This window comes from Canis lupus, chromosome 5 (genome assembly GCF_003254725.2).
Source record: "Canis lupus dingo isolate Sandy chromosome 5, ASM325472v2, whole genome shotgun sequence".
NCBI lineage: Eukaryota > Metazoa > Chordata > Mammalia > Carnivora > Canidae > Canis > Canis lupus.
Window position 1 is genome coordinate 87,825,909 of NC_064247.1, and position 72,089 is coordinate 87,897,997.

At 41.3% G+C, this 72,089-nt stretch overlaps 1 long non-coding RNA gene across 2 annotated transcripts; it reads right to left on the reverse strand.

The window, feature by feature from the left end:
• Positions 1–37,919: 37,919 nt before the first annotated feature.
• Positions 37,920–53,784, reverse strand: LOC112646430 (uncharacterized). 2 transcript variants are annotated; one of them, XR_004815987.2, is made up of 9 exons: positions 53,727–53,784; positions 51,620–51,738; positions 50,930–51,111; positions 49,909–49,984; positions 49,249–49,815; positions 41,420–41,679; positions 40,230–40,392; positions 39,953–40,094; positions 37,920–38,408 (listed from the first exon to the last, which is right to left on the reverse strand). It is a non-coding gene; the product is annotated as an uncharacterized LOC112646430 (long non-coding RNA). The 2 variants fall into 2 exon arrangements; XR_003127641.3 differs by having other exon boundaries at positions 53,679–53,764.
• Positions 53,785–72,089: the final 18,305 nt, after the last annotated feature.

A 72,089-nucleotide genomic window follows, 5' to 3' on the forward strand; every position in this document is an offset into this window, starting at 1 on the left:
TTTATTCCCGGAATACGCAAGAGATTGAGGCCAATCTAACTGATCCTGCTCCTTGAAGGTACACTGTGTGCGCATGCACGTGTGGGCAGGTGCTTTCACATTCACGTGCACACGTGCATTTTCTCAGGGTGCCTTACTCCGGTGTCATGACTCAGTGGACCATCTTGTAGTCATATGACCGGAGTTTGAGCCCATAGCTCCAGCATTAAGAGCTAAATATCGTTGGCTTATGTAATGAGCTTTGGAACTTAATGTGACTCCTGGAATATAAGGATGGCTCACCAGTATTGTCTTGCATGTGAAAATTCATTTATATAGCATGTGACAATTCACAATGTATATTCCCGATTGGAACAAACCATCTTTAACATCACCAGTGTATATGCCTCTTCTTTTTTATCATCTTTTCTCTCCAAAATGTCTTGCACAACCTTTAGAAACCTCTCACATATCAGCACTAATGTGTTGTCTATTCGCAACTTTAATTGCTTGCTCTGGCAGAAATGGCTTCCTTGTTATTGGCCATCCAGGGTCACTAAAAGCAGTTCCTCGTGCCCTACACCAAAGCATTGTTTATCCATCGAGGGAGCTTTATAACAACCGCCCCAAAACTGAAGAGAATACAAACGAAGCCAGCTAGAATGCCAGCTGCCCATTGCTCACCACGTAATAAGCACAATGCAAGATATCCAAGAGTCTAACTTGAACAACAAAATGACTAAAACTTCGAGTGCTCAGCAGTTTACAATCTTTTTAAAGATACTGCTAATGCCTTTACCCAAGAGTAGACAACTTTTGATGAGGGCAAACTAACATCTGTTTAAAATCAATAATGTCTGTTACTTTATTCTTCGAATATGATGTTAGAAAATGTAGAACAATTGCTAAAAGTTACATCAATTACACATGAATATAGAGTAGATGATGCACTGAATCTATCCTGCCCCCCCCAGTCCCTGAAACAACTCACTTGAGCGTGAAAGTCAATTTACATTTTTTTTTCAATTCAAGAAATGGAATTTTCATTTTGTGTCATATTCATAAAAAAACTCATATATAACTCAGCAGGGTACTCACATGTGCTTAGAAACAATATTAGGTATGGGAATTACCTTTTGTACCATAAAGACAAAATTACTCACTGAGAAATAAGATTTTAAAGGATCTTCAGGAAGCAAACGAGGAAAAAAAAAAGATACAGGATTTCATCCGAGACTAGAATTGTTGTATTGTTCATCTGCAGGCTAGCCTCATCCCTCCTGTTTCAATTTTACATCTCTACTTAGATTCTCTCCTCTCCCAGGAGCACGAAAGGCTGTTAGATTTTAATGAAGACATGTTGCAGAGGGAGCCATGGGGCTAGAAATATGAGTTCAAATCCCGCAAACTGTTTCTTAGGAACAAAAGCATGGAAGATTAGGTATAAAGGGATTATAGACACAGGTGCAGTTACAGCAAGTAAATTTACTTTATATGATACTATAAGCATTTTCTACATTATTAGAAAATCTCCAAAATTATTGTTATAATGATAGCATAATATTTTATAAAGTAAATGCACCATAGGCCACTTAACTAATTCCCAGTTGGAGACATTCACGTTTTCTCCCCTATTTTGTACTGTAGTAAAACATGTTACAATAAACTTCTTTGCTTTTTCATGTTTTCCCTTTCCCCACATCCTTCATGATGTCAGGATGTTTTTCTTGGTTTACATTCACAGAAGCATATTTATTAGGTCAATATTTGTAAATATTTTTAAGCTCTTGCTCATACTGCCAAGTTGCTTACCAAATGAATCATAAAAATGTAGCTTTATAAAAAAGTGATCATCTCACTGTATCTTTGTAAGCACAGGTTATCATTTGTTTAAACCTTAAGTTAACTAAATTATAAACAACATGACTGATATGAATGGACAGTGAAATGGACCCCACATCTGAATTTCTCAGCGGTCCATTCACTTCCACTGATATGTTGGTAAAAACTGGTCAAAAAAGCAAAAAGTCTTAGAAGACCCTCAAGCACACTTCTAGGACTCCTTTCCTCCGCCAGGTATATTGAGGTACAACTGAAAAATTGTGATATATTTAAAATGTACAATGTGGTGATTTGATTTATTTATACTTTGTGAAGTGATTCCATATTTCTTCATTACAGCTTGAGAGAGAAACACATACTGGGGTCCAAAGTCAAAGAGATCATTCGATCATTTGGGATCACCTCTGCCTTTAAAAAAAAATTGTTATTGAAATTTTGTTGACATGCCACTTTGTATTAGTTTCGGGCGTATGACATAGCAACTCGACAACTGTATATGCATTATGCAGTGCTCACCATGACAAGTGCAGTTACCATCTGTCACCATATGTTATTACAATGTTATTGACCATATTTGCCATGCTGTACTTTTCATCCCCATGATTTATTTATTTTATGACTGGAAGGTTGTATCTCTTAGTCCCCATCATCTACTTTGCTTATCCCCCATAACCCTCTCCTCTGGCAACCACCAGTTTGTTCTCTGAATTTATGAGTCTGTTTCTGTTTTTCGTCTGGTCGTTTGTCTGTTTTGTTTGTTGGATTCCACCTGTGAGTGAAATCATATGATATTTGTCTTTATCTCTCTGACTTCTCTTCTTAGCATAATACCCTGTAGGCTCATCCGTATTGCTGCAAATAGCAAGATCCCATTCTTATGTATGACTGAGTAATATTCCACTGTATGTGTGTGGAATCTTCTTTATCCATTCATCTATCAGTGGACACTTAGGTTGCCTCCATATCTTGGCTATTGTAAATAATGCTGCAATGAATGTAGCTTCTTGCGTTAGTGTTTTTGTTTTCTTTGGGTAAATACCCAGTAGTGGAATGTTTTCTAATCTAAGGAAGTATTACCAAACAATATCAGGAATTGAATATAATCCAAAAGGGATTTGTCAGAGATGGGCTGAAATATATACATACTTGATTCAAAAACAAAATTGAAAACCAGCTATTTGCAAAACCATCATATGCTTATGCAATGTTGCATTTCATATATTACCTAAAGGATTACCAGATAGAGCCATGGGTGTGTCAATGGATGACAATAAAATGTCTGCTTAAACACCAATATTATATGTATGTCCAAAGTCAGCATGGTTTGGTAGATTAAATACAAGCTTTAACATAATACAAATCTAGATTTAAAATATGATTGTGGGGGATCCCTGGGTGGCTCAGTGGTTTAGCACCTGCCTTTGGCCCGGGGCATGATCCTGAAGTCCCAGGATTGAGTTCCACATGGGGTTCCTGGCATGGAGCTAGCTTCTCCCTCTGTCTGTGTCTCTGCCTCTCTCTCTCTCTCTCTCTCTCTCTCTCTCTCTCATAAATAAATAAATAAATCTTTAAAAAAATATGATTGTGCTACATACTGGCTTTCTGATTTTGCCAAAGCTCTGTAACCTTTCTAAAACTCTATGTGAAAATTTCTAGCACATGGTAGGTGCCTAATAAATGGAGATAAAGCATGAGGACTGGGTCAGATAATCTAACTAATATATCTTATAATTATGGAGTGACTGTTGCACTGCAGATTAAACAACTCTATTGATGTGGGACAGTTGTAGTTATGGAATTTAGATTCAGCAGAGTGGTAATGATGTGTCTTTGAACATAGTTATCACAAATGCAGGCAAATGCAAATGTTAAGAACCTTGGAATTCATATGTGATTGGAGGTTACAAAAAGAAAGAAAGAAGAAAGAAAGAAAGAAAGAAAGAAAGAAAGAAAGAAAGAAAGAAAGAAAAGAAAGAAAAGAAAAGAAAGAGAAAAGAAAAGAAAAAAGAAAAGAAAAGAAAAGAAAGAAAAGAAAAAAAGAAAGAAAGAAAAGAAAAGAGAAGAAAAGAAAAGAAAAGAAAAGAAAAGAAAGAAGAAAAGAAAAGAAAGGAAAGAAAAAAGAAAAGAAAAGAAAAGAGAAAAGAAAAAAGAAAGAAAAAGAAGAAAGAAAAGAAAAGAAAGGAAAAGAAAAGAAAGAAAGAAAAGAAAAGAAAGAAAGAAAGAAAAGAAAAGAAAGAAAAGAAAAGAAAAGAAAAGAAAAGAAAAGAAAAGAAAAGAAAAGAAAAACAATTAGCAACTCTTTCAAATCGGGTTCCATAGCTGTCACGCCACATGTTTCTGGGGACTGTTTCAGCTGCTAACAATGGGATCATTGAAAGATTCTTTGGACAAACTGGCAGGTGAGTGTGACAAATATAATTACATTGAGAAAGTAAGATCTCAATTCTCAGGGAAGGTAATTCAGAGACTTTAATGCTAAGGGAAGAAAAACTGGTTCAGCTAAAGGGGGCAATGGGGAAATAAATTAGTACAGCAAAGGTGTCATTCACTCATATATCCTGTCATTTGCAAAGTCTAGGAGCCGGCTGGAAGTGACTGGACCCAGAAGTCTGTTGAGCTGTGGACTGTGAGTCTGCTGTGTCTCTCACACAAACCTCTTCCTTTCCAGAAGGAAAGTGGTGATTATGAGTATGGAGATCCCGTTATCTTGTAGAAAACAGACAAAACAAGGATAGATAGATAGGAGAAACAGTCTCCACCTGCTAGCCTAAAAACACCACCTAAATTTTAAAAGTATAGTAAAGAGAAATTGAAAATGAACCACCCAAGTGTCCTCATGTGATGGCTCCAGTCAGAGAAGACAGGGTCTTCATTCATTCATTAATTCATTCATTCAACTTTAATTGAAGGGCTACTGTGTACAGGTGCTGGTAGCACCAGAAAGGACCTATGACCCTCAAGGAATCTCATGGTCTGGTAACGGAGAGCAACAAGTAAAAAAGAAGCCCAGTGCAGTGAAATAAATGCCATGATGGATGGTTTCACAAAATGTCAGTGGATGTAGAATGGTAACCATCCCTGGATTCACATTTTATGTGCCAACGGAAGAAGCCTGTCATCAACATTATCTGAGCCCTTACTACCTGAAAGTAAAGTTGAGGTTTTTTGGCTACGAATAGAAACCATCCCCTCACTAAAGATTGCTACAGACATGAGAGAGAGAGACAAAAGTAATCAAGTAATTAATTATTAAAGCGTTTTCATATTATACCTTGCAGAGAGATGTATAAACCAAATGAAGACTTCCACTTGTCTTCACTGGACATTGTGAGGAGCCATGCCATAACTCTGGTATCTCTCTGCTGAACTTGCTTCCACTTGCCAACAACGTTGTTCATATTGTGTGCAGAACCGAATGTGGTATTGTGCAGGAGGCCTTGCTACTCCCAAGGCAAAGGAGATGTGATAAAAGACACATAATGCCAGTAGAAGAGAGAGATGACAGCCCAGCAGCTGTTGATGCCGACTAGATCGTATGGTTGTTTTCCTGCTGGATTCTACGCTGGAAGTGAAGAGTGAAGGAGAGCATCCTCTAACACTCAAATGGCTTCAGGGAACATTTCAAAAATGCAATTAATTTCAGCATTTTAGAGATGAGTACAAGCAGGGCTCTTGTTGTCTTTTCCTCTCTTATAGGAATTAAATTCACAATGTGAAATTTCACCTGTCTATTTTTTTCCTCTCTGTAAAACCTCGTTGAACGGCACAGGCTCAGTAGGACACGTCCCATTGGTGCTATCCCACTAACCTCTCGTCACCTGTCTGATGCTCTGCTCCTCCCTGCTCTTGCATGACTCACATGCCAGCCTCACTGGCATTATTTCTAAAAGTTGCCCTCAAATCTCTAGCCTGGAAAGTGTTGCTCATGTCTCGAGGCTTTTGCAAGGATTGTTTCTCAATTTAAATAAAACATTATTGCATTCCTGTCTACAGGTTCTCCTGGGCTTATGCAGATGATGATATCCTGATACTTTACTTAGGAAAACAAAAAGGATCTTGCAGCCTTCTTTGCTCCCTTGGGTAAGACTTCACTTCACTGGTTTGACAAGAGTCAACTGACTTCCATGGAGCGCACAGCTATGTGGTCCCTCATGCTCCCTTGTTTCTGCTGTGATCAGTCAGGTTAGAAAAACCACAGGTGTCCAAAACCAGTTAGACAAGGAAAATCTCATTTTGTTCCCTCTTGCTAGGGATTTCTTGGTTCTATTGCTATCACCTGCTTACCTGCAGAGGACGGCAATGCTAAAGGCATAGCCATGGACTGGCATCTGAGCGGCCATTGGAACAGGAAGGTCAACGGAGGTTAGATTTGAGCTTCATAAAATTGTCTCCAGGTCAACCAGTAGCAGAAAGAACTAATATTATCTGTGGCTGAAACTTTTGCTTGTGCAATGTGAAGAGAGGTGACAGTCCTACTCTACTTTTAAGCAATCAGTATCCTCCCTGGAACCTTTATCACATATTCTCTGAGAACCATAGAGAGCAACACTGACTCATGGGTCTAATTCTTTCTCCACGCAGAATTCTCTAACAAGGAGAAATCTAACTCAAGAGGGTCTTAATTCCTAGTCATTGAAGGTATTGAAGACTGTATGTCATTCAAAGTTCAGATGGTTACGGCAGTCACTAGATGACCTCGGTATACCTGGCCCTGAAATTCTATCATCCCGTATCTTTGAGCAATCTTAGGTCATGATTAGCCACATTCCAATGCCTAAATGAGATCCTTCTTCCAAGGCCCTTATCTTGCTATGGACGCTACTGTCACCAACACTCCAGCCAGCAATCCTCCAAAAGCAGGCCCCGATACCAGATTTGAGTACAAGTAATTTACTTGGTTAGTGCAAGGAACATTGGCAGGAAGTGAAGAAATGACACAGTGAGGGAACTTAGCCAAGAAAGAATACATCACTAAGTCAACTAACTGTGGGCAATTGGAGTCTTAATCTCAGAGGGGAAGTCTGGGTAACAGTGTGAAACTCAGGCTTTAGACATTCCATATGGACAAGGGGACAAGCATTTACATACCATCTGCTATAGGTCCCTGGTTTAGTGTTGCCCCAGCATGGTGTTCTTTCCTTGGTACTTCTGGACTGCTGTTGGCTGGAGCAAGGGGGTCTCCATGGTTACTGAAAGAAGGCTCAAGCATTGATAGGTAGATTCTAGCAAATGGGAGATATATATAAATATACAGATTGAGTGAGATAGAGAGAGATACAGTGAAGCCTGATGGAAATGAGCTAGGCACTGGCAAGTCTTCCATATGCACTATTCCACCTATTTTCTAAGCCTCAGATGCTGACTTCCAGAATGTGCCTCATTTACCCAAATAGAAGCAACTATTAACCTAACTCTCCTAGAACCGTGTTTCTCTCAATCATGGTCATTCTGCGCTCTGGGTTTATCAAACCACAACCCACAGTTTTCTGACGAGACAGGTACCAAGAATTTGTATCCTGAGGAAGGATATTCAACATAGGGAGTCAAACAACCACAGCCTTCAAAAAGTATCTTGTCATCAATTTTAAAATAATCCAATATTATTTATTATTGGATTATTATATTATATTATATTATATTATATTATATTATTATTATTATATTATTTATTTCTTATTCTTATTTATTTCTTTTCCAAAACAATGTGTTAGAGATAAAAATAAAAATACCTTAAACCTTTGTGATCCCAAAGGTCAAAGAGAGTAACAATTAATATTTTGGTATATTTTCCTTCTCTTCCTCTCTCTCTCTCCCTCACTCCCTCTGTTTCCCCTTCCCTCCCTCCCTGTCTCCTTCTCTCTCACACACACACATTAATTTAATTTATCTGAGAAAAAAGTGAATTTAAATAATTCAATTATATCAAGTTTAGTTATGCATAAAGAATCAAAATATATCTGAGCCCAAGAAAGATGCCCAAACTACAAGCGGTAGAATATTTCTGTTGAGATCAGAATATGACTATAGAATTTCGATTCAAAAGAACCAGATGGTTAATTTCCCATTTAAAAAAAAAAAAAAAAGGAGTACTTTTGAATGCCTGGTACATATGTTAATATGTCGTGATTGCCAAGATCACCCCCAGGAGAAAAATGCCAAGTGAAAATAGCGTGTACATTCTCCCATTTATGTGACAAAATATAAACATGGACTTATATACTCACAACTGATTTCATATGGAGGTGTTATTTCTAGAAACACAGAATCTTTTTTCTTTTATTTTTATTTTGAAACACAGAGAAAAATCACAAAATTCTACAAATGAATTTTCCTAAATTATTTGGGAATAAATTGCCCCAAACCCTTGAATAATTGAGATTATTTTCTAACAAGGAAATTCTCTTACCTAACATGATAGTGCCAAAAAAATTAGGATATTGACTTTGGTATTTTATTACATTTAATCTTCAGACATTTCAAATTTCACCAACGTCCTCTTAAAGTTCTGTCGGTTTTCCCAACAAATATTTTTTTTTATAACAGCAATGTCCAATCCAAAGTCTTCCTGGCATTGCATATAGTTGTTATCCTCCATTAGTTTCCATTGATCTAGAACGTTCCTCTTGACTTCTATAACCACACTTCTCATAGGCCAGGTACCGTGCAGACCTCCCCTCAGTTTTGGTTTGTCTAATATTCCCTCTTTATTAGATTTAGGTGATTATCCTGAGCAATAATATAATAGTCGTAATGTCATGTTTTCATGGCATCCTCTCAAGTGGCCCTGAATTTCAATGTATTCTATTACTGGTGATGCTAATTTTGATCACTTGATTAAGGGGGTATTTCCAGGTTTCTCTACTATAAAGTTATTTTCCCATCACAAATAATAAGTATTTTGGGGAGAAACATTCTGATATTATGCAAATCTCATTATTCATCAAACTTTCAGTTAACTTATTCATACCACTAATTTATTTATACCACTATGATCCTATGGATTTTTTTTATTCCATGGGTTTTAATCCGTTACTTTCATTATTTAATGCAATGTTGAAATTCATTCAGATTTGGCCAGAGGGATCCCCTTTAAGCTGGTGTCTGTGTTATTTTTATTTGCCCTCATCATTTGTATTTTCTGGCTTATTTTTTCCCACTTCAACCGTGGAATCAGTCATTTCTCTGAGGAGCCTTGATTCCATTTAGTAGAAGTTATATTTAGAAACCATGATCTGGGCACTAAGTATGCTCTTTGCTACGGGGTCTCATAGCTCACAGGCTCTTTCAGTGGACAGGGCTAAAAATACATTTATTTATACACATATCCATATCCATAAATATCACATTTATACTTAATATCTAATCTCTATCTCTATCTATTGAAAACAGCAAGATATATAAGTATCTCATCTTCCAATTCAATGCTAGGGTTTAAGTCACAGGGTTTTTTTTCCCCCTTTTTGCTTTTAAAACACTCAGATGTGAAAGTGAGAAACCAGGCTTCTATTATAGTTAACATATCACGTTTTGATCTGTGCTCTACAAGTAACCGATCTCTTCAGGCTCACCTATATATGTGGTGGAGACCTTGGAGATGTGGCTCATCATTCCAGGCTCCGGCTCTCCCCGGGTACCTGCCCTACCACCCTCCCCCTTGGACTCTTATACCCACACCAAGTAGCCTCCTAACCTTGGGCACAGACTGATTCTTCATTTTGCTGTGGCTCTGATAAATGCACTGGACGACTGGAGAACCTCTTACCTTGTCAGGGTGTCTGTCTTGCTTGGCCCCATCTGATGATTTTAGATAATCGTTCGGAAAAAAAAAAAAAAAAGTAGAATAACTAAGGAATTCAACTGCCATTGTTGCTAGAGAGGAGAATTAAGTATTTAAAGATGAGAGACTGCTTTTATTTTTTGTTCTATAACCTTTCTCATGATTTGATATGTTTAACATGAATGATACCTTATATTACTTTTCCAATTTAAAAGATACATGAAAAGAGTTGGATGGATGAATAAATATAAACATTTTAATTGTTAAACAGTAATCATTTTATGAGGAACGCAGAGATTTATGTTCTTACATACTTGCTTTTAAACAACTATGAGTGTTTTAGTTCATTCTCATAAAGAAAGAAAAAAAAAGAAAGAAGGAAAGAAAATTTGCAAATGGTGCCTCTAAAAACTTAGCGAAATCCATGTCTTCCATTTCACTAAAGAAGAGCTAGACATGGCCAACATGCACGTGAGAAAATGCTCTGCTTCACTTGCCATCAGGGAAATACACATCAAAATGACAATGAGATCCCACCTCACACCAGTGAGAATGGGGAAAATTAACAAGACAGGAAACAACACATGTTGGAGAGGATGCAGAGAAAAGGGAACCCTCTTACACTGTTGGTGGGAATGTGACCTGGTGCAGCCACTCTGGAAAACTGTGTGGAGGTTCCTCAAAGAATTAAAAATAGACCTGCCCTACGACCCAGCAATTGCACTGTTGGGGATTTACCCCAAAGGTACAGATGCAATGAAACGCCGGGACACCTGCACCCCGATGTTTCTAGCAGCAATGGCCACAGTAGCCAAACTGTGGAAGGAGCCTCGGTGTCCATCGACAGATGATGGATAAAGAAGATGTGGTCTATGTATACAATGGAATATTCCTCAGCCATTAAAAAGGATAAATACCCACCATTTGCTTCGACGGGGATGGACCTGGAGGGTATTATGCTGAGTGAAGTAAATCAATCGGAGAAGGATGATCATCATATGGTTTCACTCGTATAGGGAATATAAGGAATAGTGAAAGGGGTTATAGGGAAAAGGAGAGAAAATGAGTGGGAAAAATTAGAGAGGGAAACAAACCATGAGAGACTCCTAACTCTGGGAAATGAACAAGGGGTGGTGGAAAGGGAGGTGGGGAGAGGGTGGGGGTGACTGGGTGATGGGCACTGAGGGGGGCACTTGACGGGATGAGCACTGGGTGTTATGCTATATGTTGGCAAATTGAATTTAAATTAAAAAAATTGAATTTAAATTAAAAAATACTGCATCTTCTTTTTTTAATTTTTAAAGATTTTATTTCTTTATTTGAGAGAGAGTGGAAGAGAGAGAAGGAGCTGGGGGGCGGGGTAGGGGGAAGCAGACTCCCCCCTGAGCCTGATGCAGGGCTGGATCCCAGAACCCCGAGATCATGACCTCAGCTGAAGGCAGATGCTTAACCGACGGAGCCCCTCAGGTGCCCCAAAAGACCCTGTCTTCTAAATCAGTCACACTTGAGATCAACTCAAAGCCTCCTGTAAATGATAAATAGCTATGCAAAAGGAGTCATTATTTTTATTCAGTAGAAGTGATCCAGTTCTCAGGTTTTCAAGTCAATTGGGCTCGAGAATCCGAGCCCAGGCTTTAGGGATGACATTCCACGTGGCTCCTTAGGGTCTAAGCGGTCTAACCCTGCAACGTTTTAAACCTCAGCAAGCTACCCAGACCCTCCTTATGTTATCACGGTTCTATAAGAAATTAAAACTTCTCCATAAATAAGAAATTGTCAATACTGAAAAATAAAGTGCCTAAGAGATATCTGTCATGGAAGAAAAAATCTATAAATATTCATATTTTATAGAGTAATCAAGATGTTGATGTTAATATTAGAGCAATAACTTTAATTGTATTTCAGCAAACGGATGCCAATTAGGAAACAAATTATCTCATAGAAGCATGTCTTGCACACAGTTTTGCCCTGAAGGTAAGCCGAGGGCTATGCCAGCTTCCTGAATTTTAATGCACAAGTGAACACCTCCAAAATTATTAAAATTAAAAATAAGCATTTAAAGGGCTTTAAATTATGCCAAAAAAATAAATGACAGCTGCCTGCTTACTGGTAAAGGCAGAATGTTTTCTCCCATAGATGGAAGAAGAAAATTACTTCTAAGAAAAAGTAAAAGAGGGGCATTTAGGCTGCAATCCCCCCGCCGTTTCTGATCAAGAGCTCAGAATTATACGCTGCCATGCAGACCTCATTTGAACTTTCTAAACTCTTTAAAATTCCACATTGTCGAAAATAACAAGTTTTCACTTCAGATTTCTCTTTGCCTATCTAGGAAAATTCTGATGTGAAGATCCAACAGGGTAAGAGATATGCATCAAAAAACAACTGTTCAAAGGGACCCAGGAAAGGCTGGGGAACCGCTGACTTTTCACGGTCTCCAGGAGCTCTACTCCACCTGGTTCTGGTGCAGTGTCTCCCCCAGTCCCGGCTTCCAGGCCCGAGCAGGGGCTGGCCTCCCAATGCGTGCTGTCGGATTTGCCCGCGTCAGGGAAACTGAGGTGCTCCAGAGCTGGTCACCCTGCGAGCCTTCTGCTTATCGCCATGGCAAGTGTGTACGTTCTCGATATTGTGTGGATCAGGTTGCCGTGTGTCTGGCCACCATGGTCTCCCTTATTGGGTGGAGGCATCGTTCGGGAAGGCCTTATTTCCACAAGCGTATCTGTGTTTTTAGTGTGACTCAGGTGTTAGCTGGGATCCCCCTGGATCCTCCCTATTTATGTAAGTTCATCTAGAACATCCATGTTCGTGACACGGAGAAGTCTAAGCCTCCTCTACATTTAAGAAAGTTTCAAGGGGGACGCCCGGGAGGCTCCGTGGGTTAAGCATCTGACTCTTGGTTTTAACTCTGGTCATCTTCTCAGGGTCATGGGATCAATCCCTGCATCAGGCTCTGCTCAGTGGGGAGCCTGCTTGAGATTCTCTCCCCCTCCTTCTGCCCCTCCATCCACTTGTGCTCTCTCTCTCTTAATAAACAAATATTTAAAAAGAGAGAGAGAGAAGTCTCTAGGAACTTATTTTTCCACAGAGCCTATTGTTTCTGAGTTCACACATCTGAATATGTGTGTTCAGACATTACCTAAGACCCTGGTTTCAACACCCACAATTCACTTACATATTTTTCCCTGAATAAAGCTCTTACTGGGGTAACGTGTTGCTCGGCATGCCCAAATTGAAAGAAAATCTCATCTTAGACGTTCCTGTCTTAAGACAACCTTGCCAAAATCCCAGTCATGGGCCGCACTTAAATATTCCCCTAGTCCCTCCTTTTTTCCCTCTTTCCCATTGTCCCCTTTATACCCAGCACCGACATTCAAGAACAACAAATTTATTTCTCCTTTGCATTTTTTAATCTCCAAATTTTTATAATAAGCTTGCCCTGCCTATCGACCCTGAACATAGTTACCAAGCTATTTTATTCTACCAAACTCCCCCGCCTCCAAATTAAGTTTCATCTATTAATAGAGTTTAGAGGCATTAAGGTCAGTCTATAACAAAGTGGTGGTAAGGGTTCGATGCGTACTGAGTGCAAGGTTTATATAGCGGGGCAAAGCGTCGGGCCTGTTTGCCCAGCTCAAATATACAGAATGGTGCAATCACTGTTGATACCGCAGACTCACCAATCTGCTTTGGAAATTAGAAGTCACAGACTCATCCGTGGCCTGGGATTAATTTATCTCTGAGTTAGGACTTCCATAAAGATTCCTACAGCCTCTTGATTTGCTTTCAAGACAACATTCTAGCGATTGCTGAACAATCTTTACAAAACTCTGAGTTTTAGTTTCTACATTAAGTGGTGGATCGACCACTAAGAACTTCGGCGCATCTGCCAGACTCGCAGCTTGGAAGTTCACACCCGGTCTATGACAGGCTTCCAACCCGATGGCGTTTCCAGCCCCATTTTCAGAGTGGGATTTATGTTGCCCCCCACCCCCGTCGGTTTTTTTATGCCCCTGCTTCGTAGGGCACCTGCGTTTCAATGCATCATTGCAACCAGCTCCTCAGAGGGGCCTTTCAAATTGCTGGAGAAGGGCAGTCAGACCTGCTGTGGAACTAAAATACATGATGGTCCCAGTTCTTCTATTCCAAAGTCTGTCATGACTGCCCACATACTGATCAGGACAGCGATTCCAGGAGCTGTTCAAGCATTATTACTATGAGGAAAGAGCCAATGAGTTGTAACCTCACGCCTCTACTGGTATTTTTCTTAAACTGTGGCCTGTCTGCAACTCATCTGGATTTTATGTTCTTGAAAGAGCACTAAGAGAGTCACCAGCTTTATGGACTGTGCCGCCTAAAAAAAAAAAAAATATATATATATATATATATATATATATATATATATATATATATTTGAAAGCTTTAAAATGAGACCCACAATTCCAAGTCTGAGAAACTGTTTCCTGAAGATAGCCCACTTGCCAACTACCCTCTCACACGGGCTCCCTTTGAGGCATAAAATTGAATGTACCAAGATGCTTGGTACTTATATTTAGTTAATTGTGGGTGCAATCAGCCAATTGAGGATACAATTAGACACTGCAATTAGCGGCTGTGGTCCAAATTATCGGAGAGAGGCAAAACAGGAGGTCTAGTCACAGCCTCTTTAAAGATGCAGGTCTGTGGATGAAATCACTGATGAAAGTCATTCAAATGAATATATCCATGAAGCCAAAGAGAAAATGGGAAAATTGCATAAGCTAAAACTTATTTGTACAACAGAAGGGCAATAACAGTATCACTGCACTTGCAGATGTGTATATATATATATATTTTTATAGTTTACAAATTGGCTATCAAAGCCATTGTGTCAGAGGCTTCTTTTACCTAAAAGACGTCCACCTCAACCACCTCGTAGAAGCCACAATGTGCGATTTTGAAGCAAAGACAGAAAAACCCTCTCCCGCCGCTGTATGCCGTCTAATTGAGATCAAATTGTTCTCTGTTAGAATTCCACAATTTGATAAGGTGAAAGGGAGGAGAACTAACAGTTACTCACCTTCCCCTATGTTCCCGGACATGCAGTGGGCGCTTGACAAGTGATGCTACACGTAATCCTCGTAACGGCTCCACACGGGAGATGTTGCTGCTTCTTTCACAGATGAGGAAACTGAGCCTCAGTGAAGTTATTGATTAGACAAAGCTCAATAGCACTGATAAAGCCGATTTGACATCAAAGGCTCTTTCTTCAAAATTGTAATCTTCCAAATACGTGGCTTATTTTCTGTAAGATTTGAATACGACCAAACCTAACTCCGGAAAGCACCAAGGTCTAAGCTCCAGGAAAACGTCAATCACCTCATAAAGTTTGGTCTTAAACGTTTGGAAAAGGATCGCTTTCCTTGGTGGAGATCACACTGATGATGAATAACAGCTTAATAGCTGCCATCCTATTCCATTCTCATAACTTTATATATACTCCATGTGGTTGTGGTTCCTCCAAATAATCGGGGGTTGGAGGAGAACTGCTTTGAAGATTTACCAATGAGTTCTTCCATAGAATTTTAATTTTGAATTACGTCTTTGTTTCAGCATTTAATTAAATTCCATTTTAGAAATTCACCAAAATGGAAGAGGAGGAGAGATAAATGGTCATATGGAATTCAATGCTTTTTAATTACAGGAATCCATTCACTTTGTAATATCAGTGTAACAACGCCTTAATGAAATTGAATTATTTCTCTTAAAATTGACTTAATTAATGATTCAATTTATATTAGATTGATTTTATAATCTAATTTTAACTGTAATAGTAAAGTTTAGAGTTCCTTAAAAAAGATACTTTCAAGAACTATTAAAATCTGAACTTCTTTGAAATGGAAGTTTATATCGGAAAAAAAAAGATGAGTTTAGTTAAGACACTCAAAATTTTACTACTCTATTTTGTTTAAGGAAAAAAATGCAATAATTTTATATTGTAATTAATTTTAGGGTTTTAAAAATCCAATTATTTCCTGAATAAGCTATTAAACGTTATTTCCTTATGTAAGAAGAGAACGAACGGCTTAGAGAAGAATGGCTCCACGGTATTTAACGGGCTTTTAGTCTATTAATGAATCTCGGTACTTGCAACCTGCCAAGTTCTCCAACTGCTCACTGTAAACCTGCCTCCCCTTCTGCTGAAGTCGAGGCCTGGGCTTTAGGTCCGATCCTTTGTGTTTCAAAACTTGTTCAGTGAAAATAGTTCACTAAACAGTTATGGAGAAGGTGAGAGTTTACTCTTTTCTGCAATTTCTCGTAGACTTTCCCTAAGGAAGCATATATGACCCTGACAGTCTTCCAGCGACTTCCAGCTCGGGATACACTTGAAAATCTCTCAGTAGGAAGAAAAATAGTAGCAGAAAGCCCTCTTTAATGCCCTCACCAGGACGCCCGGGTGGCTCAGTGGTTGAGTGTCTGCCCTTGGCCCAGGGTGAGGAGATCCGGGATCGAGTCCCACGTTGGGCTCCCTGCATGGAGCCTGCTTCTCCCTCTGCCTGGGTCTCTGCCTCTCTCTCTGTCTGTCATGAATAAATAAATAAAATCTTTAAAAAAATTTAAAAAATGCCCTCACCTTTCTGAAGGTCTTGCATACAAAGAAAGGTGTGTAGTTACTTCTTCACAAATATGAGGAAATGAGAATAATTGTATAGTATTGATTCATTTAGCACTTAGTCATTAATCATCCCTGCATCACCCTATATTGCTGCTACAGGAGACCACCATATAGTATTTTTGAGCCGCACAGACTTACTCTCTTACAGCCCCGGAGCACAGATGTGTAAAACGGGCCGCCGGCTTCCCTTCCTTGTGGAAGCTTTAGGGAAGAAGTGGCTTCCTTACCTTTTCCTGTTTGTGCAGGCTGCCCACCGCCCTTGGCTCCTCTCCCCACGTCTGCTTACCTCCTCCCAATCCTCTGACTCTGATTCTGTCTCTTCCCTATAAAGACCCTCAGGATTTCACTGGACCTACCCAGATAGTCCAGAATAAACTCCTCGACTCAAAGTCCTTAACTTATTTCCATCTGTAAAATCCATATTGGGAGGTTTCAGGGATTAGAATGTGGGTATCTTTGGGGGGGGCATTCTTCAGCTTACCACAATTTTATACAGAATCCATTTCAGATTATTGATTTTTTTCATGTGGAGGAAAGGGAGGGTGGGAACCCAATTTTCTTGTTCTTTTTTTTTTTAAGATTTTATTTATTTATTCCTGAGAGATACAGAGAGAGAGAGAGAGAGGCAGAGACACAGGCAGAGGGAGAAGCAGGCTCCATGCAGGGAGCCCGGGACCCCGGGGTCACGCCCTGGGCTGAAGGAAGATGCTCAACCACTGAGCCCCCCCAGGATCCCTTTCTTGGTACTTTTCTTAACACTTTCCCCCTGTCCTCGCACACCTAAGGCTGTATGTGCTTTTGCTTGCACACACACACACACGCACACACACACACACACACACACACACACAGTTCCCATTTCCACCCTGGAGAAGCAACAGTCTATGTTAAAGACCTGCTTCTCCTGGTCTATAAGGGAACATAGATATATCTAAAGGGGGAGAAACATCGATAACACTGTAATACCTCAAAGACCACCACTCCCCTCACACACACACACACACACACACACACACACACACACACGCACTCCTTCCGAATGATAGAAAATCCAGAAGAAAAAGAGAAAAAAAGCAGGAGAACAAGGTGCAGGTAAGATTCCACCCCGCTGCCCCTCGTTGCCTGAGCCTCCCAGAACACTTTCAATTATCTAGTAGTTTGCAGGATTCAATTTTGAAGCCTTGATTTAATTTATTTTGTGTATCTCCCGCTCCCTTTCCTCTCCCCTGCTAATCCCGTCTCCCTCATGAACCCCTTCTTTCTTTTGAAAGAAGCTGGAAAAGCAAGAACCACCTTGCTTCCTCTTCCTTACGTGGCGCACCGGAAAACGACGTGTGCTGGGGCTGCTCAGTGGGGATGGTTCTCTCGGCCTTGAAAACCGTTTTATTCCACAGTAAAATCACAGCTACTACCTGGTTGCTCTTCCGCCCAGTACATGTATTGTGGTTCGGGATCCGTCTCCACCGCCCAATGAAACCCTCTTTTCTCCTCTCCCCAAATCTGGAACCAATTGAGAGGCCAATCGACAGATGGAGGTCAAAACCAAAACTTCGCTTCTAAGAAAGCAGATTAGAGAATGTGGTTTATTTTCAATCTCAGACAAAATAAGCATGCTATCTCTTTAGTCCGGAATTAAGGCTTAAAGCCAGACTATAGCAGGCTGCTCTGACTATCTGCCCAGCTTGCAGAGCAAATTGAGGGAAAAAAAGGGGCTTACTTCCCTCTCCCAAAGTCACTAAGCAGGTGAATTATTCTCGTCCCTTGGAGTTTGTGAGGAGCTGGAATTATTTTCATTTTCATGGGAAATTAAATGGATATAGCCCTCATTTTGGAGACAATATAGTATAGGTTGGGAGCGGGGGGGGGGGGGCGTCCCATTCTAAGAGGGAGATTCTATTTCCAAAGGGAAGGACATACAGGCTAAATGCTTTCAACATATTAGCAGAAATGTCTTCCAAAACCAAATATAATGAAATGATTTTATTTTTTTTTTATTTTTTGTTTTTTAATGAAATGATTTTATTTTATTTTATTTTTAATGAAATGATTTTAAATTGCTGTACTGCCTCATAGGAAAACATAGTGGAAAAAGGCAGAAGAAAGGATGGCAATGGAAGTAGTTGGACGAATGATTGGTTTGGCAAAAAGATCAGCGGGCTTTAGGTGAGTCAGCAGAAGTAAACAAAAGCATTTCAGATGGACGAGTAGGTCCTAGGCGAGCTGTAAATTCCTGAAGGGCAGATCCTGGGGCTTCTTGCATTTGTGTGTCTAGCTCTTGGCAGGGCACCTGACACCGCGGGGGCGTTCGAGGCCTGGCAGTGATACCAGAAGAAATCAGAGCGCTTCACCTGATGGGGTGTTCATCCCGTTGGGTAAGAGACAGCGCGTTCACCAACGGAGGACGGTCAGCCCACCCGTGGGAAGCTCGGAGGCACCACGTTTCAGGATGGCCTCCTCCGAGGCCAGACAAGGAACTGGCTTCACCTTCACCTGGGGGCTCCCAGGTGGCAGGGGGTTGGTGTAAGACGACGATCTGATACACTGTAGGAGGAGACCTTATGTTTTGTTTGCGATTATCAGAATCATTCGTAAGAAATCACCTCCGTGTCACTGATGTTCCAGAAACAAAGCTCACACAGCTTCAGTGGTTCTGTCTGTTTGGGGGATTTTTTTCTTTATTCTTTTTCTTTTTTTTTTTTTTTTCGGGGGATTTTTTCAAGTCTGGTCTCCATTTTAATTTATTTGAACAGTTGGTTGACAGGTCTGGGATATTGCCTTCGCCTTCTGAGGTCTCACTTCCCTGGTTTGCATACGGTGTATGTATTTCCAAAAGCCCTTTCGTATCTAAAAATCTTCTATCTAAGCGAATCTTCTCCTTTTCCTCCCTAACCAGACCCTGCTACAAATCATTTTGCTTCCTTCCAGAGAGTTTTCTGACGCCGTTTTTTGTTGTTGTCTTTTTTTTTTTTTTAATGGCTTTAACCTCATTAACAAGCTCCCAGTGAGCCCTTTAATATACTATTTTAATGCCCAAATTCGCTATGAGTTCCAGGAGAGAAAATGCTTTTGAAGGAAACCCCAGGCTGGGTTTCAGGTATTCTTAATCCTGTCTACACGAGAAGCATAGTTAGATAATTTCAAAAGCATACGCCTTTAGGTTTCAAGCTGTTAATGTTTGCAAACCAGACAACCACCCTTAATACCACTGCTGGTTTATTGACACAAACTCTTCGCTTCCCACAGCTCGTAATTGAATCCCCCCACTGCTTAATTGGAAATAGAATGGCTCCACAACCAGATCTGAAACATCTTCTGAAGCTGGTAGGAACATCAGCTCTCCCTTTTAAAAATAAAAATTATATCATTAACTGTGTTAAGTGAAGATTGGTGTTCTGTTGAATATCGGGAAATGAGCGCCCCCAGGACTGCCTGAGCACAGGGCAATTAGGGCGCCTCCCGTTTCGCCGGGCGCGAGCCATGGCCTCCCTGCCCCCGGCCTGGAGGCTGACGCTGGATCTGCCCGTGCCCAGGGAAAGTCCTGATGTTTGCACTATTTGGATGCCTTTTAAAGCTGTTCTCTCTTGCACTTCCTCATATCCTTGAACGAGGAATTGCATTCAAACAACCAATCGTGGAGTCCTCACCGCGAGCCACGTCCGCTCCCCTAGGCATGAGAGATGATCAGTGGAGGAGAGAGAATAAAAAGAAAAATCCAAGAGGGTAAATCACGTGTCGTTTGGGTCACATACACAAGCATATACATCTATTTGGACTCTGTCAAACTATAGAGAGAAAATTGATCTTTGATTATTTTAATATTTCCTTGGTTTGGTTGGACACTTAAAATCTTGTTACATGCTTTGATCGCGGCGAACTAGACGTCCAGTAAGGTTCAGCCATTGTAATGATTCTTAAGTATCAATTCAGGGGCACTAAGTGTACCCACAATGATGGTCAGTGGCCGTCGCCACTGTCTATTTTAGGAGAAACTCTTGTTTTCCCTGTTTTCTTAACTCAGGGATAATCGACGTTCGACGCTATACTTTTGTCTCGTGCACAGCATAACGATCCGATATTTGTAGATGTTGCAGAATGAACTTACAGGACCATTCACTGCAATATTGGTTGTAGTGATAATACATCAAAACCAAACTGAGGGACTCCAAAGGGGATGGGTGAGATAAATATGGCGTCTTTGGTAAGGTGTTACACAGACCACAGAGTCATCGTTTCAAGGTATAGTCAAAGCCATGGGAAGCAGTAAGTAACTAGAGTAGTACCAGTTACAATATTTTATTAATTTTTAAAATTTTATTTGAAGTAGGCTACGTGCCCAGGGTGGGACTCGAACTCCCCACTCGGTGCTCAAGAGTCACACACTCTACCGACCGAGCCAGCCAGGTGCCCCTAGATATTCCAAGTATATGACAATGATATTCAGTGTTCACAGGGCTTATCTAGATTTACAAGAATTGAGATTATTGTATAAATGTTCCTCTAATGTTTTGTTTTAAATGTTTATTTTATATTTCTGTGTGCTGTAACTGGGCCTGGGCCTGGGCCTGGGCCTGGGACTCAGCGTCGGGGCATTCGACTGCATGCCCTGCCCCAGGCATCTGGGGGTTGCATCAGCCGTTTAATGTGTGACCTAACCGCTCCATCGGAGAGAAAATATTATTCCCATTATACAAAAAAAGAATAGTCGTGGCATCAGTACTCTGAAAGTAGCAGGCTTCCTGGCTTTTTGACAGTGAGAGCGAGCCCGCGTTGAGCATGCACTATTTCCCGGGGTCTCAGCCCTCCCCGCTCCACACCCTTCTTCACTCCCTGGCCCCCGCCTCCCCCGCCTGCTTACCTGGACCCTCAGGTGTGCCCCTCCGGCCCCGCCAGCCCGTCAGTGTCGAGTCCGGATGTCCCGCTCGGAGATGCTGCACGCTAAGTCTGCAAGTGTGGGGGGTGGAGGCGGCCACTTGCTCCTCCCAGCGACTTGCCACGGCCTCGGGGGCCCGTCGCACACCTCTCCCCGGTCCTTCCTTGTGGGTACGAGTCTAGCTACCCGGCTCCTCTTTCTCTGGGACATGCCTGCGAAGGCCCCCCACCTCCTGCCTTTCCCATTGCCGGGCCTGCTCCCTGATGCCCCAGAGACTTGCTTCCTCCATCTTGGCAGGTGTCGGGTCCAATGTCACTTTCCTGGGGATGCCCTCCCGGAGGCACTATTTCGGATGGGGGGGGCTCATCACCCCGTTCACTCCCATCACAGTCCTAACTGCCACCTCACACGACAGTGCCCACGGGGGGAGGCAGGGACGACCAGGTGCCACCCACGTTTGTTGCTCAATTAATTGTGGTTGCCACCACCCCACACGTGTGAATTGTGGCCCACAACATCCAAAAGAGATGATGCACTGCAGCCCCCAGGAGTCCGTCCAGACTCCGCTCAGTTACACGGTGACAAGAGAACCCTTTTGGAAGACTCCCTCTCTACTCGAGCATTCAGTAAGCAGCTGTGCCCTAACGCGGGGTGTGGAAGGGCCTCGGCCTGGGCGGGATGCACGACCAGTTGCTGCCACGGGGTAGGCACGCACGCTTGCAGCCTCGGGGAGAGCTCTGCTGGGGTGCCCCACGCCGCCCCCGGAGCACCAGACCAGGCCACGCCGCGCCGTTAAAGACATCTGCTAAGTCGTCCCCGAGCAGGACGACGGGTTGAGATCTGAGGCTGAGCAAAGGTTACCGAGGCGCCTGGCCCGACCAAGGAAGACTCCAGAGAGCACAGAGCACAAGCGCCTTCCCCAGCGGAGGGAGCGTGTAAGCCGAGTCCTGCCCTTAGATCTGAGACCCGAGGACTCTGGCTTGGACCCCAGGAGGATGCCCAGCTTGCTGGTTTGCCCCGTGTTAGCCCTGAATACCCTAAATCCAGGGAACCTCTACCAGCTCGTGAAAACACATCTCGAATACTGCATCTCACTGGAAACTTCCGTGAATTATCAGCAGAACATTCCCCTACCATGCTTCCCCACAATACATAAGTAAACAAATAAATAAATGGAAATAAAAGGGAAAAAACATGTTAGTTACTGGCTAAGTGGATCATTAGGAAGCTAAAAACAAAAAGACAGTTCATTCAGGAAGGATGTCAGCCTGAGAACGGGCCTCACGTCTCCACCTTATTAGTGGGGTCTCCTACCACCACCAGCCGCGCGTGGGCATCGAGGACTCCTGCATCACCGACCTCAGAACACGGTGCGTTAGTGTGTCTCTACCTTCTAAACGCCTGGACGCATTGTTTCTTTCTTTTTTTTTTTTTTTTCTCTCCTGGATATCATCAACAAGAGCTAGCCAACAGACCCGCACCCCAATCCAGGATAATTAACAAGAGCCCTTTGAGATCTGGAGCCCCCCGTGGGGCCAGCAGCGACCTTCTCATGACTCCTCTCCAGCCCATCTTCCCCCTCAGCCCAACGACCCTCCTTGCCTTTGCTCCAGGTATTTTTGCAGATCCCAAGAAATTTCTACAGATTTCTCTTCGTGTTGACCTGCACGTGTGAGTTGGCTTTCCCGTGAACCCACCCGCCACCACGCGTGTAGTCGCCGTCTTACTATTAGGCATTTTCTGTAAATCATTTCATTTAACTCTCACAACTTTCTGATGAAGTCGGTGCTCTTGATAATACTCATTTCCAAAATGCTGAAGCTGAAAGTCCCTCAGTGCGTGCGGCTGAGTAACGGAAGCGCATACAGGGAGTAGGGGAGTAGGAGCTTCCTCTATCGGCCTGCGTTTGTGCTTTTTCTCGAGCTCTTTAGATTTTGACATGGTATGTCCATTCACTATTCATTTATTCATCTATCTTTTTATGGGGGTTGGTAATCTGGATCCATCCAAGACCGTAGTTGGACAAAGTCCATACAGCTATCACTCCCATACTATATCTACAGCAGGAAAGAAAGGAGGACAGAATGTTGATGATATCTAGGAGAAACAAAAGAAAGAAACGATGCGTCCAGGCGTTTAGAAGGTAGAGACACACTAACGCACCGTGTTCTGAGGTCGGTGATGCAGGAGTCCTCGATGCCCACGCGCGGCTGGTGGTGGTAGGAGACCCCACTAATAAGGTGGAGACGTGAGGCCCGTTCTCAGGCTGACATCCTTCCCAAATGAACTGTCTTTCTGTTTTTAGCTTCCTAATGATCCACTTAGCCAGTAACTGTAACATTTTTCCTTTTATTTCCATGTATTTGTTTGTTTATTGTGGGAAGGGAAGGTTGGGGGATGTTCTTCTGATAATCCATGGGAGTTTCCAATGAGATGCAGTAATCGAGATGTGTTTTCATGAGTTAGTAGAGAGGAGGGTTTTTTAAGCAGCTTCTGTGCAAATCATGACTTCTTATTCTTACCTCCGGGCCCTGGGTTAAGACAGTCGCTCTGTTTGGAAGAACCTCTAATCCCACTCAGGTGATTCCTATTCTTCCTTAAAAAAGTAGCGATGTTAAGCTAACTCTGGAAGGCCTGCTCCTTGGTGTTTTGTTGGATGGTTACATCCTGGCTTGGACCAGCCTGTGCTGCTCCCGTCCCACAAGGCTAAATTCCTCGGGGCCTCACTTCCTCATCTGTCAAATGGGAATGCACAGGCCCACCCCAAAGGGTAGTTGTGATCACTTCGGTTGCTTTCTATAGATTCCTGCCCAGAGGAGATCCCTGCGAAATTTTACCCCTTTTCCTTCTGCACATGCATCAAAATACTTAAAGAAACAGCCAAGGATGGGCAGAAGGGTGTATCCTTCACAATCCAATCCCTTTCCAGTTCCACCTGCGAAGGGCTAACAACACGATCCGTGTTGCCAGGCGCCTGAGTCGCAGCCCTACGTGGCCATTTCTCTACAGACAGAAGAGCAGCCACCTGAGGAATGACAGCTGGTTAGTGAGAGGGAGTTGACAAAGGCTAGCCTGACGCTCTTCAGGGAGGAGGTCGTCTGCGTTCAGGCCCTTCCTGCAGCCCTAAGGGCCCGGCAGCTGGGGAGGGAGGGGGCTGGAGAAGGGGTCGCAAGATGGAGAAGAGAGGAGGGAACCTGAGAGGGGGGAGGGAAGACAGGAGAGGCTGCAAATGAAGCATCCAGGGCTCCCAGCTCCTCCAACCAGGTCCTTCCCCCCCACACCGAGGCCCGCCAGGCTGCTCCGCCGCCTGCTCCCTCCCTGCTCCTGAGAAAGGCTCACAGGCTCGGGAGGCCCCTGGGCCTCCATGAGACTCCAACCCTTTGTCGTCAACCCACGGGCCTTGCAGGGAGGCCTCACTCTGCAGCTCGATGCGGTTGCCAGCGGGGAACACTGGCTCTGGACGCGGGGGTCGGGGTGCCCCTCACCAGAGCCCCGCCACCTGCCTTGGGACCGGGCACGAGGTGGGGGCAGCTTCCCCAACGCTGTGTGCTGCGGAGCAGATGTGTGAGAAGCAGAGGGAAAGTGGTTGCCAGGGAGACAAGACACTCGTGCCAACCCGGTTGCAGACTAATCATAAAGCGTCTCCAGGGGGCATTTTACAGGCGCAGCGCAGACAGGAACACGGCCAAGCCAGGGATCCAGATGTTGCCCTTGGAACCCGGCACCCATTTCGGGGGCTGGCATCTGCCTCCTGCCAAACAGAACGTGTGTGGCCACATCTGCGCGCCGCACAGAGGTAACACACACTACACACGGAGGAAGGGTTGCCATAAAATAACGGTTTGGCACCAGGCGCAGGGCAGGCGTCAAACGCCAGGCGAGGCCTCTGTGGACCAGGAGCACTAGGCTCCTGCGCTGCTCCTGCGGGCCTGCGGGCCCTGCCTCCCAGCAGCCTCCGTTCCACCCGCCGGAGAGCAACCGTGTTGGCAGATGATGCCTGAGCGATTTGCCATCTCCCTAAGTGCATGTGACGGCAAAGGAGAAGGCAAGTCGGGATGGGCCAGGTTCTCCAGTTAATCGGACACAGGGCAGCTCCTGCTTTGCAGCTCCTAGGAAGGCACCACACACGCGCGGCCCGAGGCCCTGCTGTTAGGTCACTATCGCCCGTAAACGGTGGACGACAGCAGGTACGTTCAAGGAGTTTACGGTCACTAGCAGCCAGACTCACTCACAATGAGGAGGTTTTGGAGCATTTTGGAGCACTAAGCTATGCCATCTTAACATCTCAAGAACTTTTTTTTTGTTATCACCGCAGAAAAAGTTCAATGAGGCATAATTTAAACGAGGACCGCCTCGGATTCCGTATTCGCTTCTCGTGTTTTCATACTTCCCAAGGCTTTTTTTCACTTACTTTGCTGCGTTACTGCGAACCTATCGTTAGCAGTTGCTTAGAACAGGTAGGATCAATGTCGGTTGGCTTTTTGTTTGTTGTTTGTTTGTTTGAAGTTGAGGACACTGAGGCCAGAGAAGTTCAGCGACTTTTTGAAAGTCGAAGCGGTAATAAGAGACTTATGATCAGACTACTGCACGCGAATTGCCGACCGCAAATTCTCTGTTCTCTGTGTTAAAAAGACAATCCTGAGGTTTTGAGGAACAATGAGCAAAACCTACCGTCTCACGAATGGCAAGATTTTAGTTGGTTGGATTGGATTAGGATCCTCCTACCTGTATTAGTTGCCAGTTTCTGTGTAACAAATTGCCATCAGTTTAGTAGCTTAAAACAACACCCATGTATTATCTCACAGGTCCTGTGGGGCAGGAGTCAGGCACAGGGCAGCCGAGCAGGCTTCCCTCCGGAGAGCCTCACCTGGCCACGCTCTGTTCCAGAGACTCTGAGCATGACCTCTCTTCAAACTCATTGAGGGCGTTGGCGGGATCCAGTTCTTCAAAGGTGTAAGCTGGACTGGATGACTGTCTTCTGGCTCTCGACTGGGGGTGGCCTTCACCTCTTGGAGGCTTATGAAGTCCTTCCCACAGGACCCCCCCATGTGCAAAGCAGAAGCATGTCATACTCTTCCTATGCTTTGAATTTCTTTGACTCCTCCTCTCCCTACAGAGTCTGCCGTGTAAAGGTCGCATGAGATTAGATCGGGCTCAACTGGATAACCTCCATATCTGAAGGTCAACTGACGTGAGGCTTTAATTACAACAGCAAACTCCTTTCCCAGCAGTCCTTAGATTGGTGTTTGATTGAACAGCCAGGGTCCCAGGGTCTTGGCTGGACAGGGGCACCGTTAGCATCCTGCCTAACACACTGTTCAGAATGTCCTCAGACCAGCAACATCGGCGTCACCTGGGAGCTTGTTAGAAACGCAGAATCTGAGGCCTCACCCCAGACCTAGTGAAGCAGGGATTTATCAAGAATACTGGGAGATTCGTATGCATATTAATGAGAAGCACTCGCTACTCGCTTAGACTGTAGTGATGAGGGTTTTTTTTTTTTTTTTTTTTTTTTTTTTTTTTGTAGCAGACAGTTGGCAGAAACAAGAAGACCATTCAGTTCTTTATTCTATCTTGTGAGTGTTTCTTCTCTCCCAACCTGACACGGAGAAAGGGGGTCAGATAAGGCCAAAGGCAACTTTACGGATCATGGCCTGAGAGTGTAAACAGAGCTGTGTCCTGCTGAGCTGTGGAAGGGAAAGGGATTTTTCAGAGCATTTGCAATGGAGCTTTTGATGGTTTATTACTTCTTAGCCTTTAGCATTCTTAGTGGCACTTCTTTGCTGCTGAGAGTGGACGATCTTGAGAATATTATGGAATCTTTTAGTGTTTGTTTATGGCGCATGGCTGAAATGTTTGAAACTTTAAATGAAAATAGATCCCTCTGCAGAGCAGGGATAATAGTTAGAAGACAAAAATCAATTTTGCTTTAGATGGAGGGAATTATGCACCATCCAATTGTTACAATATGCTGCATTATTTAGACTGTATCTCGTAGGGGCCAGCGCTCCATGAGTGCGTATTGATTTCATGTCCACTTAGCTATAGACGAGCATGAGACCATAAGGAAGTCCAAGTGCTTTTGGTCAAGGGTTTTAAACATATGCTCAGCCACCCAGTGCTAATCAACCTTACCAGGAGTGTTGAAACATCTAACTGTACCTCCACTTGGTGCCAGCATGCCCGCGATGTGGCAAGTCCTCGGTCCTGGTCCTGAGGTACAATGCAGGATGATGTAACGTGGAGGTAATGAAAGAATGGTGGGATCAAAGTTCTACCAGGACTGTTGTAGCCAATGAAAACGTGAATGGCTGCTGATAAAAAAAAAAAAAAAAAAAAAGAGTGTTCATGTCAAGAAGTGTTTGAATTTAGGACATGAAAGGTGGGTGGGGAGAGCCATAGAGGGAGGCATTGAATGCAGGAAGAAGCCGCAAGACCTTTTCAACAGTTAAGAGCCAGAAACACCTAGAATATATCGTGAAGAAGAGATATGACTCACATAACATATGCTACAAAGGCTTCTTTATTGCATTATATTAAAACTGCACCATTTTCCCTGGTATATGGTAGACATACCAGGATTTTTTTCATGCTTTATGTGAAGCATGATGGAAATTTCTTCTTTGATTTCTGATTTTCTCCTACCAGTAATGTGTCCAAAACCGAAATAGGAATGCCTCTCTCAGGGGGCAGGGCGGGGACAGAGATGGGGGATAAAGACTGTGAGACGTGGTTTAATAGTAAAAACTGTGTTTGTCCTAAAAACAAAAAAAAAAAAAAAAGAAAAGAAAAAAAAAAAGGAATGCCTCTCTCAGATCAATGGCACTAATATCAGTAGGCTAATATGGCTGCATTAAACAAGCACATCCTGAATGACAGACCCCTCTCTGCCAGATGCCATGCAAGGTGCCATGAATACAAAATGGAATACGTCTTTGTTTCCAGAAGCTAGCTGTCCACAGATGTAGACAGGCGTGCAGAAAATTGTAAGATAATTAGATATGAGTGCAAGAGGCACGTGGAAATGGTCGTGTGGCCACAAAGAGGGAATGGCCAAATACAGGAGGCCAGGTAGACAGAGTGAGTGAGTCTTCAGAGAGTTGAGGACATTTCGATGTGTTTTAAAGGACAACAAAAAAGTCACCCAGCACGGCAGAAGAGGGACTCTGTAAAGTGAAACAAGTAGGCTATTATTATATTTTTAGACACTTAAAACCAAGCATATTGATGGGGATGAGTTGTAGCAACTCTATAGATCAGTGAGCACATGGAAACAGCTGTTTTATAAGAAGGGAAATCAGGAAAAAATAACAAAAAAGTAGAATATTGTATTATTATAATGTCTGAAAAATTATGAATTCTGATATTTTGTAAATACTCTGCTCATTGTCTCAGGATTGAACCCCCATCCTGTTGGGATATAACAAGCAGCATTATCCACATTTTACAGATGCAAAAGTAGAGGGAAAATGTCTTGCTCAGGCTTTTAGAGCAAGGAAACATTCGAAGCTCTAAGGCCGCCATTTCTACCGTAATCAAAGACCTCCCACAAAATACGATTCTCCACTCCACGTTTTCCTGGCTATTGTTTGCTGGTTAATTCTCAACTGCTCAAACCTAGAATTAACAAGTATAGAGCACAGTGCGTGCTCCCAGAAATCAATTAATGGATGCAAAGCTCCTTTTCTTCCTCCTCCTGAGGAGCTACATTGCCACCGCTTTTCAAATAAACCATCAGCCCCTGTGCTCTAGGCCTAGCCCACTGACCAGCTCCCTCCCAGCTGGATCTCCAAATCAGCCGTCCTTAAGAAATGCCTTTATCAGTCTTTCATTCTAAAACCTATGCGGCTGGGGTACCTGGGGGGCTCAGTCAGTTAAGAGTCTGCCTCCGGCTCAGGTCACGACCCTGGGGTCCTGGGATTGAGCCCCACGTCCGGCTCCCTGCTCAGTGGAGTCTGTGTCTCCCTTCCCCGGCTCTTGTGTTCTCTCTCTCTCTTTCTCCCTCTCAGATAAGTAAACAAAAATCTTTTAAAAAATAAATAAATAAAATCTATGTAGCTTTATTAATAACAATAACTAATGTTTATGAGAACATAATCTAGAGCAACCTCCGGGCTGTTTTGTATATATTATCTTAATCAATATTAACAACAATCCCTATGAAGTGGGCACTCTCATCATCCCTCCTTTTAGGTAAAGGGGTCAAAGCCAGGGTGACAAGGTTACATTTATTTGCACAATATAAAGGGGCAGGGTCCTGATTCATTCCAGTCTGTTTGCAGCACAAATGCTACTAACCCCTAAGCTTCTGCTGCCTCCTGCAGCAAGCTGATGGCCAAAAAGGTAGAAATAAATATTTTTTGGATATGCAAAGTAGATATAACACAGGTAAGGGGCTGTAAACTTTGTCTTTTCTGATTTGGGATCTGGGCCAGGCAAGATAGAAATGCATCCCCTGGAAATGAGACTTTGCAATTTGGGAAAACTGTAGAGCATTTCCTAAATCAAACTTTTTTTTTTTTTCTGTTCTTTTCTTCCTTCCTCCCTTCCGTCTACCCATCCATCCTTCCTTCTTTCCTTTTAATTTAAAATTAGAAGCTCAGAATCAATTGCTTTGCTTTCCTTGGCTAGAGTCATTTTAGAGTACAGACATCATCACCTCCATCAGCGGCAGCAAATACGATCATTAGGCTGTAAATTGCCCTTACATTCATGGTCGTTTCCTAGTGCAGTCGGATTGAAACTTGGTTATTGCATTACAAAATGGAATGTGTTGAGTTTGCTCAAGTTCAGCTCTGGAGTTTCCATCGGAGTGCTGTGATTATACGGTATTTGGACTAAAGCTAAAATCGACATTTTCTTAGCATATATAAAGATTAGATTAAACTATTTCCCAAAATAAACAAAGACTAAGAAAATCCCAATCAGCTTAAAGGTCTGAGAATAGACCTCTGACGTCACATGCAAAACTTCCTGGGCTGGCAGCAGCTCCAATGTCTAACTCAGAGTCACAGCAAATGCTGCCCAGTGACGGGATTTGGTGCCCAAATCTATCAGCCCCAAATATCGGAAATGTTCTCGGCTGTAGACACTCAGCAATATGGACCCGAGAGTTGTTTAAGGCAGATACAGGAAGGTGACTTCTCGCTGTAGCAATTACCTGATCCCATTCTGCTATTTCTTACTTCTGCCAATTTTGATTTCAGATGTAAACTTGAAATTCCATCAATTACAACGTCACTCCCATGGCAGCACGGTGCGGTGTAGTGCTGTGCTGGTTTTTACCTGCTTGTTCAAGTGCAGATTCCCGGGTCGTCCTCCCCTATGCCCCAAGATTCTCGGGTTTCTATAGTTCTGAAGGGTAGGGTGTCTCATGAATAACACCCTCCAAATATGGTCAGATGAATTCCTAGCCAGGAGTCTAGGCCCATTGGTGAGTCTGCTGCAGCTGATCCGTGAACATTTCGAGAGACATCTGTTGGGGAAGAAAAATGGCTTTGCAGTCAGAATGGCTGCGGTTTGAATCCCGGATTCTGCTAATCGAGGACTCCAGGAATTGCAGAGGAGTCTCTGAATCCCTGGTGGCCTCGATTTCTTCATAATAGAGATAAGAATACTTATCTGCCAGGATTGTTTTAAGGACGAAAGTGAATGCATCTTCACCACTTTGTGTTGTTTATGCGGAAGAAGAGTTTATTTAATAGAAGCGTTTATTTGAAATGTCAGGTTAAACATGTAAAAAGAGGAGGAGGATGACCAAAACGGCCAAATTCTACGGTGCGTAGTAACATACTCCCCCGTCTAGGGAGAATGACTGCATCCCGTCTCCACTGACCATCTTCCCAACCCAAACATGCTTACTCAGGCGTAAACACGCTTCCAAACTACGTTTTAACTTCTACCAGACCATGGGTTCCTCAATCCCTGAGAAATAGAGAAACCTTCCTAACAAGGTCAAATTCCATCAGTGTCTACATAGTATTAGTCAAAATCTAGTGTGCACTGGTTGAGAAGCCTCACCGTGCCTGTGGATTCCCGGACCCCTCTTCTAACTGAACATCCCCCTCTCCACCATCTCTTGGCACCCGGCCTACCCCTGAGAATGGGGCCTGTGACTCAGGCTGTGAACCCATAACCTGAACCATACCTTAAAAAAATAAAATAAAATAAACACAGGTTTTGAAGAAAAAAAAAAAAAGAAACTAAAGACTATTCCTCCACTTTATGATTTTTAAAATGAGTTAATTCCCGTGACTAATTCACTTAATTGATTTTGATTTAATACAACAAATATTAAGAGTTGCCTATTAGCCCAAATCGATGCTAGCGGTCCCCACATACCAAAGGGAATAAAAAAACGTGGTCCCTGCTCTCTTGGAAGTCGGACCGGAAGGGGATACTACGTTAAGCATATTTTAACGTCTAGACTGTAAAAAGAAAAAGAAAATTAAAGGAAACCTCATTTAAATTGGAGCTGAGGATCCCTGAAGGGGGTGCCCTCAAGCACCCCCACTGGCAGCTGGAAGCACCCCCCGCAGCTTCACACGCAGCTGAGGAAGGAGGATTTGCCTGTGCAAGGGTCCAGCCAGGAAGAACTCAGCGAACAGCCCCACGCGGCCCCCTCCGTCCCCCGTGGGACCAGCCCTTCTCCTCTGCTCTCTGCCCTTGCCTGTGGTCCACCAGTTTGCCTGGAGTCGCAGTTCCTCTGCTGCTCCCCAGTAAGCTCACTCTGCTGGTGAAATGGCTGACTCTTTTGTTTTTTTTCATGTCAACATTACATCATTTAAATCTATTCACCATCCCTGTGGCAACTTCGCAGGGGATTTCAGGGGTGTGTAGAACAGGAAGAGCACGCACGCTTCGGGAATGTTGAAAGCAAGTGACAAGATGAAGAAGGGTTACGGGTCCCCTAAGAGTCTGGTTTTTAAAGCCATGCAAATATTTCTGGTTTTGCTTTTAATCCCAGATGTATGGTCCCAACTTTATAGACAAGGTAGAGGAGGGGGTGGGGTGGAAAGAATGTTTATTTCTCTTGCTTTTTTTCCAAAACAAAAACAAAAACAAAACAAATGAAATGGAGATATTTTTAAAAGTGATTTCTCCGCTTAACAAGAAAATGAGATCTAGGGTGTCACGCGGGCATATGCATATAGTCATGGTGGCCTAAAGTCTCGTCACCAAGTTCAGTTTATTTCAAGTTATTTAATAACACGAATGGCACACTCCAATGGAAGAAACTCCGAGAAACCTTAAAAAGAAAGTAGTCTAGTATCATGGGAGCTCTTTGCTTCCAACTCAACTGAAGACCTTTGCAGGCTCAATGTTGTTGCATATCAATGACAAATTTCTGACATTTGAGACTGCAGAGAATGATTCACCCTCGGGTTTTGTGTGTGTGTGTGTGTGTGTGTGTGTGTTTGCTGTTTGTCAACAGAAGGTCTCATATTTGAGCTTGAGTGTACGCAAGTCTTAATTCATCTCAAGTATCTACAGAGCCCCAAGCTCCTATGGAGGAACACAGATGCCATCACAATGCAACCCAAGCCCCAACGGCTTGCTACTCCTCGTGAGCCTTCGTTTACCCTCCATGCACACGTGGAGCGCACACGGGAACACACCGTGACTGCACCACCCTTTGCAACTTGTCAAATGTGCTATGACCTGCGGCGTTTCTGAGACTTTGGACGTGGGCTTTCTTGTGCCTGGAATACCAATTCCAAGCCTTCATTGTCTCAAAGAATTCAGATTCAAAACTTAGCCCAGGTCTCCACTTCTGTAGGGACCATCCCTTTGTTCTACCAGACGTGCCCCCTCCGGCGGTTACGAAAACACCTTCCTGTGTGACCGGTCCATACTCGGGTCCATGTTTCTAATGCTCCATTAAACTCTGTCTCTGTTTTGTCGACTCAGGTCTGGCTTCATGGGTACGTGGCCAGTCACTTCACCCTCTCCAGAAGGGTTTCTGCTTGGGAGATAATGCTCTGTTTGCTGTTACCTTCAAATATCTATTTTTTTCTTTGAGTTTGTGCATTGTAGGTTGGGTCAATGGAACATGTGCCTGGGGCGAGGAGCCTTGGTCCACCAGTGGTTCCACGTCCCATAACCTGAGAACATACTCTCAGCCATCCATTCCCTTACCCCTGGCATCCCAGCCCAGTCCAGCCTCCCGCCCCGACCCCTCCTCCACGTCCTGCAGCTGTGCGGGTGCACATCCCCGGAGCTTCTTGGGGAGGCGCATGGTGGCAGCCATCCTACATTGACCGGACAGCCTCCCAGACAGAGTTTCTGGCAGGTGGCTGGCCACAGGGACATTCGTGGTGGGAATGTGTCTCAGTGACCTTTCTCTAGGTACCCAGCACTCCCAGGCACAGAGCTTAAAGATGCCTGGGGAGTCTGCGCATCCGCCATGGTGGAGATGATGGGCTCGTGAAAAAGGGGAAAGGCTGGGCTCAGATTCCCACACCTCATCTCTGGCTAGGACACGGGGAATAGGTCCGGCAGCTGACATGAGGCGACATATCTGTGAGAGTCTCCGTGACTGGCCCCCTGCTCGGAACACTCCACCCTGTCTGGGGCTCTCCCCCTTTCCTCCTTCCAAGCTTTCCGAGGCTGACTTACGTTCCTCTCTTCTGGCAAGCTCAAGACACCCTTGAAGGATGAACCATGTATTAAGAATAGGTAATTTCAGCAACTCTGCATAAAGGTTACAGGCTCTGATATTTGCATTTACAACTGTCACTGCACAATATAAAGATGAATGGTAAAATGCATGCTAATAACTTAAGATTTTAGTTTTTCTTTACTTAGAAAAAGCATATGCTAGCAAATTAAAAAAACAAACAAACAAGAACACCATGACAAGTTGAGAGGGAGAGTCCATGGAAAACAGAAAAAAAATATATTTGTGTGTATCTTTAATCACACTTTTTTCTGCTTGAACAAAGGACCCCACATTTTCATTTTTCACTGAGTTCCTTAAAGTTGGGGCACATGTTTTGACATCTTGCTATTCTGTATCTAACATAATAATTTGGCATTTATCGGGTGCTCAAAAATGTTTTTTGAGATAATTTACATTAATTGAATTTGACTTATGTATGTGTGTGTATATAAATATTATGACAAATATATGCATGTGTATCCGTATACCTGAATATCTACGTATTTATGCTCATACATTTATATGGTACAAGTTAATATAAATATGTGTTGTAAATATATGTTGATATATGCAGAGGATAGATATAAAATATTTAGAAAACTGATTTTCAACGATTTTGGTCTTTCATGGACCATTCTGTATTAAGAAACTACTGCTGCAGTCTCTCTGAATTTAAAAGGTCATTAATCCAAATGCTAATTTAATCAATATTGTATTTAAAAAACTATAAAAAGTAAATTAATATCAGGTAAGCAGATTCATTGCGCTATAAGCTTTCAGAATGTGCCTAGTGTCAGCACATTTCTATGAGAAATGACTCCTATTTATAGCAAACAGAACTCACTTATGAAAACTCACTTTCTTCATTGTTTATACTTTGATTCATTGTGAAAGCTAAGATAAATATGAATACTCTTACAATTTTAGGTTTGTCTACTTTCCAAGTGCTTATCATTTTTTTTAACACCTGTGGCTGAGTGTAGACAAAACAGAATTTGGTGTAAGCAGATGTCTTTTAATATGAATTTTTCCAGAACATTAGGCTCTAAGTAGCTTATTTTTTCTGCAAGCAACACTTTCATTTATTTAAAAAAGTAGGAAATACATTTAACGGTGCCTGTGTATAGACACCCAACCTTACACCAGTAGACACACATGCATGTATAAATATCCACGCAGACACACACACAAACTCACACATATACAAAGGCACATATGTGCACAGAAGCACATGCACGTCTACACGGGCACACACATATATATGGATTAAAAGATACACACATGTCGACATGTACGTATCATACACGCATTGACACAAACACAAAGATACACACAAATCTTTACATACAGACCCAAGCTCACACATACAAACACATGCACACAGATACACATCTATGTGCACATCACACAGCTCACATACACAAACTCATGCATCTACCAACACACGGGAGCGTAGGCACATACTCATGGATACATACAGACGCACACGTCTAGGCAGAAGACACACAGACACCTATACACACACACTCACATCTATTTGCCTTTGGAATTGAACAGAATTATTTGGAATGAAAGGAGAAAATGTCAGAAGGATGCTTCATCAAAAGAGGATACAAGAGAAAAAGCAGAAAGAAAAAAAAGGAAAAGCCATGAAATCATCATGAATACAGAAAAAGGTACCCCTTCCTCTCTGATAAGTAAGCGACGTTAGCTAAGCCCTCGGTAAGTTTCCTGAGCACCTGTGTGACAGTCCTGTCTACATGCCGTAGCTCCCACGAAGCACGCTTCACTGGGCGCAGACGAGCACGTGAGTCTTCGCTTCATTGTTTTAATGCATTCGATTTATTGCAGAACTGCGGGGGTACCGTGAAGTGTCTGTAGGGTCGCAAAATTCGCCTCCTCAAAAACGTGTCTCCTTGGCCTGTGGATTATTTTAGGCTGATACTTTCTAAGAAACCCAAGGCTCAAAAATAATCTTCAGCCCTTCTCCTACCTGCCTGAAGGAAGATAGTTGGAGGACCTGCTGGAAGTGTATATGGGATCAAATAGGATTTTTACTATAAAACATTTACCAGCAACATATGGCATTTGAATATATGGCATTCTTTGGTTACTTATCTCTTATTTTAAGATAAAAAAAATCAGGCAGCCCGGGGTGGGGCTCAGCGGTTTAGCGCCGCCTTCAGCCCAGGGCCTGGTCCTGGAGACCTGGGATCCAGTCCCCAGTCGGGCTCCCTGCATGGAGCCTGCCTCTCCCTCTGCCTGTGTCTCCTCCTCTCTCTGTGTCTCTCATGAATAAATACATAAAATGTTTTTAAAAATTAAGATAAAAAATCTAGGAGTCAAGGTACATCTTTTTTCCATCCCTTTCCTTACAGGAAGCTGTGCCATTGTATTTACACATCACACACACACACAAACAGACCTCATTCTACTTTTCAGGATCAATAGGATTCTAGTTAAACAGAAAGGGAGCAGCCTTGGCCACCCCAAAATATGCTTTTTGGCATAATGATTATTTTAAGCTGCTTATTTTTAGGAAGAGGCAGGTACCAGGGAAAGCTCGAGAAACGAAAGTGAAAGCTCTCCTTTTGTAGAGAGACATTTACTTTATAAGGGAAATCTCTGTGGGTAAGAGGCTCCCTCCCCGGATAAAGGAGAGGAAGAGCACCAGGTCTCTAGAACCTGCTCTCCGCTGCAGGGAGGGCCAGGACTCCAGGCTGCCTGGCTCTGGTTCCTGTGCTCGGCCTGAGAACCTCCCTAGCCGGCTTCCCTGTCCCATCTCCGTCCCTTCCCCGTCCCACATGGTCCTCTCCTGTCTGTAGGTGGAGGCCTGGGCCGCCAGGCACACAGGATATATGCACGTGGATAAACTTCCCACCTATATCCATCTTGTATTATGGGGAAGCCTCAGCCAAGAATCTGGAAGGGTAAAGGGAAGATTCTTCTTCCTCCCCTACACAACCGAGATTAATTAAGTGCTGACAGTGTTCCAGGCACTTACCTCCTGAGGTTGTTCTGTCTATTAAATGAGAAAAGACATATGCATCCTCATGCTGCTCTAACAGGTGGAAACCTGAAGCGCAGAGAGATGTGTGTGCGGCGTCTGTCTCCCTCCCTACTCAGGCCAATCTCCTTTCATCACGATGCATCCCCAGCCCTGCTTCTTGCCCCAGCTCCCCCCCTACATTCACGCACCGTATCCACCTGCCCTTCCGACCTACTCGGACAGTGTGTAGAGGGAATGGGAAAAATCGTAAAGGACTCTCTGCTCCGTCTTCGGTCTCCTGCAGCCTGAAATCTGCCCCCTGATTAAGTGTGCAAGCCTCAGCTGAAAGGCTTGAACTTCTGTGAAGGTCTCTCGGATGGAGGCAAGCAGGTTTCAGTTCTCCATCTCCCGATGAGACTCTTCCTTATTATAGTTCTGCCTCTTATTCAAATCCCTCTTCTTCTAGAAACTGTCTGTAATCATTACCGTCCTCCCCTGTAGACTGAAAGTCTTGAAATCAAGGGCATGTCACGACACGTGTCATAAATGAACCGACGGTACGCCCAGGGTCACGGGAGTGCAAGTCGACCTTGCATCTTTTTACAGTGTTTTGTTGTTGTTGTTGTTGTTTCAATAACCATATCCCAGGGACCTAGACATAGCATTCTTACGTTGGGTTCTTCCATTTCAACCGCCGTTGTCTCTCTATTGACAGGGACCTGCCGTTAGGAGAAGAAAGAGCCCCTGGTCTCATAATAATTCTCCACATGCTGGAGGAGCTTGTGATAAGGTCCTGGATCACATGTAATGTTGTTGACCTTTACTGACTCTATTCTGAACATCCACAGGAATTGTCTATAGAATTAGAGCAACTCAAAATAGAATTCTGCTCATTTAGTTCCAACATACATCTTGAGAGGTTGCTAGTAGTAGTATTTAATTTGTCATTTTCTTGGTTTCTTTCCTAAATAACGATTGCTTACTCGTGTTAGTGCATAAATAAATAGAATTATTAGAGGGTAAAATGACATCTCTTTCTGTTTCTTGCCTAAGCCCTAATAAATCCTGAACTACAGCTTTAAATTTCATCTATTGTTTTGATATTATTAGGAGACATCGACCGACTCACTGATAAGCTCACAATTGCTCTTTATTCAGTGTTGATATCTTGATAACTGCACATGGAGGTAAATCAGGCTACACCTGGCCAGGGTGCACGTAGGACCTAAGATGGGTCAGTAACTTGCTCCCGCGACAGAGATTGGTCAAACCGTCACTGTGAAACTGCAGTCAGAGGACCCTCGCTGCAGAGCCCTGGGTGGGAAGGCTCTCTGTAGTGGGGCAAATGCTCCCCTCTCTGTCTCTGCTAGGTGGAAGCTAAAACAGGGCAGGGGGGAGGAGGAAAGAGCAAGAGTAGGAGAAGGCGAGGCTGCAGCTGTGGCAGGCCCAACATCCCATCCCTGCCTTTTCTGGGTACTTCTAAAAGAACCCAATCCCCTGGTTGGTCCCGGGGGAAATCACTCTCCATCCAGCACTTGTTATGCAGAGGGTGGTCTTTGGACCAGGAACACCACCGGCTCGGAGGGCCCTCTGGAGGAGCTGCTGTTCTCAGGCTCCACCTCAAACCTGCCAAACCAGAACCTGCATTTAAAAGAAAATAAAAAAAATAAAATAAAAAATAAAAATTAAAAAATTAAAAAAATTAAAAAAAGAAAATCCAAAAAAACAAAAACAAAACAAAAAAACAAAACAAACAAAAAAAACAAAAAGCAAAAAAAGAAAAGAAACCCCCCAAAAAATAAATAAAAGAAAAAGAAAAGAAAAGAAAGAAAAAAGCAAAGAAAAGAAAAGAAAAGAAGAAAGAAAAGAAAAAGAAGAAAAGAAAAAAAAGAAAAAAGAAAAGAAAGAGAAGAAAAAAGAAAAAGAAAGAAAGGAAAAGAAAAGAAAAGAGAAAGAAAAGAAAAAAGAAGAAAAGAAAAAAGAAAAAAGAAAAGAAAGAAAAGAAAGAAAAAAAGAAAGGAAAAGAAGAAAGAAAAGAAAAGAAAGAAAGAAAAGAAAGAAAGAAAAGAAAAGAAAAGAAAAACAAAAGAACAAAGAAGAAAGAAAAGAAAAGAAAAGAAAAGAAAGAAAGAAAAAGAAAAGAAAAGAAAGAAAAGAAGAGGAAAAAAGAAAAGAAAAGAAAGAAAAGAAAAGAAAAGAAAAGAAAAGAAAAGAAAAGAAAAGAAAAGAAAAGAAAAGAAAAGAAAAGAAAACCCCCAGATGTATTTTATGTGCACAGGAAAGATGGAGGAGCCCTGATAAAGCCCCATCGTTTCTCTGCTCGGGTGTTAGATTCGCACTCGCCTTTCCTCAAACTTCCACAGCCAGTCCCAACCACAGGGCTTTTGCAAGTACTGTTTCCTCTGCCTTGAAAACTCTTTTCTGCTCCTTTTCTCCTGGTTAACGTATCCTCAGATTTTAGATCTCAATTCAAGTGTCGTTTTGCACGGGCATCTTTCTGAACAGATTAAAAAAGTCCCCGGTATATGTTATGGGAACCTTTCAAGTCAACATGATGCATATTAAGCTTCAGGATCCTGAGGGGGAGGATACGCCAGCCCCAAATAGGCCATTCGGGCATATTGATTATTTTGACTTAGGGTTACTTAAGAAACAGCCAATGCAAGAAACACACTCTGAGCCTCCTTTGAACCCTAGAAAGCAAAAATAAATCTCCCATGGGAAACGTACCCTCCCTGTCCCGGACTCCCTCATCTCCAAAGCAGGGAATTTAAGGAACAAGAAGGCCATATAAATAAACCTTGTTTCTGCTTCACTAATTGGCCACCCCCAGCCCAAACCTTTCCGTCTTCTCACTTCTTCACAAACATATCGTTTCTTTGTCTAAAGGTATTAAAGCTGCCTGCACTGGTCACTCTTCTTTGAGTTCCATATTTTTATGAGCTCCCATATATACAGAATTAAATTTGTTTCTCTCCTGTTAGTCTGTCTTAGGCCAATTTACTTATTAGAGCAGTCAAAAGACTTAGAAGGGAAGAAAGGGAGAGTTTTCATCCCTTACAATCCATTGAGAATTGTGGATTGTTTTCTCACCATTGTATTCTTAGCACCCAGATGGCTGCGTGCTAGGTTTTCGGTATATACCTGTTGAATGAATGAATGTATAGGTGAATGATGGATTTTACCGAAAGCTGAAGCCCAGAAGAGTTGGCTGATTAACCTCGTCATCTGAAAAGTGGTAGATCTGAGTTTGTAATCCCGGTTATTGCCCTTCTGCCTCAGAATGACATCTTTGCGTTCTCCTTATTTCCCCTACAGTTGGTTCACCTAAACCGGGAAAATTAGAAACAAACAGCTGCCAGATAGAAAACAAAAGTCCAAAAATAAATAAATAAATAAATAAATATAAATAAATAAATAAATAAATAAATAAATAAATAAATAAGAAAACAGAAGTCCAACCTTGAAAACTCATGAAAATGAGAGGAACTTTTTTTGTAAAGCACCTTCTTTTCTTTAATCAGGAAGACTGTCAAATATCCTGCTGCTGAATGGGTGGCTTGGCTGATTCAAGTATATCCATTACCAAGTGATGACACTTCTGTCTGGATGCCAAGTCCTGCGGCTGCAGAAAAAAATAAGATGCAATGGATCAAAATAAGACTGCAGTGGCTGATGAGCTTCTGACCAACTGGCAGGTAGGAAGTCCCCCGCAAGTGGGAACCCAGGTACTCATCTGATATATGCTCCATCCGTAGCAGACCTCTCAGATACGGGATGAGTACAATTTATCAAAATAAACTTTATGGCATTTCTATTTGGGTGCAGGGCAGTCCTTATGACTGGGAGGTTTTTATCAGCAGAGCAATGTTGGGAAGGGCTCAGAGAAATCTAAAGCAATCGTCATCTGGTGTGCCTTGGCATAAAGTGGATGCGAAGGGATGAAGGTCCTTTTTGTTAACTATTAAATTGTTTAGTTAGTTAGTTATTTCTGCAGCTCATCTGAACAACTTCCCTTCCGTACTGTGAAACCCACCAACTGCCCTGCACCCTCAAAACCCACCACCTCTTACGACTTATCCCTAAGCATCCCTTCACTTACCGTAGCCCATGTCCCAAGCAACTTCTCTTTCCCACCCTCGACCCCCAAGTCCTCAAGCGTCTGTTCTTGTCCTAGCTTCTGAACTTCTATTTCGTATCACGCTGATAGCCTTGTGCTTTTGTTTCTTTTGGATGTGCATGTTGGGCCGCTACGACTGTTCTCAAAAGCTTTTTTTGTTCAGGAATGACTGAATTGCTGTCATTCTTTGATTCATTTATTCAAGCCTTTACTTTGTGCACACAAGATACCAGACGCTGCTAGACGCTGGAGGATAAAACACGGCACTCTGGCCACGTGCATGTAATTGCAGTGTCTCTCACATGCATTATTATATAATCCTAAGGCAACGGGCTACTTCTGTGAGCACAGATTATCTCCGGATAGGTTAAAGACCTCAGAAGAGCCATGCCCCACCCAAGACCCTGCCTGGGCACCACTCTGCCTCCTCTGGGCTTGTCCTCACGCCACCGGCTGTAGACTTTCAGGCAACCCATGAGGTCCACCTATGCATCCCCTCCCACCCTTTGCTTACCTCTACTCATATACTTACAGATTCAGAAAACCACAAATTCTACTCTGTAACTCCCACCAGACATTAAATATCTTGACAGAAGTGACTGTTCTCCGCTCATCTTTATAACCCTGGTATCTAACACGGTGTCTTCCATTCGAAGGCATTCAGTAAACGTTGAACTCACTGGCTCATTTGATAAATGCAAAACAAGCTTTAAGTGTCATTTTCTTCAAATGGAACTCAAAATAGGATTAACTTTGTCATCCCTCTCAGAAATGAAGCCATTTCTAATATGCCTTCAGTGAAGGAGAAGAAGAAGAAGAAAAAAAAAATTGCAAATTACAATAACTTGACAGCTGCTTGCTAAACAATACCACATTAATTTTCAACACTCTACACATGGCTGAGTGGGAGATCCCTTAATCCCAGGTCCCATTTTATGTTCGCCTCATTGTCTCTGTCCCCTCATTGTATCACTTGCAAAAATCACCAGTGGCTGTGCACTCCCTTAAACCCTATTATTGCCAGAGAAGTCCTAGACTAGGTTAATGCAGATCTGCTTCCCAGAGGTATGCTAAAATGGATTTAAGTTCTTTATTTTGAGTGATTGACTTTGAGAAATCCCCGTCTTTATCAGTTACTACCAGATAAACAGAACTTTTCATGAGTGACAGTAAACTAACCACATGCTCTTGAGTGCTACAGGAATAATACCTTTTAAAGGGATTGAGATTAATTTGGCCATTTATGAGGAGGAATAATCAGATGGCCCTGTGTGTTAGGGCCAATGAGACACTGTATCAGGAGTTTAATTTACCGGCTCCTAAAGATCTTATTTGGGGAACGTTTCTGAGAATATTCTCCAAGCTTTCATCATGCCACTAGGATTCTTTTGTTCTTGGCTTACTGTTTCCAACAAATGATTGCCTTTCAGAAGAAAGGGAACGGAGAGTCTAGAGTCTTCGCTTTTCAAAAAAACCAAACTGCATTATCTTATTAAAAAAAAAAAAAACCAATAACTTGCTTAGGAAAACTAAAGATACCTTTCAAATACAAAATATGAGTGACACGAAATGCAGTCTCATAGAGAAGAGGAACGGTAATTGCGACGGAGCCAGCATTTTGGTGAATCAAGCGTTGCTTGATATACCCATTCTCATCCAATAATAAGTAAAGGGATTAGGACAATTCATATATTTTGCTATCCAATGCTATTTTTATTGATTTGTTTATTTTGGACCTTTCAAAAAAATTCAGATATCAATAGGCATTTCAGAAATCACTGACAGAGTCCCATGTCTAGGAATAGGACTCAGCAGTCCCATTTCTAGGAATAATGATGTAAGTTGGGAAATTATGGTCCAAAAAGTACATTCTCATGGCACACACCACACAAAAGCTAAATGGTACCATTAAAGTCCTTAGAAAAGACTCTTTTTGGGCACTAATTAGGCAGCAGAACACAACTGGTTTCAAGAAGCCTGGCATGACATGGAGGTGGCGAAAGTGGATACTGACCGCACTCCTTATCAGGCCATTCACTGAGATGTTGTGATTTTCCTAATCCGAGTAAGATCATGCCTCATCAGGACTCAAAATAATAAGGAAGGGCACAAGAAGATCTTTTCATCATTCATTCAAGTTTTGCATACTACACAAAATGAAACAAGAAGGAATATGATCACTCAAAATGTGACTATTCCTATAAGAGAAAAGAACAAAAATTGCAAAATGAAAGGAGGATCAAGATTCTTCTTATGCGGGGCAACCGGCTGGCTCAGTGCAACTCTTGATCCCAGGGTTGTGAGTTCGAATCCTACTTTGGATGCAAAGATCACTTAAGTAAATAAAAATGTCTTTAAAAAATGATCTATCCTTTGTACTAATTGATAAAACCGTAGCTCACAACTTATACTTTGAAAATATATAGAAAAAAAAGAAAATATATAAGGGCGCCTACATGGCTCAGTTGGTTGAGTGTCCGACTCTTGATTTCAGCTCAGGTCATGATCTCAGCCCCATGTTGGCCTGCACACTCAGCAGGGTGTCTGCTTGAGATTCTCTCTCTCTCCCTCTCCCTCCGCCCCTCCCCTGCTCACACATGCTCTTTGTCTTTAAAATAAATAAATCTCTTTGCTTCTCCCTCTGCCTATGTCTCTGCCTCTCTCTCTCTCTGTGTCTCTCATGAATAAATAAATAAAATATTTAAAAATAAATAAAAAATAAATACAATAAATAAATCTTTAAAAATACATATATACAAACATATGTATATATGCATTGAGTACATATGTGAATAGATGTGTATATATTTGGAAATTATATCTAAATATATAGTATATTTAATATATAATAAATTATATAATAAAAATAACTAACAGTTATACATTATATAATAATTAATTATATAATAAATTTTATAACTAACAATAATAAAGTGTATAATAAAATAACTAACAAACTAGAAAGCACAGACTTGAATGTCTCAAATGCTTATCATACCTGACAGCTACGCTCCTTAGTATATGAAAGCACTTTGTTAACTTTTCTCTCATAAAAGAAATTGTTTTCTTTTGTGTATAATTATATATATTATTATATATTTTATATATATACTATACTAACATATATAATTTTATATATGTAATTTGAAGGGGCCCCAAAATGACAGCAAATAAAGATAAACATGTGCTTCCATGCACTTTCCTCTTTGGTTCATGGCCTGGCCACAGGTTCTCAGCCTCAGCTGCCACACTCCACAACGAACCTTTCTATGTGGACATCAGAGCCATATGCAGCCTTTAAAGTCATAAGGGAAAAAAAAGGGGAAAAAATAAATAAAGTCATAAGGAGTCATTTCAAGTCCCAAGTGTGTATTTGTCCATCTTGATGTGGTTTCACCTTGTAGGCTGAGAAATTATGAGCCTCACCTTGTCGATTTGGCAGAGCTCTGCTCATGTTTCATGAACAAAAAAAAAAAAAAAAAAAAAAAAACCACCTATTTTAGAGAACATCACAAACTCCTTCAGCCCATATTCTCAGTGCTTCTTTCACTCTGCGACACAAACATTTATCAGATCTCTGAAACTATATATTCCCCCAATATCGTCACCCCTACAGACCAGGAGACACTGGAGGGCAGGCAACAGACCTCTTTGACTTTTCCTCCCAAGTACTTAGAGCTACATTCTAGATTCAGATTCAGATATAGATTCTAGGAAGTATTCTTATTCCACATTTACTCTATAAATGGCCACTAGACACGTGCTTCCCATTTCAGGATTCCTTTAACCACACTTCTATTGTAAGCTCCATTTCCTCACATTTTAGTTACCATCTTCCCATTCACAGACACGAGCTTTTACCAAGAAACTATAAATAATGTTGTAGTGGTGATCTGTACGAGCCTATAAATTCTTTGCCCACATAATCTCTCAGAGTTATCCTTCAAAGATATTGTATAGGTTTAATTCTTCATCTCTGACACTACTGGATCGAATCCAGAAATAGAAAATAAATAAAATTGTGTCTCCTGCAGAGAAAACCATAGGCTTGTTTATATTTAGAAATGCTCACCAAATCTTTTGTTTTATTTTTCTCTAATGGATTGTGCAGTTTATCTGCCTTAACAACTTAGACTATGCTCGGTTTTCTTAATAATTGTGCAATCCAATCTCCTGGATAAATAGCAAATATTTCTGTCATGTTAAATAGATAGAGTCTATTACATGTCGTATTGAAACAGAAATAACTATTTTCTTTTAGAGTTCTTTTGGTAAAGTCAAAAGCATGAACTATGCTTTTGGTGTTTTGTTTTTCATTTTCTTAAGTTTTGCTTTCCTCTTCTATGACACAATAACCTAATGAGGTATTGATGATATATAAGTAAAATAGCCACTTGGTTGTTCGGCACATAATGGATGTTTGATAAATACCAAATTTTTTATCCACACTTTGTTATAATTATTTATTCTCTTGTCCACTTATCTTTTCATGAATTTATTCTTTTATCCTTAAATCCATTCATCTAAAATTTCCACAATTCTACTACCCTCCATCTTTCAGTACTCATATACATCAAGCATCTTTTATGTTACAAGTAACTTTGCTAAGTGCTGAGGATATAGCAACAAAACCTGATTGCTGCCCTTAAGATTGCAGCCCAGTGGGCATGACATCCATGATTCATAAATAAAACACAAATTTTGTTATGAGAGAGAAATTAACGAATTGCAAAGGAGCGTAGCTGTCAGGTATGAAAAACCATCCGATACATTTAAGCCTATGTTTTCTAATCCATGAGCCAAATTGGTTTTGTTTTGTTTTATTTTGTTTCGTTTTGTTTCATTTTGGGGAGCAAACTTGGTATTTTTTTGTTAAGCGGTTTAAGAATTCATAATCTTGGTCCAGGGTTGATAATATTGCACCACTTTCTTCTCCCATACAAAAACATTTTTTTGTTTGTTTGTTTGTTTTACCTAAAATACTGCACCTGGTCCTTACAATATCACAAATAGTGCTTATTTTAGAGGTAAAGATTCTGAAGCTCATGTAAATAAGTCATGTGGTCAAAGTCAAGTTGCAAGTAGTAGATCTTGGACTTGACCCCAAAACGTGTTCTCAAAATTACTATGCTGTTGCCTTTATGGATAGGGAGCTTCGAGGCAGATGTGAAGAGTATCATGGCCTAAAAGTGAGGAAAAGCAGAATTGCATTCTCCAGTTTCACATTTATATTGTCCAGAATGGAGTTGAAAGAAGAACCTAGATACATAATGATTAATGACCCAGCTTCTTCCCACTAGAAAAACACCTAAGTTCCTGAGACCAGTGATTAAAAAGCTGAACAGCAGATAGAGCAAGGCGGACTAAGGGATCATAGCACCCTAAAATCCATGATATGTATAATACGTGTATATAATACATGTATCAGTGCATGTAGAATGTTGGACCTCTTGCAAATAATGGCTATTGGACTCTATGTGGAGTGTATCCTAATTGTGTTTTGTTGAAAGAAGTAAATTCAGATGAATAATACTTTTTTTGTTTGGTTGTTCTTTGGACATGGGCAATAATTTCTGTGACGTGTAATGAGAAAGAACAATGTGTTCAACGTTATTTCAGCTAGCGTCACTTTGAGCACTTTTATTAAATGAAAGGAGCTGGTTTCTCTGTCTTTTATTTTTAATTAGAAGTTATCATATAGCCTTCTTTCCTTCCTCCCTTCCTTTCTTCTTCCTTACTCTATAATTCTGTCCAACAGCCATTAAATGGGATTGTGTAAGTTTAGGAGGATCAGAAGCTGCACGGGTGCAAGTGATACCCATTTGGAGATGATTAGGACACAACCATGGGGGGAATGAGTGGCCAGGCACAGGAAGTCAAAGCTCAAATAGGTAAGGGAGGAGTTTGTGCCGGGGTCTTGTGAGTGGCAGCTGAAGCCCACCCAGGCTGTTGGAGCACAAACAGCATGAAGAGACTCAGAGACACCACTTTGATCAAGTGATCAACATTACTATCTTCAAAATTGGGACATAATGCATCTGTAGATCACCTGACAGGAGTCAATGACAAGAATACAACAATATTTCCATCACATTCCTGCCCAAAGCTTTGTATAATATGAATCTAATCATAAGGAAATATAGATAAGCCCAAGTTGAGAGAGATTATGTAAAACAATTGACCTATTATCTTCAAAAGTGACAAGGTCATGAAAGTCATGCCAAGAATGAGGAATTCTGGAGATGAAGGAGACAAAGCAAACATGACCTTGCGATACGACTAAACGCAACATATGATCCTGGACTGGATCCCTTTGCTAAAAAAAAAACATTATTGGAGCAATAAGTTAAACTTGAACAGTTCTGATGAAGTCTTGAATTAGAAAATCGGAATCAATTTTATTTTTCTGATATTGATGGCTCCATCGTGGTAAGGCAAGAGAGTGTCTAGGTTGTAGATATTTTTGCTAAGGTTTTCAGGGGTTGTGGCAACAACTTTCTCTCAAACAGTTCAAGTAAAAGAAACTGCTAGTCTCACAGGGCTTTGGTAAATAGAATAATAATAATAATAATAATAATAATAATAATGATAATAATAATATTGTAATCTGTTGTTAAGATGAGGACTGCAAGTCCAATCTCTAAAGTGTCATAGAACCCTTGATTCAAATTCAAGTCCCTCCTTTCCTAGCTGTGTGATACCGACGAGTTGTGTAACCTCTACACACACGCATCACGGGGAGTAGGTTAAGTTTCACACAAAGAATGAAATACCACATAGGTTTCACACGAGGATTAAGTTCTTTAGTGCATAAAAAGTGATTAGAAGAGTGCTTGCTCTCTCTGTGTGTCTCTCATGAATAAATAAATAAAATCCTAAAAAAAGAAGAAGAATGCTTGACATAGAAGCACCAAATCCAGTTAGCTACTGTGATTATGATTATTATTACTAATTGTCATCATTGTATTGAATGGTTCAACTCTAGGGACCCACAGAGCATAAGCTGGGATTTGAAGTCATAGAAACCTGGGTTCAAACGACCATTAATTAGCTTAGTAGCCCAGAGAACACTTCTTAACTTTGTGAAATGTCATTGTTTTCCATCAATTTCTGTGACCTCACCCTGAGCTACAGCTCATCTTTGCTCACTACGTCCAATCTATACAGGCCTTCCCTCAGTCCCTCGAAACATCCAGTTGTTTCCAGCTCTAGAGAATAACACGTTCTCTTCTCTCTTCCTGGAACACTCCCTTGCCCTCTCCTGGCCAAGATGGCTCTTAGTAGAAGTAGCAGAAGTAGTCTTCAGAGCCCTGATAAAAATTAAGTCCTCACAGTCCCTGTTCATTAAGCAATTCTCTTTCACAATCTCTACTTTTTAATGGAACTTATTGAAATCCATAGTTTTTCTCATTTTTGTTGTCTGCCTCTTACCCTGGACAAAAACATTCTTGAAATTGGTGTTTAGGTCTATGGGTTTCTGTTGTATTCACCATTGTGTACCCAGGATACAGTACCAGACCCAGCATATAGTAGTTTTTTTTCCAAATTATTTGACAACGAGTTAACACATGAGAGAGCAGAGCACAGCACCAGGCACTACAGATTCCTTACACCGGTTCTGCATCATCCCGCCAAGGCTGACAGCAAAACAGGCGCTGGTATCACCGTTACCATAAACACAGTCTTGTTCCTTACCCAGGCAAAAATAAAAAAAGTGTTAGTAGATCTTGACAATTCTCAAATAAAAACTAATTGTCAAGTATTAAACATCCAGACAATTGAGTAAAGGAGCCTCACCCAAATGATGTAGGGAGACAATGCTGCATGCAAATTTCCAGTTCCCACTAAAAAATGAATGATTACTTCAGAAGAAATTGCTTTGGCACTAAATGCAGCTGTTATTTATGTCACATGATTTATAAGACTGATGTGCATAATACTCTTCCCGCCCTGCTATAAATTAAAACAATCCAGGAACATATTATCTACAGATACTTATGAGCAGATATGTTGACACTTGCTACAATGCTGGTTCTAATAAGAATAGGATATTTTCTCAAAGATAAAGACATTTTATGTTAAAAAAAAAATGAACAAATAACCTCATCATTGTCACACTGAAGTGATGGCTGACCAATGACCAAGTTACGTGGTACGAAAATACCCTCGTGATTTTAAGTCACTTATTTTTAGTTGCTCAACCTTAGATGTAACATCTGAAGAGATGTAAATGGGCATCACAACCAGAAAACATGGCTCCGACTCCAGCCTCGACGAGCTCTCTAAAACTTGGGGCCTATTATTCATCAAAATCAGCCTTATCTTCCCCATCTATAAAATGGGAATAATAATAACCCTTACCTTGTAAAGTAGTTTTGGGGATCCAATGAGACAATGACCGTACCACAGCTCAATGAGGCTGTCTGATTCTGCTTGGGCTGCTGAAACAAAGCTCATAAACAGCAGAGATGTATTCCTCATAGTTTTGGAGGCTGAAGATTGAGATGGAGCCACCAGCATTATCAGGTTCTGATGAAGGCCCTCTCCTGGATGACGGATTGCCTACTTCTCATTGGGTCCTCACATGGTCGAAGTGGTAGGAATCTCTGTGGGATCTCCCTAATAAGAGCGCAAATCCCAGACAGGAGGGCTCCACCTTCATAACTTAATCACTGCCCAAAGGCCTCATCTCCAAATACCGTCACCTTGGGTGACGATGAAATTTTAATTGGATTAAAATTTCAACATATGAGACTTTGGGGGGAAACACAAACATTCAGAACTCAGCAACTGCCATATAGAGAATGTTCGACAAATGACGATGATGGTGATGGTGGTTTTGGATGGAACCATTTAACGTCTTCTTCGGGAGTTTGGAGGTGTGGTTATTAACAACACCTAATGTGACAGCAGTTTGAAGGCACTGGCCTATTAGGAGGAGGGGAGAGAGTTTGATTTTACTTGGGGACCATGATCCAGAACATAGTGAAAGTGGAAGCAAGATGAGAAAAACGGTCGTACCTTGGCTATCATTTCAGTTTTACCCTGTCACGGGTGAGATCCTGCTACCGGGGCTGGAGCAGCTGAGGCATCTTCCCTACAAACAAACACCCCCACCCGAGCGGGGATAGAACCAAATGGCACACAGCATCCCTGTGTATCAGGTTTCATTGTCAGCACCCTATTTATTACTAATGAGGGAACTGATACTTAGAGAGATTCCGCAACTTACCTATAAAAACCTCGAGTCCCTTCAAGGACAAATTTGGCCAGGGACTTAAGGAATTGTTCAATAGCTTCTTCTCTGATACAACCGATGGGGAAATTTGATTTCTAACCCTCTTCTGGCAGAAGCTAGTGATGCTGGCAGGGAGTATCAGCTTTTAAGGGAGTTTAATGGTGAGCTTGCGTGAAACAAGGTGCCTCCGAGTGGAAATGTCCTCCTGGGCTACCCTGTGAAACAGCGACTAAAACAGCCCTGAAGGCCAAGGTCTGTCTCGGGTCTCATCACAGCCCCTGCCAGACCTCACTTAACCAGCCAGGATGGAGACCCGGGTCCATCTATGTACTCTCTGGGCTTCACCGCCCCCTTGCCTCGAGCCCCTTTGGAGGGGTACCAACTCGGTTTTATTTCTAAAGAAACTCACTCTCTCTTTGTATGATGGAAATGTCTTAGGGTAAGGACTGGGATGCTGAGTATCTGTGTGCCAGGCACCATGCTACGTGCTTTAGATACATCATCTCTGACTCTTAAACCTGGAAATGAGATAAAGTACATTGACTGTCCAATGCCGTGCAGCTCTCAGAACGAGACCACGGGGTTAATTGGGTCTGGCCGATTCCAAACCCATCCCTATCCAACCGCAGCACAATACAGACAAATTTATAATTATCCTAGTACTTTCTACTATCATGATTATTAGGGCAATTAAAAGCTAATAAATACGTTGGTGATTCACAGTGAACCATTATTCTGTTAATCGAATGGCACCTTAGATCTATATTCACAATATAATTTACACGTGCATTTCATGTGACCTACGTCCTCGGTCCTCACACCCGTCTTGTGTCTCTCACATGCAGCTTCCTCTCTCCCGACGCTCAGAGGACCATCTAGATGCAGCCAGATACTGGGAACTGAAGCTGTTGGTGTTTAGGATTATCATTTTTCTCGTACCAGGGCGTTGGCTGATGGGACTAATACCAGATTCAAGCTAAGGAGGCCTGAAGTAAAGAAGTAGAAAAGCTTATACATCGTCTTCTTTCCTTTGTTAAGCTACTCTTTCCCACAGCTGAGCGTCAGTTCAGATCCCCTGTTGTAATCTAATTGAAATCTCTGAGCTAACACTTGGAAGTTTCCCTTCCTGGGGCGGAGCGGGGAGGTGTTATATGCTGATTTTCGGAGACTGGGTTTGCCCAGCTTCAAGTCACTGATGTTAAGTTGTAGCTCTCCATTAGCCTGTCCCAACTTCTCTGTTATCTCCCTAATGTTAAAAAAAAAAAAAAAAATATATATATATATATATATATATCTACCATTTCTTCTAAGCATATAATAGGCAAAAACATGTTTTAAAGATTTTATTCAGTTATTTGAGAGAGACAGCACACAAGCAGGGGGCGAGGGGCAAAGGGAGAGGAAGAAGCACACTCCCCCCTGAGCAAGGAGCCCCACATGGGGCTCGATCCCAGGACCCGGGGATCATGACCTGAACTGAAGGCAGATACCCACCTGTCGGAGCCACCCAGGCGGCCAGGCAAAACCTTTTGCGGTTCGTGAGATCAGAACGGAGCAACAGATTTCAGGTGCAGGCTCCACACAGGCCCATCATAGGAGAGAGATCAGCTGGCCTTGTGGGAGCAAAACGGAATGTGAAAGACGAAGAAATGAAGAGAGACCTGTGACCCCGGAGATCATGAGATGTGCACGTGAATTACTTAGAGACTTTCAAATTTAAAAATAAACCGCCATGGTCTGACATAGGATGCTCATGATTACGTGGTTCAAATGATCTGCCTTTACCCTGGGCTACTCGTAATTTTTTAAATGATGGCTTAATGAAAAAAATGCAAATATGGGAATTGCTTAATAATGAGAATAAAACTGGCACCCGTTATGTGGATTATTCTGTGGGATGGAGATGCTAATGAGCAGTAGTGTTCACAATAGCCTCACCTTAGTACAATGAGAGATTAGTAAACTAGATTGCATTGCCCCCTTGAAATTGTGCATTTGAATCATCTCTCCCTCAATGCAGCTCTTTCCAAGTGACACATTCTATAGCAGGCCAATAACTCATTTCTGCCTCCCAGAAGGTTTCTCTCCCTATCTCTGAACCCAAAATGCATTACTCATAAATATTAACATTTGGTTAGTGCGGGATCTTAGGCCAATTTGAATTGTCGAGATTGGGATGTGATTTGACTTGAAAAGAGTAATGAAGTTATTGTGAGTCCAAGGATAAAAATGAGTTTTGCAGAAGAAAATACCTGGAATCGTGCATAAAATAAGTGACAACCTTTGGTTTCTTTAATTAAATGCCAAATAAGGAAAACCACAATGAAGATATTAGGCCCTTTTTTACAGCCTTAAAGTTGGATACTGACCCTTCAAACTCATTTTTTTCTCTCTTCCATAAGCCATGAGAATAGTTCTTTCAAAATAAAAGGATGTTTAGCGCATATTAACGGTTACTATGATTAGCTCTACGTGCGTCGTCTCATGACAACCTCATAAAAATTTAGCTGAATACTTATTGTTATTATGCTCCCTGAGGCTTGTTGTCCTGTTACTTCCCTACAAGTTGCAGGCGTGAAATTTGAACCCAGAACTGGTGAAATCCAAAGCCTGGGATCATAGCCACTAAGTATACATACTGCTTAAAGTTAACAGGACCTGGGTAAGAACAGGGTGGGGAAGACCTGGCTCCGTCCCTTGCGATGTGAAGCTCTTCCTTGCTGTTTAGAGAATCACTTTGAATTCACATTTCTCCTAGCGTAATGACGGCACACATCATTAGGCTCAAATAGGTAAACTTAAACTATTTTTACATGCATTTTTGGGCAAAATAAGATTCTGTATTAGACACCTTCAAGGCGGTGTTTGTGAGCAGTGCACATTTGATATCTCTAAATGTCTCTATATTGATGGACTCTTTGACTACTTAATGTTTTAAGGTAATTAAACCACAAAAACTCATTGGAATAATGTTTAGGGCTGACTTAAACCCTTAAAAGCCATTAGCTGTTAACTGCCAAGTTGCTCTGAGTCTCTGTCTGCATGAAATTGAATCATATTTGAAAGGTTTTCTGGCTAGTGGCAAGATTCATAAAACCCCGACAGCTTTACATCCTTCATCACAAACCAGGAAATCAGAGGGAAGGGAAACAGCACTTGATTTCTCATCAAATCTTTCTCTAGAATCTTCAACTAATTAACCCCATTTTGTATTCACGTGGTAAAATTGCAAATATTCGTTTACCATTTGTTTAATTCAATTCAAATCAAAGAGTATTGGCTCTAGACCTACAGGGATTGATCCAGGGAACAGAGAGATTAATCAGGCGACGACCCTGCCCTCAAACAGCTTTAGAGTCCGGAGACACCAGCAGATGAATCCACCGAATAAAAACATTTAATGTGATGTGATAAACCCATCAACAGAGCAATGTACAAAACGAAAAAGGGAGGATTGTGAGGGGGGGTCAAGGAAGACTAAGAGGAGTTGCCAGGCAGAAAAAGTAGCAGTTTTTCAGAACGAAACAAACAACCAGAACAATCAAAAGCATACCGGAAAAAAGTAATGGTATTTTTCATTCAAATTAAGATGTCAGAGTACCTCATACAAAGGCATGCACAGCTACACAAGAGTCTGTTTCTAACTTCTGAACACCCCGCCTTCTAGGAGATTATGACATCACCTGCTGACCCTGCTCATCCATGACTCTGTTGGGTTGAGGATGCTCTGTCACAGAAGACCAGCACGCTCACAGCCCTAGTCCTCCTGGCCCTCCCGGGCCCACCCCAGGGCTGCTGGTGCAAGCCCTTCCACCTGTCTCTCCGGGAAGGCAGAGTGCTCTCCAGCATGGACACCTCTGCAGCCCCTCCTCTGGTCGCCCTGTCCTCACATGAGCCAGGAGAGCCTCAGAGTTTTGAGTTCCCTGATCAGATGGAGATGATGGAGCCCATGTAGATTTCAAACAGATTCCCCATGATTTCAGCTATAAAATAAGGTAATGTAGCCAAGAACATAACTACCATTCATGGTACCAGTTTCAATCAGTGTGATCTGAACTTGGCATGGGTAAGGAACTGACGGGTGGGGAAAAACATGTGCATCTGGACTGAAATACAATCCCCTTCTTGTTCCACACTTGTCTCAGAGTTGTGGTTGCTGTGTCTTCATCCTTACGGTAGGGATTTTCTTTTTTTTATTTTTTTTATTTTTTTATTTTTTTATTTATTTATGATAGTCACACAGAGAGAGAGAGAGGCATAGACACAGGCAGAGGGAGAAGCAGGCTCCATGCACCGGGAGCCCGACGTGGGATTCGATCCCGGGTCTCCAGGATCGCGCCCTGGGCCAAAGGCAGGCGCCAAACCGCTGCGCCACCCAGGGTTCCCATGGGATTTTCATGCTTACTTCCGGTGGCTGTTATGTGGATTAGTGAGATAATATATATATACAGTACCCCTGATACAGTCAAAGCTTATAACATAAGAGCTACACAGTAAGTACTGCTTTTAGTTAATGCTCTAGGTTATTAGAAGATGGGCCAAAAGAGGGGCGCCTGGGTTGGTGCAGTCGTTAAGCTTCTGACTCTTGGCTTGGGCTCAGGCGGTGATCTCAGGGTGGTGAGATGGAGCCCCATGACTAGACTCCTACTAAACGGGAGTCTGCTTGAGGATTCTCTCCTTCTGCCCCTCCCTCAAATAAATATATATATTTTTAAAAAGGTGGGGGATGGGGTAACTGGGCGATGGGCATTAAGGAAGGCATGTGATATGAGCGCTGGGTGTTGTATGCAACCGATGAATTACTGACTCTACATCTGAAACTAGTGATGTACTGTATGTTGGCTAACTGAACTTGAATTAAAAAGAAGAAGAGGAAGAAAGAAGAAGAAGAAGAAGAAGAAGAAGAAGAAGAAGAAGAAGAAGAAGAAGAAGAAGAAGAAGAAGAAAGAAGAAGAAGGAGGAGGAGGAGGAGGAGGAGGAGGAGGAGGAGATGGGCCAAATGATTTAATGGCTTCCCTTTGTTGACAGAAAAAAAGGTGACCAAATCTTGTAATGTAATCTTCTTCCTTCTTTTTTTTTTTTTTTTAAGATTTTATTTATTTATTCACAAGAGACACAGAGAGAGGCAGAGACACAGGCAGAGGGAGAAGCAGGCTCCCCGTGGGGAACCCGATGTGAGACTCGATCCCAGGCATCCAGGGTTATGAAGGCAGATGCTTAAGCACTGAGCCACCTGGGGGTCCCTAATTGTCTCTCTTCTGATGACGATTTGACTACACACTCCTTCCTCAAACATGTTGTAGCTCAGCAAAAGTGGACGAACTAACCTTTCCTGAACACATAATTGCACCTACTCTCATTCTGTCCCTCAAAATTCTGTTAAGAAAGATTGATGAAAGCATTGGACAAGGTTTTTATTTTTTTATTTTTTTATTTTTTATTTCTTTTTTTCCATTTGTGCTACTGTACTTAACCAAAACATCAGCCCAAGGCCTTTGGTTGTTGCTTTGCTCTTTGACTACTTTCATCCTTCTACCAACAGTCTATGATGGAAGTCTATCTTTTTGTTTCTCTTTTTTACTAAGGTCCTCAAGTCTAAGCTCCTCGGGGAAATAAATTCTATAAGAATTCTGATAACCTTTTCCCCAGGATTCAGGTTAAAGTGTGTTCCTGGAATATTCCTGGGGCCCTCAAGGTTAAACAGGGCCACCTTGGTTGCCCAATCCCAAAGCCCCTATTGGCATTTTAGATTTTAGGGTAGTGTTACCCATATAAGGCTACCCAGCTCTAGTAGCCTAGCCATCAAAATCCAGTAGAAATTACCTTTTAACCTATACTATGTGACCCTTTTTATTACCTGCAGAATCCTCACCATAATATACAGCCATCAACTTTATGTATTGATTTACCATCTGGTTCCCTTTCCAGAATATAAGTTGCTTGAAATTAGTGATCTTGTCAATATTGTCTAACATTTGAATTCTTACTACTATGTTCCAGCTATTGTGCTCAGAAGAGCAGCTAAATAAATAGTTGGTGAATGTATGACTGAGTATCAAATGTAATTATACATTTAAAATAATATTTAAACTCCAAAATGCCACGAAATATCACATCCTTTTTGTTAACACCTCAATTGTTCAATGGCTCTCCAACTTAAATATAGCTACTACACCCGCCACGCTGTAACCCAGCTGCCATTTATTGAATATTTATTTATGCTTACTATTTATAGACATTATTCCATTAATCTTCATGTAATATCTATGAGAAAGGGTTATTATTTCCTCCCTCCCTTCCATTTTACATGTAGAGAAACTAAGGTGCATAGAACCTAAGAGATTTTAAAGGGAGAAGTGGTAGGAAACAGCTCTGGAGAAAATTATTGACTTGTGATAATTTCTCTAATAAGATTTCTCATTCTGTCTTTATGTAACAGAATAACACTGAATGACACATCTTTTTTTAGAATTTTCAGACTGTGAAGAAAAAAATGAAAAGTGCACACACCTACATCCACGTGGTGTTTGTACATGTATAGAACACACAGAAAGATACACACAGAACTAACTTAGACTCTGAGATAGGAACTTAGGCTTTAAAGAGGAAAGGATCTATTTTTTATCTAATATCTTTTGTTTCTTTTCAATTTTTTCTCACATGCATACTTTAATTTTTTAAAGATAAAAATGGAAAAAATGGAATGGAATGAAGTGGAATTGAATAAAATAAAATAAAATAATGAAATTAAATAAAATAATAAAATAATAAAATAAAATAATAAAATAATAAAATAAACATAAAATAAAATAAAATAATAAAATAAAATAAAATAATAAAATAAAATAAAATAAAATAAAATAAAATAAAATAAAATAAAATAAAATAAAAAAGGACCAATCCATATCAGTGGCAGCACAGAAGGAAGAGTGGTCATGGATTCAAGACTTCCACTGGAAACATGGTTCCAGTTGTGATTTGAAATAGTAAGAGTTATTAAGTTTAAAATAAAGATTCTGTATTCCGATATGACCTGGAATACTCTTAGTAAATAATGGTGATGACCTCTCCATAGCACTGTTTTGTCAGGCTGTTTAAATGTCTGATAGGCCTATATTTCATTCTCTAAGGATTTTTGTCTCCTAAAGAGAATGTCATGGATACAATGTTCTGGAAAAAAAAAAAAAAACTTTGGCACATGATCATCTAGAGCAGGATTCAGCAAACTACAGCTTGTGGCCCCAATCCAGCATGCTGCCTCTTTTCATAACTAAATATGGAACACAGATAGTCATTCTCAACTGTTTACATTGTCTATGGCTGCTTTGGGAATATAGCAGCGGAGCTGAGAAGTTTCAGGAGAGATCATAGGGCCTGCAAAGTCTGAAACATTTACTATCTGGCCCTTTCAAGAAAAAGGTTGCCAAGCTCAGTTCAGAAGATCAAATTGCCAGAACTTACTGGTCATTTTAGAAACAATGAATGACATAAAGGAATTGAACAGACTTTAAAAACTCAAATCCTTACTGGAGCCAGACAGGAAACGTCAATGAGTGAGGTGGAGGAGACACAAAAGGATAAAGAGCAGTAAAGACTAGCAAAAGAAAAAGTAGACTCATCCTAAAGGGAGCAGGACTTGTCAGCCAAAACCATTTAGAAATCTGGGCCAAATGTTGCCAAATTTACTAATCTTTCCACAAAAAAAATGACGATTTTCATATTTTTGTAAACTGGTTATTTTCTTTTCAATTTTGTGGCTAAAGAAAACACAACTGCATATGGAGTACAGCCAATCGATGGCCAATTTGAAATCTCTAGTCTAAAGAGAATTCCAGGTTATTGGCTTGTTTAATTAAGTGGTGCTGATGCTTTCATTAAATCCAATTATGTCTGAAAACTGTTCAGTAAATTCCAAGTATTTGCCATGCATTCTCTAAATGTGTAAATACTACCACCACTACTACTGCTGCTTCTACTACTACCAACAATATTAATAACAAGTATGATTGGAGAATATTTTCTACTTTCTTGAGGGATGAGTAAGGCATAGGAATGGATGCTTAGCTGAGTTTGTAATATGCTGATATTCTACAGTCATAAGAGGAACTGTGTTTTTCTAGCCATAAATCAGAAAAAAAAATTGCCTAGAATGGAGGGCAGGGAAAGCTCAAGTTGCCTAGAAGAAAGTGTAGGGGTAGGGAAGGCTGTGGGCCTGAAAGCCTGGCAATATTGGGAGAAAGTCCAAAGCAAAATAAGCAAGCAGGAAATCAGACGAGAATAAGTCAAAAAGGGACACCTGGGGGCTCAGTGGTTGAGCATCTGCCTTTGGCTCAGGGCGTGATCCCGAGGATCGAGTCCCGCATCAGGCTCTCTGCAAGGAGCCTGTGTCTCTGCCTCTGTGTGTGTGTGTCTCATGAATAAATAAATAAAATCTTTAAAAAAAGAGTAAGTCTATTAGAATTAAAATGCAACTAGGATCAGGAAGGAAAGAGGCTTTCCAAATGAAGAATATGTTCAGTAATAATGAGTTCAAGTATTTGAAGACAGTTAAACCTTTTTGGATTTTTTTAAAGGATTCACACACACATGTGCTTGCACACACACACACACCATATACATACATGCGGACACATACGTTCAGATGTCTGCGTGTGTGTGTGTGTGTATTACTTTCTTTGAAAGACAGAGAGGTTGAGAGAGAAAGAGAAATGTAGTCACTGTGGAATATACAGGAAGTACCAAGCAAGGAAAAATATTTTGGTTGAAAGGGAACCTTTTCCATGAACGTTTATTGAGTCCAGCTCTACTTATCGAGGAGTTGAGGATTAGTGTACATTATAAATGCATTTAAAAATGAGAATGAAATAATCTTGGCCAACTACACTTTTTTAATCAAATTTTTTAGACGTTCATGGTAATTGCTGAAATTCAAGTGCAACCTGCCAAATGGGACCAAGTTGGACTAAACATTTCAGCTTTCACCTGTGGGTTGATGAATGGTATGAATTCCTCCAAATAACGTTGCTGGCATTGTGGCCCCGTGATCATAATTGGACTTTCATCTAGTAAGACGGCGAATATTTTTGCAATTGGTTTTCTAACTGAAGTGATAGCTAATCTGATCCCAAATTGTACGCAGGTAGGTTACTCCTACCAGACAGCCGGCGCGGTTTTACTCCTGGATCTGATTTCCAGGAACACTAATGATACATCTGTTTTCTCCTTAATTCATTTGAATAGAACCCAAATTTGTATAAATCCACAAATGCAATGAAAATGCTTAAAATGTAAATTATTTTAATAAAGTTTGAATGCAGTTCTCACAGCTAAGATGGATGTAAATAAACATGTTATTGACAAACTTTGCTTAAGCACAAATTCATTGCATTTTCATTTGGGATACCTCGAGATCTGGAATGACAGTTACCTCAGTTCTTGTATATCAAGGTTGAACATGACATTATATCAAGACTATTACCTTCAAAAATTGGGTTTTAAAATCTTTTGAAAACAAAGCTTTTAACCATGTATTGTAAAATTTTAGCGAGTAACAAGTTTCAAAACTTATTTCCCATTAGTGCATTTTCCCCCAGTGTGGCATCTTTCAAGAGAAGAAAATCCTATCATCACCACTAAATCCTTCTTAAAGTTCTCATTGATCATAGCCTTAGAACAAGATTATAAAAAATAGTCGTACACTGAGATAATGCGTAAGAGATTTTGGAAAATCTCAACACTCCATTTTAGATTACATCTAGCAGGTTTTCAGGCTCATGTACCATTCCATTGATGAAGATGGATTATCAGTGTTCGCCTCTTAATTAAGGACAGACAATACCTATTGCTTCTTATAGTCGTAGCACAAACACCATAACCTTTCCCTTCTGTATTAAAAATCCTATATTTGATCTATTTGTCATTTAAGTGAATAATACAACTATTGTGCCTTTAAAGAATCAGGTATTGACTTAGGAAGGAGCAATCTACCTCGGAGTAAGATTGTGTTTTTTATCATGATTGGATTTAAAACTTTGCTACTATTGCCACTAATTCAAAACTAACAAAAGAGAATGGTTGAATATTAAGTCGGCTTCTGATGGTAATAATGGATATATAATTTTGTTTAATTTGGAAGCATTTTTAATTTGGAAAACAAGAAGCCAATTAGGAAGACATTTCATGCTTTACTCCAAAATTACATAAGTAGTTCTGGATCACAAGTGTTAATGATGGCAAATCTTCAAAGATACTTTTTTTGTTGTTGTTATGTTGCAATATGTTGGTATCCATGAGCCAAAAATCAAAGCAATATTTACTCTTTGATAAAACAATATTTGTTCTTAGATCAAAGAATAATTTACACATGGAATAATCATTCAGCACCACTATGATCTAGCACTGAAATATAAGAAACAGTGTGCTGATCCACATTATAGTCAGCATTTGATAATTCTAGAATCATAAAATTACAGCAATTAATGGAGTCATCTACTATAACCCTGTCTTTTTTTCAGGTTAGCAAAAAAACTAAAGAGAGAGAGAGAGAGAGAGGCTCAAGAATAGATGAATTGTTCAAAGATCATGTTAACTGGAGGTGAAAATCCAGACGTCGGGAAATTGTTTTTGTAAGAAGCAGAGGGGGGCCTCACTGCACCCCGAGACCTCAGTGCCCCTTAAATTCCTGTAAAGAGGGAAGCGAAGAATGCCCAGAAAATGAATCAGACTTTTTAGCAGCATGATGGTAAGAAAGTTTTGCCCAAACAAGCGAGTCCTGGAGCCAAGGCCTGAATGGTCCTGTCGGAGGGCCCTGTCCTTCCAGGAAGCAGGCCTCCGGCTGGGAGCGGCCAGTGGGGAGCCCCCTCCCCGTGGAAGAGCCGTGGAGAGCTCCAGGGCAGCCGCTGCAGTGGTGCGAGGGGCATCTCTAGGGCAGCCACAGTCCCCTGACCCACTGAAGGCCCCGACTCCTACGTCCGAAGACTGTCCTCTGACGTCCTCCACCTGTGCGGGCAACGCTCCCTGCCTTCTGGAGAGACATTTGATTTTACGGAGGGTGAAGATTCACTGTCGCAGAGAAACAAGGGCCACGTTGTCAGGAAGCCTTCACAGGAGGAAGCGAAAAGAGCAGTAGCTGTAGGTGACGGTGATGGTGCTAATAGACAGGAACTGTGATCATTAGGAAGTGTTTGCTATTCACTAGTTATTCCAACAGTCATTTCACATGAATTAACTCTAAAGCTCGCGTTAGTTAGTTAATAATAACTCCACAGGGGGTTGTTTGTTCTCCACTTTAAAAAGAGGGTACAGAGGCATCTGGGTGACTCAGGGGGTTAAGCATCTGCCTTAGGCCCCGGTCATGACCCCGGGGTCCTGGGATGGAGCCCTACCTGGGGCTTCCCGCTCATCAGAGAGTCTGCTGCTCCCTCTCCCTCTGCCCCTCCCCCTGCACATGTTCTCTCTCAAATAAATAAATAAATAAATAAATAAATAAATAAATAAATATTTTAATAAATAAATAAAAATAAAAAGAGAGTACAAACCAAGCTCTGAGCAAGATCACTCAGTCAGCTAGTAAGCGTCAACTCACCTTCTCTACATCTGATTTCCTCATCTGCAAAATAAGATATTAAAACTACTCTGAGGGGATCCCTGGGTGGCGCAGCGGTTTGGCGCCTGCCTTTGGCCCAGGGCGCGATCCTGGAGACCCGGGATCGAATCCCACATCGGGCTCCCTGTGCATGGAGCCTGCTTCTCCCTCTGCCTGTGTCTCTGCCTCTCTCTCTCTCTCTCTCTCTCTCTCTGTGACTATCATAAATAAATAAAAATTTAAAAAAAAAAATAAATAAAAAAATAAAACTACTCTGAGAGGCCACCTGGGCGGCTCAGTCGGTGAAACATCTGCCTTCAGCTCAGGTCGTGATCTTGGGGTCCTGGGATGGAGCCCCACATGGGGCTTCCTGCTCAGCGGGGAGTCTGCTTCTCCCTCTCCCTCTGCTTGCCCCTTGCCCTGCTTTTTTGCATGGTCTCTCTCTCTCTCTCTCTCAAATAAATAAATAAAATCTTAAAAAAAAAAAAAAAACCCTACTCTCAAACAGGTGTTCTGAGGATTCAGTGGTACAATAACTTGGACTAAATACCTACCGTATCTACTTGCTGCATTTGCACACCTCTCACTCCCTAGTTCCTGTACCCCGAGACCTCAGGGTGCAGACCTCCCGTGGTGCAGCCTCTTTTCCTCACTCAGCACCTTATGAGCACCTACCTTACAGGAGCTCCTGTGAGACTCTCAACTATTTGCATACGAGTCTACCGTTTTCTTTGACTAGAGTGCAATACCCCAGCCCAGCAATGAAGACAATACATTTTGGAGTTATGGAGTCAGAAAGTCATTTTTTACACAATTTCCCTCATTTTTAACCTTGAATTAACCTCCCTCCAATTGGCACACACTAGTTATGGATTTTTCTATTTAATTTTCTTAAGCCTCAGTTTCCTTATTTCATATAGAGAAAGCCAATAATATTAATTTCGTAAGGTTCTTAGGATTAAATAGTCAATTTATGCAAAATGTCTGAATGGTAGGGAGGTGGGAGCCATTACTATAATAATTATTATTATTATATTTTTTAAAAGACAGTATTAAGTGATAATTCTCTGGTTCAGAGTCGATAACTAAGCTTGAATTCTAGCCTTTTCCTTTTTTGCCTCTCTGGTCATGATAAATATTAGTATGCTTGTCAAGAAAGTCACTAAAAAAAAAAAAAATGGAGCACCTGGGTGGCTCAGTCGGTTGAGCATCCAACTCTTGATCTCGGGTTGGGTTATGATCTCAGGGTCCTGGGATCAAGCACCACATCGGGCTGTGCACTCAGCTCAGAGTCTGCTTGAGATTCTCTCTCCCTCTCCCTCAGCACCTCCCCCCGTCTCCTCCCATGCCCTCTCTCTTTCCCTCTCTCAAATAAATAAAATAAATAATAAAATAAAATAAGAAGTCACTAGAGAGATAGGAGCTACTCACAAGCTAATTCACCAAAAAACAAGAAAGTATCTTCAAAACTTGTCTTATTCATGGCAGGGCTAATACAATGTTTAATTTTAACAGCTCTGACTCCTAATTCAGAAAAACCAAAATATTTTCTGGAAACAAATTTTTATAAAAACACCCAAGATTTATACATTAAATGAAAGTATGGTTGAACGAAAATAATAGTCCAGTGACACAGAATCCATAAACTCAATCCATAGTACAGTTGATTTTTACATATTTCTCCTCTTGTGGCATATAGAGAGCAGCATCAATTTAATCGAAATGTAGACACTTGGCTGCTTTGGAGATTTTGTTTGTGTGTAGGAAAGAGAGAAAGAGAGACAGAGAGAGAGGGAAGAGTGACAAACAAAATATTCAAGTAGGTTCACATTTTAAAACTTTCTGAGAAGCTACTCTGTTTGCTTCTACATAAAGGCATCAAATTTTGAACAGTTAAATAGAAAGAAAAGGGAATCAAGACCTACGTAGAGAATGCACAACCGTAAACCCACTTCCTTTCCTTCCTGTTCCCAATTTCAACATCACAATGACAATAAACGTTGAAATGAGATCTGATGCCCCAAGTTGCTCCAGCTTTTGAGGGGGGCCTCCGTTGCTTCAGGTATGAATTTGCACAGTTTAAGAACTATGTTCCCTGATGATTATAGCTCTTACTCTACCCCACTTGTCTTATACACTCTCTCTCTGTGTATACCTTGATGGTTTCCATGATAGTGCTAATCATAAACTCTACTCCCTTTATTTTTAATTTTTCTTATATGTTCTTTGCTGAGATGTAAGCTCCAGAGGCCACCTGTCTCTTCCCTAGTCTTCAATGCCTACAGCCTAGCAGAGCCTCCACACCGAGGAGATAGTCAAATGCTCTCTGAGAAGGAAGGGAGAATGGCAGATTATAAGCAAGAGAGGGGCTGATGGATGAAAGAAAAAGAAAGGACAGCAGAGGGGAAAGCAAAGAGAAGAGCGATGAAAAAAGAAAGAAACAAGAAAAGGAAAGGGTAATAGCTCAAGCCTCTTCCCATATGTTGAGGCTTGACTGTTTCCTTCGGGGTCCTCCTCCCCACCTGCTTTATCACGGCCTCACAATCCTAGCTTGCTCTCTTCATCCCGCCATCCCATCTCAACGGCTGGCAAGCCTCACAGTGGAAACCATCATTTCCCCCAAGTCCTATCAATTCAAGGCTGTCGTGGCAGCAGGATTTACCGAAGCTTCGCTGTGGCAGAGGGAAAGTCTTTACAACAGACAAGCCCCTACGCTGAATGTAAGATTTCTTGGTTCCTACAAACCAGTGGAAGGCCCCCACTCAGAATTTTTCCCTGGGAAGCGTAAGTGTTTTCCACTTTACCCACCTCCTCTCATCTCTTCACTCTCCTAGTTCCCAGAAAGTGCCACCTCCTCCCCAGCCTGGTGTGTCAGGCACAGCCATTTAGATCTCCTCCCTCCCAGTCCTGCTTCTGCAGTCATTTTCTTCCTGCTGCAAGGTATTGCTTACTTACTCGTAATTTATTTATACCTTGCTCATTCCACAAAGGATTTGTTGTACTACGGGATCACCTGCAAAAAATAAAAAGAAAGAAAAAAGAAAATGTAAGTACAATATGAACAAAGGATTATGATTAATCCAGTTCTGTTCAACTGGAGTAAAAAATGGGAACAGAGCAAATTAGTTCAAATAAGAGGTTAGAAAAAAAAAAGTAAATAAGAGGTTAGGGCCAGGGAAGGTATACTTTAGAATGTGACCTTCAGACCTGGACTGAGTGATGGATAAAACACCAAAAGACGTCCTTACAGCAAACCTTCAGACTCTTGATTAACCTGAATAAGTGGCTCTGAGCTTCCAGGCAGCCAAAATTTAAAGGGAAACATGGCCTGTTTTATCACTTTTTTTATTTTCCACATACAGTAAGCATACCAGTTATTTGGGGAGAAACAAAGCTTTTCCCAATGCTTAAGTCTAAAATGACACTTTATGAGATGCATGGGGGGCTCAGTGGTTGAGCATCTGCCTTTGGCTCAGGGTGTGACCCCGGGTCTCGGGGATCGAGTCCCGCATGGGGCTCCCTGCAGGGAGCCTGCTTCTCCCTCTGCCTGTGTCTCTGCCTCCCTCTCTATGTGTCATAAATAAATAAATAAATAAATAAATAAATAAATAAATAAATAAATAAACTAAGAAAATAAAATAAAATAACATTTCACGGACACAAATATTGAGACAAATAAGCGGAGGGCAGAGACATTAGTTCAGAGGCAAGATTCCAGGTCTGAACTAATAAACTTGTCTTGAATGAGTGAGTCAATAGCTAATGGGAAGTATAAAGGGCTAGAGGAGAGGAGACAAGAGAGTGAGCAGGAGATGGGTGTCTGGTCGGCAGAGTTACTTGGAGAGGGGGGAGTTGGAGTGAGAAGGCGTCCTGCTCCTTTTGGATCCCGGCAGGCCTCCCACCCATCCCAAGCTTCTGCCTTCTGGCTAGATTCCCTTGTACTTACATCTTGAGATGGTAGGAATGCAGCCTCCTCACTGAGCCACCATCACTTATTTTGGAACCAGGGCCAGACAGAGCTCTGGGCTAGAACTTTAATATGCCACTCACTGAAATAGCTCTTTCCCTTAATGGTCTCTATCCAAAGAATAGCCCAGTGAAGGTGACATTGGCTATTAACCTATTCTGAGTGTGGGAGGCCCCCACAAATGATGCCTGAATTGTTCTTCAAGAACAATTTGGGTGTGAATAGAAACTGCAGAATAGGCTGTGTCACCCAGGAATAAAAGATCCCCATCATATATGCAGAAGTTATTCTTCAAGATTCCCGAGTTAAGTAGGCAGGCGTATAACCATGAGTAGATATATAGGAGGATGATTTTTCAAACCAGTAAAACAAAAGTAACAGGCTTTACCACTGATTGTGTTTATTAAATTGCTCAGCATGACATTGTTAATAGTCTCAAAAAAACAATTTGGGTGTACAAAGTGACCCAGAATAGAGCCTATTATGATGCCGAAACTGTTTTAAATATCCACCGAGTGTTTTTTATGAGTTGCCCTTCAAGGAAGGAGATTTTAAAGGCATAGGAGGCAGCTTTTCTCCTGCCTCCACCACTGGCTAATCTCAGACTAATCATCGAGACCTTCACAGCTTTTCAATGAATATAGGTCAGGAAGACACAGCTCAGTCTTTCTTAGGTCTATATCCCCAAGGGAAAACGTGTGTGTGAGTGTGTGTGTGTGTGTGTACATACACGGTACCTGTGTGATATATAGACGTAAATGAGTGCATACAGTATGATATGTAGACACATCTATACTGATTTTGGACACATCTATCGATCTATCTATCTACGCACACACACATTTACATAGATACACATGTGTGTTATAGAACAACCCTCACCTGATTCTGCAATCATCATGAATCCAGAAAAGGGATAAAAATGATGACTATACTTGGAAAAATCTTTGTTAGGGAATATTCCTAATGATTTAGACTCAATCCATTGACTTAAACGTCAGAGACTGCCTTGAATGACATGTCAGGAATAGGAAATTCATAGAAAGGGAAAGTGTTGGATGAGGAGGAAGACATGAGAATGTTTAGGGAATGGCAGAAATCTTGAAGGGAAAAAGCTGTGTGGAAGCCCAATGCCCTGGGTGAACTCACGCTGAAACACGGGGCTTTCCAAAAGGGAGAATCACTGTTTGAAGCCTAGATCTCTGGGGAAGGTAGAAATGGGCTGTGTGTTAGGGAGAAGGAAAGAGACAAGGTCAAGGAGGGATGAGCACTTCATATGCACCAGGCTATAGCCAGATGTTTGCTAAGCATTTAAAATATATCACCTCCTGTAAGATCTATGATAAACTTCCATTCTGAAACCCCAAATCTCTTAATAATACATTTTTGTCACTTGTTCATGCAAAATCTGACCTGACCTACACTCATTGTATGGCAGGACCTGACCTGAAAGGATGTAAGTCAATTGTAGTATTTTAAAAATCTGTCTTAATATTCAAAAAATTATTGAATTATTAATGTGTCGGTGCTATATAATATGGAATAAATGCTTGATATTATCTTCTTAAAATCTGGAAAGAAGTTTCTGAATTCTGAAATGTTTGACACTAAGAGTTTAGACTGGATATTGTGATCCTTTTCTACTAATGTAAAGACCTCACTATGTGATATCTAGTTTTATCTCTTTTCAAGTATTTGTTCCTTTAGCCCTCATTACACCTCTTCGAAGTAGATGTGATGATCCTTACACATACATAAGGATATATAAGACTTTTTGAGAATTATTTACTGGGTCAAGTTTACACAGTTCACAAATATCAAGAATGACTTTAATGTCATTCTGACTTAAATGTCATTCTAAACCCTATGATTCCTATCATATCTACATGAACATAAATGCAGGAGAAAAAAAACAAGAATAGTGTAAAAAAATAGTTTATTTCTGTGATATCAGCACTCAAGAACGATGATCCAAAGAGCTCCAATTAGTTTTGTTTTTTAAAGAAACAGACAAAAATTAATTAATAATGTTTAAAAAAGGAATACTTTATAAGATCCAGTTAAGTCATTTTTCCAGGAACATTAGAAGTTCATACTTGAGGTTTTTGAATCAGTTTTGCAAAGATAGCACCTCTCTTTCTCTGTCATCCACTAGTTTTCAAACCTTAATGGAAACAAAATCAATGATGAATGAAACTCACATGTTCCTACCTTCCCATATGTTTTGACAAATGCAAAATTATTAGCACTCTGGCAAACACTCCCCACTCACACTGAAGGTACTTGATATATATATTGAATGCATCGATGTTGTTTAACTAATAAGATACCTATCTGGCTAAATTTATTAAATGTATCATTGAGCCTCAAAACTGTATTAATAGTAATAAATCACAAGACTGGTTGGAAATGCCCCTACAACCTGTTACTTCTAGATCTGCTTCTCTAAGGATTACAGTAGGACTTGCTTGGGTAGCAGCCTCCAAGTGGCACCTCATCAAAAGAGCTTGGGGATATTGGGTGGTAGAAGATAAACTGAGGCATATCAGAAATTTAAGAATTTCTTTGAGCAAAAATCCCTTGGAATGGGGCAGAACCAAACCACAAATAGTTAGGAGCACTCCACAGACAGAAGCCAGGGAAAGACTTATACAGAGAAAATGCAGAAACGAAGGAAACCATTTGGTTGGCTACAGTTTAAAACCTAGTTGGCTGTTTGTGATTGGCTGTCCTCAGAGTTTCAAGTTTGCAATCTTGAAGCACGTACAAGCTGAGATTCTTGTTTGCCTATGTAGGCCACCGTGGCATTAGAGCCACCTCAGTCTGGTCTTGTTTAATTAGCTTCACAGGAAAAATACACTCTCTGTATCTATAAATGAACTACAGCACACACACACACACACACACACACACACACACACAAGTAGAAATAGTTCATTTCCATTTCCAAATGGAAATAAAATGATACTTTTTCACAAGGAAATCAAATGCTTAACGAGTAGATGTTTAGCAGAACACAAAGCTTCTGGCAGTCAGCAACAGTGCTAAATACATGGCATTAAATTAATTGCAAGCTGTGTAGCATCCTTATAGGCTATACGTTCAAGTGCTAGTTTCAGAGACTTCCTCCTATATTCCAGGGGTTTGGTTGGCCATTTAGTCCAATTAAACACAGAGCATTCAGCCTAGAAAAGCACCCACATTGAGCAATCTGAAATCAAATGGTTGTGCTGATCACCTTCCGCATACAGAGAGATGTGACAATTTAGAAAGACAATGGGTATGTTAATCTATTCGGTGGAGTTTCGGGGTTAGCAACATTCAAAAGAATAAATAAAAGCATAAAGTCTACAGCTGTTTAGACATTGGAGCCAACAAAGGAACCAGTTACCCATTCATTCCTTGTTAGCACAAAACAGTTCCTTTGCCCTTGGGTTAGATCTTCCGTTTTGTCTTATTTATGTTGACTTGCAATCTTGTCATTATTTTGTCAGTGGATAATATAGATCAAGCATTAGGGGTCAACTCTAAAAGTTATGTGCTATTGGAATTTGTCTCTCTGCCAAGAAAAATTTGCGTGAGAATTTTTTAAAGTTTAGTTCCAGGCACCTGTTTGATAGAAATATCAATTAATAAAGTTTATTTTAATCAAATAAAGACGAATTACACAAATTCGGCTTTTAATTTATATTGATGTTTTCTCCAATCTACCTTACTGTCATATATCTAAATATTCAATCACTATCTGGAAAACTAATACCAAATCTGTTGAGAGGTTTTTGTTAGTCACTTTTTAAATGAGCATGTGCATTATTTCCTTTAATTCTCAGGAAAAACTAATGAGTGGGTACCAAGATTATCCAATTTACCAATCAGAAGCTGAATCATATAGCAGTGAAATAATTTACCCTAGCCCACACAGTGAGCAAGACTAGGGTCATTAGATTACATACAGGACACCCAGTTTAATCTGAATTGCATATAAACAAACTTTCTTTTTAATGTAAGTAAGTCCCATGCAGTATTTGAGACTTCCTGATACTAAAAGGAAAGGACTTTCTGTTCCGTTGTCTATGTGGAATTCAAATTTAACTGGGCAGCCTGTACTATTATTTGGTAAATCTGGCAACCTTGCTGAACAAAGTAAATTGACCAGAGGTCTATTTGATTCTAAAGCTAATAATCTCCAACACTTCCCCTCTTTTCAGAAGATATCTGATGTCCACGTAGTGATTCAAACTTAAAAAAATAATTTTACCTCCTATATGCTTATTTATTTTTTGTCATCTTGTTCTGTCAGAATCATAACAGTGAGAAAATCGCTGTACTCTTTTTTTAAAAAAAGATTTTATTTATTTGAGAGCTAGTGAGAGTGAATAAGTGGGGACGAGGAGGGCAGAAGGAAAGGAAGAAGCTGACTCCCCGCTGAGCAGGGAGCCAACTCTCCTCAGGGGTCTTGATCCCAGGACTCTGAGATCATCACCTGAGTAGAAGGTAGATGCTTACCCAACTGAGCCACTCAGGCACCCCCTTTTTCTTTTTTAATAAAATTACTTCATGTTCAGGCTCTAAGGGAAGTAAGAACTAAACAAGGTAATATGGATGATTGAATAGAAAAGATGAAGACCTGTTTTTTGTTTTTTTGTCTTTTTAAAGATTTTATTTATTTATTCCTGAGAGACGCAGAGAGGCAGAGACACAGGCAGAGGGAGAAGCAGGCTCCCTGTGGGGAGCCCAATGCAGGACTCAATCCCAGGACCCCCCCGGGTCACACACTGAGTGAAAGGCAGATGCTCCACCACTGAGCCACCCAGACATCCCATGAAGACCTGTTTTAATTATAATCTATGCTTTCTCCCCACTCAAACTGATCTTGTATATATAGGACACTCTGGAGTATATAAACAGAAGAAAGCCAGAGCTCCCTCTTAAGGACTCTCATAAAGGACACCAACCTAAAATTCCCCAAAAACCTAAAATTCAGGAGTCATATTCTTTATTGTAAAAACGAAGTTATTGGAACTGAGGGAGATGGGATGAGTAATTTGCCCTAAACATCAAAATTATTTAGTCGACTTAGAACTCAAATCTATGGTATTTAACTCTAACAGTTAATGTTTATATCTGTTTTTCACTCACTCCATGGATATTATGAGTAAACTGAGTGCCTATAATGTGTTCCGGTACAGCTCTAAACCCTGGAGACACCAGCATGAACAAGGTGAAAAAGGTAAAGATGTCAGGGGCTGTGTGAATTTCCTACTGCTGATATAGCAAATGACCACACATTGAGTGGCTTAAAACAACACAAATATACAACCTTACTATTCGAAAGGTCAAAAGCCTGAAGTGGATTACAGAGAGATAAAATCAAGGTGTTAGCGGGACTGTGTTCCTTCAAGAAGCTCTAAAGAAGAGTCCATCTATTTGCTTTTAACAGCTTCCAGAGGCTTCTTGTATTCTTGGTTGGAAGCCCCTTTACATCAAAAAGTCAACAAAGTCCAGCCAAGTGTTTCTCACATCACATCATTCTGATACTGCCTCTCCTACCTCCCTCTTCCACTTATAAAGACCCTTGTGATTACATTGGGCCACCTGAATAATCCAGAATAATCTCATCTCAAGGTCAGATGATTAGCCATCTCAATACCATCTGTAACCTTAATTCCTTTCCAAGTAAACTGACAGATCCACAGGTAGAAAGTGGGCACCTTTGGGGAAACATTTTTCTACCTACTACACGGGCTTTCTTTATGAAGTATAGGAATAGGGATTATCATTTTACCATGATCTAAAAGTCCTGTTTTAGATAATACTCTTCACAAAGATTAAAAAAAATTAGATAAATTTCACATAGATGAATACAAATATAAATAAAATAGACAGTGGATCGAAAGTGAGAGGACATGAAAGTGTGGGCAATTTCAAACTAGACAGAAAAGCTCTCTCTGAGGATTGAATGACAGGAAAAAGTTAATTAAGTAGATATCCATGGAAAGGGCACTTCAAACAGAGGGATTAAAAAGTACCAAAGCCATAAAGCCACAAACCAGGAGTTTGGGATATTCTTAAAACAGAAAGAAGATTACAGAAAGGTGGTGAGCTAAGGAAAGAGAAGAGAATGAGAGTGATATCCAAACTCCTTAACTTGGTTTACATGGTTTTATGTGATCTGTCCCCTGCCTGTTTCTCCAGCTCTCCCTAAGGGTGAAGGTAAACTATTGGACAGGCTTAAGCGGTATTTACACAGTAGACTTTGATTTTTTTTTTCTTTTTTTAAGTTCACTTGGCTGCTTTATGGAGCAGAGGTTAAAGGAGACAAGAGGGGAGTTTGTGAAACCAATGAGGAAGCAACTGAAAGGCATCATGAGAGAGAGGATGGTAGGACTGAGGACAGAGGGCAGTGGACTTAC